This window comes from Antrostomus carolinensis, unplaced genomic scaffold (genome assembly GCF_000700745.2).
Source record: "Antrostomus carolinensis isolate BGI_N321 unplaced genomic scaffold, ASM70074v2 scaffold9170, whole genome shotgun sequence".
Classification (NCBI taxonomy): Eukaryota; Metazoa; Chordata; class Aves; order Caprimulgiformes; family Caprimulgidae; genus Antrostomus; species Antrostomus carolinensis.
In genome coordinates, this window is record NW_010290943.1 from 6,026 (window position 1) to 78,114 (window position 72,089).

General features: G+C 38.2%; 1 protein-coding gene across 2 annotated transcripts; it reads right to left on the reverse strand.

Moving 5' to 3' along the window:
* Positions 1 to 19,975: 19,975 nt before the first annotated feature.
* Positions 19,976 to 53,380, reverse strand: BCHE (butyrylcholinesterase). Of its 2 annotated transcripts, none has more exons than XM_010174971.1 (4): positions 53,245 to 53,380; positions 48,425 to 49,946; positions 27,275 to 27,441; positions 19,976 to 20,117 (listed from the first exon to the last, which is right to left on the reverse strand). In XM_010174971.1, the coding sequence occupies exons 2-4, from the start codon at positions 49,939 to 49,941 to the stop codon at positions 19,990 to 19,992; spliced, it is 1,812 nt and encodes a 603-aa protein (XP_010173273.1). In that variant the 5' UTR covers positions 49,942 to 49,946; positions 53,245 to 53,380; the 3' UTR covers positions 19,976 to 19,989. The 2 variants fall into 2 exon arrangements, with proteins under 2 accessions (XP_010173273.1, XP_028942601.1); XM_029086768.1 differs by lacking the exon at positions 53,245 to 53,380 and adding an exon at positions 53,082 to 53,091 and having other exon boundaries at positions 19,990 to 20,117.
* Between the last annotated feature and the right edge of the window lie 18,709 nt (positions 53,381 to 72,089).

Consider the following 72,089-nt stretch of genomic DNA (forward strand, 5'->3'; position numbering starts at 1 on the left):
TGTTCTTCATCGAGTTACTGAATTTTAACACATACATTCTAGACATGTCATTTCTGCAAAAGCAGGAGGTGATTTTCCACTGAGATAGTTTTCAAGGTCTCAGTGGAGACACCCCTTCTTCGTATAGCTGTGAAAAAGGAAGGTCCATAGTATTTGCCTGAAGATAAAGCAACTGGAATCACATTTGGAGCAGGGATAACTATGGCCTCCATCCTATTGATTTTCTATGCTGTTGCAGATCAGGAATATTGTCTGCTCCTGCCCAGCTGGAGGTGTTCTGTGAATTTCTGAGATTTAAATATTTATTGTCCTTTCAGTAATTTCTCAAAGTTTCTCTGAGTTTTTCAGCTCTCCTAATCCTTAGACAATCTACAACTATGGGAAGTAAAACTTTTAAAGCTTCCAGAAATCAAAGTATTTTTAGAGAGGGCACCATATATTGATTATTGCCAAATCTCAGTTGACTAAGACACTATGTTATTGTCAACATTTTTATTGCTGCCATTGCTTTCTCTTTTTTCCTTTTAATAGTTACAAGTGTCTGTAATATATTTTAGACTATATTGTTCCACTAGCTAGAAGGCACCGAGAACTTTTTATAAGAACCATATCTAGCTTTAAGAGACAGAAAAACAAATATACTTGCTGTGTTTCTGTTTCCATCACACATTGTCGGTCCACAAGTGAAAAAAGAGAAATACTGTTTCTGTTTGTTTTGATGAGCAAAGGAATAATCTCATTCTTTTCTTGTTCTAGCCACCCTTTTGCAGACGATGGATATTTTATATATCATGTAAAATTGTTATAGAAATTGAAATGTGTGACGGTTAGACAAAAATAAATCTATTGGGTTTCATAGAAACAGGAATTCGTCAGAGGAATTGGGACCAGAATGCACATGGATAATTTGTGAATGATGAAGATTCTGCCCATCTGGAAAATTTTATGAAAAGTTCAATTTGATGCATTGCCTGAGAGGCAAAGCAACCCCCTTGCTTCTGTTATCCTCTCTCTGCAGCTTGGTAAATATTTACTCTCTTAAAACAACTTTGCACATAGCACAAAGTTGAAAAGAGAGGCTCCAACTCTTGGTCCCAAAGTGTTCATGGTCCTGTTGGAGCCACCAGGAGTGGTGCAGGGCTGGTGATAACCGTAGACCACAGAAGAAATAGCTAAATTAAAAATTCTGAGAACAATCTACCTGTTCTGCACATAGTGATGTATCCCAGTGACTAGAAAAATTTAATTTCTGTATCTGTCTTTGATAAACAGCTTTTTATCTCTCCTGCTTTAGCTTAGTTAAAAAAGAAAAGAATATCAAGAGAGTTTCTCTTTTTCTCACGACATAATTTGACATACTCCCTGACATTAAGCAGACTTTTTTCTTTGGTGAGATAATGATAGCACATTTCTGTTCCCAAACAGACACAGATAACCGAGGCTACTGCCAGTGAGAGGCTTATCTGTGGTGTTTCTCTCAGAAAATGTGGTGTGTAACACAGGTCAAGTAAGCTGGGGCTGGAGTGAGAGAAAGGGAAAATTAACAGAAAAGCCCAGCTTACATCATATTAAATAAAACACTCGTTCAACTTGCTGTTCTCTCTGATTTTAATATTCAGGAGACTCGGGCTGGCCTGAACCTGCTGTGTTCAAGCTGTGCGCGCAGTACTCCTCCCTGCAGACATGCTAAATAATATTTGTATTTATTCCGCTCTTCTCTTCTGGGTCAGACCGACACAGGGGTGGTGTCAGTGGGGATGGTGTGACAGTTCAAACAGGAACCCCAGGATCCCCAGATTTCCTTCTGCATTTTGAGACGTGCCATTCCTGTGTCTCGCTGTCCCTTGTAAAACATGCTGGGATGAAAGGAGGGCACAGAAGGAGTCCCTGGGAGGGACGGAGCAGAGCAGGAACGCTGCAGCTGCTTTCCACCAGCACGTGGAGGGAGCAGAAACCACTCCAGCAATGAGACGTGGAGAAGTCCTTGAAAGGACTTTAGGAAAACATGGAACTGCTCAAGTTACTGGGATGGGTGAGTGACAGAGAGGAGAGCTCTGCATCCACAAGAAGCAAGCACTCTGGAAAACCTGTTGGGCTGTCACCCAGGCACACACATTATCAACACCCGTGGTCTTTTCTCAAAAATATTTCTTCTTCTCCTCTACTTTGGTTTTTCCTGTTGCCTAAGTAAGAGGAAGCATGAAATGAGAGTCAGAACTATACAGACTCCAGGGATGTTTCAACATTTTACAAGCCCATTTGCTTATCTTCACTTACTCTGGAGAGCATCTTTCAAATGATCTCTGCAAAGTCAAAACCTAACATTGTCATCACGCTCGTCCTTTAAAACAGCAGAGATTTTTTAGCAAACTTCTAAGCTAAAATCTAAAGTCTTTCATAAATTCTACATACCCACAGAGCAGTTCCAGAGCAAACAATATGGATCACATTGTGAGTGTCCTAGCTAAACACCTCCTACTATACAGCACAGGTCAGCAGAACAATTCTGCAGTGAATTTAGTTAGCAGAATCTTCCTTTCTACACTTGTTACACACAAATTCTTCTTTGTACAAATAACATGATTTTCTTTTTGTCTTTTGCTTGTGTTATTCCCAGTAACTATCTTTTTAGTGCCATTTTGCCATTTCTTACAGGTCCCTCTGTACTGCAATTATGCCAGTCTGCTTTCCAACTATACTTTTTTAGTACTGAAATACAAAGGTGGAGACTGCATGAAGAAAGGTAGAATAATTTTCACAGAGATATTTCAGTTACTTCAGAGACTCCACACAATGTTTTTACAACTTTCCATAGATTTTCCTTCTCCTTATACTTGCACACATTTGGTAGTCACTCAGACAATGAGACATCCTGACTATCACAGTGTAGAAAAAGAAACTGCTGCACCTATATCTTACAAGCACATAGTGCAGTCTACATAGATATTTCACATGAGACAAGTGGTTATTGTCAAAGAGACTGTTAATATCTTCCTTGAACATTTTCAAGCCAGCTCCAGGACTGTATATGCAATGCTAGCAGTGATGGAGTAGGTACAATATTCCTCCAGTAGCATAGTTCCCTGCAGACGTCAGTGGGTTTTATCAGGCTCAGAGGGAATGTCTGACTGTTTATTGCACTGGTGAAGTTTTCCTGCTTGGAAGAGCTCAGACCAGATTAGTCTTTTAAAAAGTGCTGACTCTTTTATTTTATATTTTAATGCTTTTTTTGACTAGGAATGGGTCTGGAGGATTTTTTTTGCAAATTTTTATCAGAAACAAACAGGCAAAATATTTCCTAGATATTACTCTACAGTCCATAATCTTGTATAAATTCAGGTTCCAAAAAGTGAAAACAACACGATTAGGCAACATGACAATTGCTGTATAAGATAAACCACCAAGAACTAAGTTTCTAAAATTCTGAGCAGACTTTGGGACTGGGTGGTAATAGTTAAACATATAAACTCCAGCTCTCTTAAGATAAACAATAGAAATCCAGCTAGGCTGACTGCATCGAGGTACTGGATGGATATTCAGAGATATCTACTTTAAAATATTTGTTCATCAGTATGGGAGGCCAGTTTTCTTGCATTAGCTTGAAACTCTCCCTCCAGCAAGGTTATAGAGTGGCATTATAATTTCCTAATAAGATGTAGTGAGGCATAGGATGAGCGCAGTCTTCCCGATGATATGTATTAGGCTATTCTGAACTGAAGGCACGAGGTGGTGCCTCACATTAAGCGATGGGAAATTACACAGTCCAGTTAAAATATTGACTCAGAACTTTACGCAGCAAAGTGCTTCAGCTTAAGCCCATCTTTTTTTCAGCAAAGCACTTATTTTTGCGGGTAGCTTTAAGCACCAACATAAGTCAGTTGATTTTAATAGGGTTTTGCTGAGTAGATGCAGCTTGTTGAAACTAAAACCAGAAAAACCAGTTTAGCAAGGGCCATCCAGTGTTCCTGGCAGGGGCCAGCAGACATTAGCTCTTACATTAGCTCCCTTCTCTTGAGACCCTGAAGTAGAGATGAGATTTTGCTCCCTGCCAGCCCAGCACCTTTGCCTTTTTCCTAACCCTCAGCTCATTTGTTGGCCAAGGGGCAGGCCTGTCACTGTGCCAGGCTGGGGAGGAGATGTAGCTTCACCCTGGTATGTGACCCAGGGCAATGGCATTTCTGCTATTACCTTCCATTTCCCGCTTGCATCTACCCCAGCATAACTCTTCTCATCACTCCTCAGAGCACGGCAGAGACAGTAATCAGATATCTGACTCCATTTCCTTCCAGGCACCTGCTTGCTTGAAAACTATCAAGGGCAGCAGCCGCTGCGATAGGATTAGAAGGATAACAAGCTAAATCCTTACCCTGCCAGATCTGCAAGACTGGTTATGAAGGAACTAGGGGGACTTAAAGCACCAAAATTCTGTACCACAATCAAGCCAGGATTGCAGTAATCCTGTTGGCAGTAATTTAGTTACACGCACAAAAATTAAAAAAACAGAAATTCATATTCTTACATCTACTGTTACACAACTATGATTTACCATCTTAGTACTCATAGAATCATAGAATAGATCTTGTGAGCTGGAAGGGACCCACAAGGATCATGGAGTCCAACTCCTGTCCCTGCACAGGACAATCCCAACATTCAGATCATGTCCCTGAGGGCCTTGGCCAAATGCTGCTGGAATCTTGTCAGGCTTGGTGCCATGAGCACCTCCCTGGGGAGCCTGTTCCAGTGCTCCACCACCCTCTGCCTGAAGAACCTTTTCCTCATGGCCAACCTCACCCTCCCCTGCCACATCTTCCTGCCATTCCCTCTGCTCCTGGCATTCGTTGGTGGCCAGAGAGAAGAGATCAGTGCCTGTCCCTCCTCTTCCCCTTGGGAGGAAGTTCTAGACCCCCATGAGATCTCCTCTCAGTCTCCTCTTCTCCAGGCTGAACAATCCAAGCGACTTCAGCCTCTCCTCATATGGCTAACACATTGGACTTTGCAGTGTCACATCCCACTAGTCACAAGATGGGAAGAAGTAGGCAGGAGCAGGTGTATCATCCCACAATGAGGTTTGCTACCGTATTGCTGCTCCTAACATAGTTCTGCAGGAACAAGCTGAAGGTGCTGAGATCTCTCTGGCTTATAAGGCCCTTTTGCAGTAGTTAATCTTGTCTTATATTATATTACTGATACTTCCCTAAAGGAGGAAGATTCACCCTTTCTAATTATAAGAAGCTACTAGAAAATAAATGAAACCAATTAGTAATAAAATATGAGATCTCAAGAGCGTTGAATCCAGATGCTCCATCGCAGATGTGAAAGGGAGGCAGCTAATGGCAAAAGACTTTGGTCTCTAACTTCTCAATTGAAATACTATGGCTGAGTTGGTGGCTGTATTATAACACTATTTACAGACACTGGGTGAAATCACAGGCATAATAAATCCAGAGAAAGTGCTAGTGAAATTGAGAGGGAAATTCACACTTCATTGAATTTGGTGTCAACTTCCATTAAATTCAAAGGGGCACGAGAGTCTTCACGGGGTTACTGAGCATCTGTAAACATCTCCAAGTATGCCCCAAGTTACAGGTTTATTTTTCAGTTCACAGAAATTGGACAAGCAGAGGTACATGTATTTCTCATTAGAGAAATAGGAGAGAAAAGAAGAATGAGATGAGAAGCTTGATAAAAGCGCAAAGACATTTTAAAAATTTATTAAAATCTTATGATATTTGGGGTGCTACACACTTTAGGAACCCCACTGGATATGGGGGACCTAATCTAATATGACATATGTCTTTTTTTTTAATGGTTCTTGGCAACATATATTCATTCTAAGTGTTGCCTCAAAGGTACTCAGTATCCTCATGTTTCAGGTCTGATTTGCTTTATATCGAGGCCCTGAATCACAGAATCACAGAATGGTTGAAGGTTTGAAGGTGGAAGGAACCTCTGGAAATCATCTGGTCCAACCTCCTTGCTCAAGTAGGTCCACCTAGAGCCAGTTGCCAAGAACTTTTTCCAGATGGCTTTTGAATATGTCCAAGGATGGAGATTCCACAACCTTGCTGGGTGACAGGTCCAGTGCTCAGTCACCTTCACAGTAAAAAATTGTTTTGTGATGTTCCTGTCTTTCAGTTTTTATCTGTTGTCTCGTTATGTTATGGGATTCCACTGGAAAGAGCCTGGCTTTGTCCTCTTTGCACTCTCCCTTCAAATATTTATATACATTAATAAGATCCCACTTCAACATTCCCTTCTCTAGGCTGAATGGTCCCAGCTCTGTTTGGAGAATTCTTCCTCCTTAGCTTTCTTAATCAAAAGGCAAAATATCTCATCTCAAGTCAGGGGCAGCAAGGTGGCTGGATTTTATATTAATGAATAAGAAGGTTGAAATGAGAAAAAAAAATACTGTGATGAGGTTAAAGAGTTCTGGTTCAAATAAAGCTTCTCACTTAAATAGCACAGGAAGGAAACAAAAAGAAGAGAAGAGAAGAGAAGAGAAGAGAAAGAAAAGAAAAGAAAAGAAAAGAAAAGAAAAGAAAAGAAAAGAAAAGAAAAGAAAAGAAAAGAAAAGAAAAGAAAAGAAAAGAAAAGAAAAGAAAAGAAAAGAAAAGAAAAGAAAAGAAAAGAAAAGAAAAGAAAAGAAAAGAAAAGAAAAGAAAAGAAAAGAAAAGAAAAAAAGAAAGAAAGAGGAAAGATATCTAAACATTTCAGTGATAAACAATATTTACAGCCTGTGCCTTTCTCAGCAGTAATAGGAGAGGCAATCCCGTATGCTACAAAAGTGAAGCTGACATCTCACTCTTTTCTAAATCTTCCTGTGGTGAAGGTTATAGTCAACAAAGCACTGCAGTTCTTGGGCGTATGTGACATGCTATTACTCGTACATTCATCTTAGTTCTAAATACACGCTTAATTGTTTTGGAGTTTTTGTGTGTGTGTGTCAAAACATAACCTATACATTGACCTCTGTTGAAAGAGTTATTGATTTTGAAAGAGTGGGGTCTGACTCAGCTGCTAAATTCGGGTTCACCTTAAAGCCTACAAACTTCAACTGAAAGGCTTTCGTTGGCTTCAATCACCTTTAGATGGACTTTCTAGTGCAAAGTATTGAACATATTTGCAGTAAAAAAAAAAAAAATCTTAAAGAATTAAATAAAAAGATGATTGAAAGTAAAATCATAAAGTTTTCTTGAAATCTTGGGGTGTAATTGTTACTCAGAGCTAAGAGGGCAAGTGCAAGAGCTGGGGTAAGCTCTGCTAGCCTGAACCTTTAATAGTTATAAACAATCTGGAGTGGTAGGAAAGGCAAAGTGATATTTGTTAGGGAATAAACTGCAGCTGAATTCTGTGTATAGGAACATCCTGGCTGGCAAACATTATGGAAAATCACCTTCTCTTTATTTTTATTTTTTTTTATGATAAAGCAAAACAATACAGAAGAATTCTACACATTTCTTAAGGTTTCGTAACAGTCCAGGCAACATGGAGAGGAAAAGCAAGAAAGAGAAAACAAAAGGAAAAAAATACATAAGTAACTGAAAACTACATGATGCACTTTGTTAGAGAGATACAAAAGGAAAATAGATTACTTAGTTATTAGTGAGAGTTATTAATTAATGACAACGATAAATGACCTATGTGTTTTGGTTATGTGAATTTGGATTGAAAATGGAGATAAAAAAGGATTGCAATTGGGTGAGCTCTGGATTCTGCTGCAGGAAAATAAATATATGTGTTCACATCATGCAGCTTGATGCATTTTAATAATCTAAATATTGACTGGGATAAGCATTACACACCCACAAAGAGAGGCTATTTGACTACAGGAAATACTACTTCCCTTTGAAGATTTTCTTGATTAATGAGTTTCTTCTTCTACTATTGTACATTTCAGTTTAGTCACAAATCCGGGTCTGAAGTTCAGCAGCCGTTTAATTCCTTTGTTGGTGATGTTACTTCTCTGATTGGAATACCTGATGATACTGAATTCCACCAAAGAAAGCAGCAAAAAGTTTTTCTTCATAATGCAGATGGTAGTGAAGAAAAACTACATTGTCAGCAGTTCTGACCATTTCTGGTTATATTGCTCAAATCTGAGATCCACAATCAATCAATGAACTGAGCTTCTCCATATAGTATTGAATTATAGTGTGTCTCAGAAGCAGCTAAGATACCTGGCTGGGGGACTATAAAGTGAAGTCAAGCAGATAAGTCCTGATTCCCAAACAATGAACAAGAAGTTCCATAATTCAAACAGAAATACCCTTGGAGCACTACACATATTTATTGCAAACCACAATTCATTTCTTTACATTTTATTTTACAAATTCTCCATTACTTGCTTCAGTTACAGTGAAATGTCCTACTGTATTTCAAGATATTTCAAGCTGAACTTGTACTTCACTTTTCTATGTCAAGAAATATTCAGACAATTGAACAATCAGATTACTGAAAAGCTGTGAAGTGCCTTGTGATGCAAGGAAGTGTGAGCTATTTAAGAATTAATGTGAAAAATGACAATTTGTACTCTATCAGATAGGTCTAAAAGGGAAAAAAGGAAGAATAAGTCCATATGATTAGACAGGACTGTATTCAATAAGCACACTTTTGTTTTGAAATTGTGAGAGAAGAATGTTATTACTTAGGAGACTTTCCTTCAGCTTGTAGAAGAAGATACTTCTGCTCTACAACATGTATTTTGCCCTTGCAATGCCCATAGTTTGTAAGAGTAATCAAAAAAGAATTGGATACACAGAAATAATTTTTTTTTTTTATGCTGGAGAAGCTAAAATGAATCTTCTATATTAAAAATTGCAAAGATTATTTATACAAGAAAAGAAGTGTTGAATCAATCATTTTTAAAGCAGAAATGAGGTCATAAAGAAAAATGTTGCATTAATGATAGCTATTTGGCAACTCTACAGAAATTTCTCTGGGATAAGAAGTTGTTGAGTTCATTTGAGTGGGTACACCACAAAACTATTATTTAAATGGCTGGTAATTTTGACCAAAGGACTAAGTGAGCATTTGCAACTACGTGCCTCATAAAAACTGAATAAAACTTAGGAGGTTTAAATGAACGTGTCCTTCTTTTACACAAACTTTGAAGAGACCCAGCTCACATTCAATTTCTTTCTTGTGTGAAGCAGGTAGGAAGAACTACTGCCATCCATTCTGAGCTTGCATGTTTTTCTCTGCAAAGTTTGTGAAATGGATGATTTAAAAAGCCAGTTCACTGTAAAACCACAATACTGCACTGCACAAGGGGTATGTGAGTTGGCAGTGTCTAAACAGACCCGTGGTGCATCCCAGTGGGAATAGTGGGTCTGGGTCAGGCAGGAGTAGGAGAAAGGACTCTGACATGAGCCCACTCCTCTTTGCTCCCAGATCCTGGGTCAGCCCAACTGCCTGACCCGCTCAGAGGGAAGCCATCCATCACTGATTCCCAAAGGGCATCCAGCGGCACCAGTTTGTATCCTAAATTGATGCGTGTTGACTGTAAAACCCTTGTTAGAATCATAGAATCTTTTTGGTCGGAAAAGATCTTTAGGATCATTGAGTCCAAGCATAAACCTAACACTGTCAAGTCTGCCACTAAATCATGTCCCTAAACACCATGTCTACACGTCTTTTAAATATCTCCAGGGTACTGAATCTACCACTTCCATGAGCACACTTCCGTGGGATGCTTGACATCCCTTTCTGTGAAGAAATTTTTGCTAATATCCAATCTAAACCTCCCCTGGTGCAACTTGAGGCCATTTCCTCTTGTCCTGTCACTTGTTCCTTGGTTGAACAGACCCACCCCCCCCCTCTCTTCACCCTCCTTTCAGGGAGTTGTAGAGAGCGAGGTCTCCCCTCAGCCTCCTTTTCTCCAGGCTTCACAACTCCAGTTCCCTCAGCCGTGAACTCATCACACTTGTGCTCCAGACCCTTCACCTTTTTCTTTGCCCTCCTTTGGACACGCAAATTCACGCTGCCCCATGTTCCCTTACAAGCAGATACTACCATGCTGCCCATAACATGGCTACGTAGCTGCCTTTAGTGCAGTGTCAGAGAATGCCTGGTAGAATAAGCGACTGTTTTTAATTCTTATAGGATACCCTAATCACAGTAAATGAAGGAAATCTGGCTTTCAAATGCTGAGGCTGTGTTCCAACTGCCAAACTTTTGCTTCTCAGTCTCAGAAATGCCTCTCTCCCATAGCACCATCCTTTCTGCACTGTACAACTTAACAGCCTGAGTTTATCTTCCTAAAATTCTACCAGACTAAAACATATTTAGGTTGTATTGCAAGTCTACATCTGTCTTAGAAGGGACCAGGAAATTGGCAGTGCAGAAAATTCAGTAATTCACGAGGGATGTGCTCATGAAGTGAGAAAAGCCTTATATCAGAAAATGCTTTTTTAAATAACATATATCCAAAACAGCAGAAACTGTGTTTTTAGTAGTCTTTAAGATGGAAATACAACAAATATTTATTAACATTGTAAAAAATCTGAATTTATACTAACTGAAGGTGGAGTGCCAAAGAATTTTCGAGACGACTGCACGTTTCCATCAAAATTTAAGTCAATGACAAACAAATTAAGACATTTTCATGAAGTTCAAAGGATTGCGAGGAAAGTGTAAAGAAAGTTTTAATTATAGCATTTTCTACCAATACATATTTACAGAAATAGATATACCCTACAGAAAGATGTCAAGTATTGGTATGAAGAAAGGTGAAGAGGGTCAGAAAAAATGCACATTCTACAGAAAATAGGGAATATGGGTACTGTAATTAATGGATCAAATTGCCAAGGAGTTGCAAAGAGGATCAGAGGGTAAAAAGATAATTAGCAGATCAAAGGGTAAGAAGCCAAGTGTTGAAATAAAGTGGTAGTGATATAGACAGCTAAAGAGGAATTATTGACCAATAATTGTATTGCTTTAGGCAATGTATGCTTTGCTAGAACCATTATTAACAAGGTTCTTAATGGTCTAGTCTATTTTTATAAATGTGTAGTTATGAATGTCAAATGCCATGAATTCATTGTAGAGCCACGGTGCACAAAGAGTAACCTAGTTTTTAGGAGTTTGGAACTGTAATACCAAAGGGAAATAGAAGGAATTCAGGCTGCAGTGGCTGATTATGTGGTCAAGGAAGCCTCCTTTGAATATAAAAATAACACAGAATGTGATTTTTAATGATCTGGCATAAGGCTTGTTCTTATATCAACATAAATTGCTTAGTTTATTCTGGAGTGTGTGACATCCTGGGCTAAAGCCTTTGTGAATCCTCTTCATTCCTCTGAGTGAGTTCTATCCCCTCTGTTATTCAAAAGGGTTCAAAAGTCTGCCAACAGCAGACCAACTCTTTCATGCTACAGCACACCTGCCTCTCCAGTAACGAGGCTAGATTGAATGAGTGAAAAGCTAATGGGGATCCAGAGGTTTCCAATTGTCTTCTGAGTAATGTCTCTTCAAAAGGGGTGAGACCTCTGCTTAAGTGGAGATTTTAGTCTTGTTTTTGTCAGTCTGCTAGGCTACAGGCATTGGGTCTTGCTATGGTCAACACCATGGGGCACAGCTAGCCAGAGGCTAACTAGGTGGAAAAAGCAGGTAAGACTCTGTTTGTAGTCTGTACTTACTGACTTCATCACAAAGTGTTGTGGGGAAACCTCATACTATTGCTGCCTTAGCAGTGTTTGAGGTAGCTGCAGTTGATAATCTACCATTTTTGTGTCCAGGGATAGGGGAGAAAATTAAATGAGAATTTCTTTGTTGCTTTCCTTCCTCTGAAGTGTTGTCAAATTGTATTGCTCAGACCCAATCCAGCTGTTTCTTGGAGTAAGAGTCAAGACCTGTAGGCTGAGTTTTGACTATGATGGCTCTTTGCAGTTCTGGACTCACAGGAGATAGTCACAGGCTTGGGAGCTCCTGTGGTGGTTGGTTGTGAATACCCCTCCTAGAAAGGAGTTCTTGAATATACTGATCTTAATATTTTTTTAATAATACATACACTATCTGAGTATGGATAAGAATGGAACTGCTACAGTGGATCACATTTATAGTACAATTAAACTAGTCTGTTGAGAGCCTTGATGAGGAGAGAACTCTCAGGTGAGCTGAAGGCACACTGCCAGTTTTGCCAGGGGTTATCAGAGGATAATTTTGGTTTCTGTTTCCATTTTTCAGTCTGCTCATTAGCAAAATAGTAGAAACATGGAAAATGTCAAGTAAATGAATTGGTATTTTTTGTTAGCACCTAATGGATTTTCCTCTACAAAGAGAAGTACATAAATACAGTTCATCCACAGCTTTATCTTCCCATTTAGCTCATCATTAAGAGGAAAAAAAAGTATGTTCTGAGATGTGGAATTTTTTTCTTAATTAGTAAACACCTCCTGGATTAGTAAGTGATGGAGAAGATTGAAAATGTCAGTCAAAAGAGATGTTGTGCTTCTTTTGAATGCAATGACAAAACTTTAACTGAAAGTCACCCAGTGGTCTAAAACTGGGAGTGCTGAGGTCATTCCCACAGAGATATGCAATATAAAAGTCATGTTGAATGGAGGCAACTGTGTGCACATAAGTATATACTTGCAGTTTTGGTTTGTAATAAACATTCCTGGAACCAGAATTATACCTGCAGTCAGAGCTACAAGATCAAGCTCTTTTAGTGAGCAGAGGTGGGGAAAACTATAACTATCCAAATCGCTGTAGCACTGAAAACAAAACATGAAAGTGGATGAACATCTAGTTTTTTTAAAAAAAAAAAGTTGAAAGATAACAAAGCAATATTTTTTGCAATTCTAACTCCTAATTAAAAAAAATATATTTACTTCAAGTTGGGAAAAATGAGGCATTATTAACATTATTTAATGACTGATGTAACTTCAGCTAGCGGCATCTATAAAATTTGTAGCTCTGTAATTAGTGAGTGGGAAAAGTTTAATATTTCAGAAGTATCACTTTACATGTGTAATTCCTGCAAAATTCCTGCTGGTTCTCAGAGTCCTAAATAAGGTCCTTGTGAATTACTTTCTAAACAATTAATGAGAAATGATCAGTTGCATCTCTTGTTTTTTTTCTGAGTTAATAACCTAATTGTCTCACATATGAGATAATAAAATAAGATCAATCTAAAAAACTTAGTTGAAATGTATCTATTTTGTAAGAAAAGGTGCTGCATAGGCTATAACAGAGAGAGGCTGATGAGGTACCCTGAAGTGATTAGACATGCTGCAAGAGTGAATTTAATTTGGAAGATTGAGAGGTGTGGAGATAACTGCTTTCTGCCTACACACTTTTACCACTACTCAGTATAACTGAAGACTTATAAATACTTTATAAATTAAAGAAATTAACCACAGCACTCCCAAACTGTGAGAACCACCTACACCATTTGTACATTGTCTTATTAACAGTGGCTAAAACATCAGCTCCTGCAACCATGGTATATATTAAAACGGAGTAGAATTGAAAAGATCAGAATTTGGTATTCTTTTCCAGGCAAACACCTGGATTTGGAGGGATTAGATACTTTTCAGCTTTGAACCAACAATAATTTCTTGGCTGTTTCCAGATCCCTGACCAGAATGATGGTATTTTTAAAAGGACATTTGATATATGTAATGACCAGGTTCAGTAAATCCCAAAAGACAAACCCCCACAGCCTCTATAAGTGTCCTCAAGATGCTATGATCCTATCAGGAAGGAAACTTTTTAATTGCTCACTTTTGTGTAACATACCCTGTGCTGGAATTAAGCTTTACTTTTCCTCCTAATTCTCCTCAAACTAACTGAAATCATTATGCAACTAAACCTCACCCCCAGCCCAGCACTTCTGCTTGCAACATGCCTAGAAGCCTTATTTAATCTCACCTGCAATCCAATTAAAAGCCTCTCAAAAATTCACACCTGGGCTAATTGTAGATTCACATCACTGCTTTGTAGTCATTAAGTCCATGAGTTAAAGTTTTTATGAGTGCAACTGATCTAGTTTATCAACAAAATGCTGGAAGGTTTATGTGCTAAAACAAGATAATCAGTATTCATGCTTCAAGATTTCAGCAGGGGTCAGGAAGGAATTATCTTGTCTTATGAAGCATTTCAAAATGGCTAATTATGTTTGTTCATAAAATTTGGTCCTAAAATAATTGAAATCAGAGTAAAAGCTTTTGAACTTTTAACTGTGAATGACTAATTTGGCTGAGGTGTTGATTTATACCAGAAAGTCCTCTGATCACTTTATTTTTTTAGTGAAGACCAAAAAGATACACGATTTGAAACTAGAAACCCAGTGACATACAAGCCCCCATCTCCATGTTGCATGCAAAGGTTGGAAACATAATGTGGAGAGGCAATTGCTGAAGAACCTATATTTCATAGGATCATTGAATGTTGTGAGTTGGAAGGGACCCACAAGGATCATCAAGTACAACTCCTGTCCCTGCACAGGACAATCCCAACATTCAGGTGACATACCTGAGGGCACATGTTGGCCAAATGTTACTGGAATCTTGTCAGGCTTGGTGCCGTGAGCACCTCCCTGGGGAGCCTGTTCCAGTGCTCCACCACCCGCTGCCTGAAGAGCCTTTTCCTCATGGCCAACCTCACCCTCCCCTGCCACATCTTCCTGCCATTCCCTCTGCTCCTGGCATTCGTTGGTGGCCAGAGAGAAGAGATCAGCGCCTGTCCCTCCTCTTCCCCTTGGGAGGAAGTTCTAGATAATGATGAGATCTCCTCTTAGTCTCCTCTTCTCCAGGCTGAATAAACCAAGTGACTTCAGCCTTTCCTCATACTGCTTCTCCTTTAATCCCTTCACCAATTTTGTGGCCCTCTATTTCTATGTATGTATGTGTGCATGTGGGTGAATGTTCTCTAACATATGATTTTAAAGCAATGGTCCTCTCAGCTCACAGAACAGAGTCAATATTAACCATGTGCACACAATTTCCAAACACTTCTTGTAGATCTCAAATCTACAGTACTCAAATAGTCTAATTTTTTCTATTTTGTGAGATTTTTTTTTTTTAATAAAAACAAGAAGTTTCTTCACCCTCATACAGCAACAATCACCTAGAGATGGAAAACCCATCTAGAACCTTAGAAGAGGTTGAGGGATGAGGGAAATACTTGTAATTCAGCCAGGAATCTTCTTTTTTTTTTTTTTTTTTCCTCTCTTGTGGATTCTTGCTCACAGTCCCCCCAGAGTAAATCAGCGGGCATGTACTACAGATGGATCAGCAGTGGTAAACACATACAGCTGCACATATCTGTTACACAGGTGCTTGGTTTTAGACTTGCTGCTTGGCCAAGAGCAGTCAGAGTTTTTGGCGGAGGCCCATAGTTCCACAGATTGGAAGAGAAAAGACAGTGAGAAAGTAGTCAGCTGGCACCAGTGCTCTCCACAGCAGCCCCTGAGCCTGAGCCAAACCTGCCAGGCTCATTCCTCACCCCATGTTCTGAATCACTGGCAAATTCCTAAACCTATTTTGCAATTCAGTGGGAGGTTATTTTGGCTGGAGTTATCGGAACAGAGACACTGGGATACTTAGTTCTTCTGTGTACAGTATTAAGCTCTTCAGTTGTTGATCGTTCTGGGGCAAAAGTTTTTGTGGAGGAATTTGCCCTTGTCTTTTTCTTCCCCTCTCTTTTTAGCGTCTTCGTTTTCTTCTTTCCCCTCTCTTTTTGGTCTCTTTTTTTCTTCTTTCCCCTCTTTTTTTGGTCTCTTTTTTCTTCTTTCCCCTCTCTTTTTGGTCTCTTTTTTCTCCTTCTCTCCTTGTCTCTCTCCTTTTTTATTTCGCTCTCTCCTAGTCTCTTTTCCCCCTTTCTTTCGCTCTCTCCTAGTCTCTTTTCCCCCTTTCTTTTCCTCTCTCATTGTCCTTTACCCCAAACTAGAGAGAAAGGAGCAGCAAGAGCCCTTTGGACAGGCTGTCATTTGGCACTGGCAGTTCAGGCTGCTCTTTACTAGCTGGACACGCTGCAGGTGTAACTGAAGTATGGTGAGTTTATTATGTCCCTCTAAATAGCTGCTGCTGATGTTGCAGAACTGGTGCTGAGCCAGTAAAAATCCATGAAGCATAATCAAGCCTGGGAAGACAACGTTGTGATGTTGACAGAGACTACTATATATCTTGCCACTGTTAATGTTACATTCAGATTAATCTATGTGATATCTGTGTATGACAATGTGCCAAATCACTTGGTGATGATCCATTGTGATTGGAACATTAGAGGGGCCTACAGAGGTCATATTAAGCTTGTACATCATGAAATATGTATTTTTTTTTCTGACAGTTCATGTTAGTGTTTCATAATCTAAGATAATTTTCTCTCTGACACTCTACTTAAAATAATAATAAAAAAGGGGACTTGAACTCCTTATGTTACAAAAATATTTTTCCAACTATCAGCTGATAGACATTTGCCTCTGCTCCTTTTTATTAACAGACATATCTGAGTTGTCTATTCATGAAGAACTAAATTCTGTCCATATATCTGTGTGTTTATAGAGCAGTAATCTCTGTTCTATAAATAGCGTGAGCCTGTAGTGACCAAAGATGGCTAAAAATCCAGGCTTCCACTTAAACAGAAGTTTGGCTTTATCAGTATGATAAACCCTGAGCAATGGCCAGGGTTTAAGACAGCAAGACCTGAACACCCATCCCAAAAATCCAAGCCATGAGTGTAAAATCTGTAATTTGGAACCTGGAAACCTCAGAGTGGGTCTTAGTTCTGCAAGAGACAACCTTTGGGGTCTGGGGACCCCTGTTCAAAGCCAGAAAGTTTCAACCTTGATTGGTCCAGCTATGCAGACCAGCCCTAGACAAGGTACCCTGAACATCCCAACTCTTTTAGTTTTTGATATTCCAGCAAGAGCACAGATGAGATTTCACTTGAATAATGCTTAACTTTACTGAAAACTTATCTAACCTGAATTCCTTTAGACAAAACATTTAAAATGTAAAAATTAGTGGTTTTAATTAAACAGAGTGTTGCTGGGAAATTTCTGACTGTGGTCCTCTTATGACTATCTCTATGTGCGAAATGTCTGTAATTTAATCAGTGTGCTGTTAGCTTATAAACCTAATGACAACTGACTTAAGGCCAAGTTCTTTGTTGGCACTGCAGTTCATTTTATTATACTCTTTCAACAACTCTGGGACTAAATTCAGAATTCTTGCTTCAGATATCAAGAATGGTAAGAAAGAATCAACACATTTTCTCTGGTTTCACAGAGAAACTTTGGTTTCTTGCTACTTTTGAGCCAAAAGAAAATATTAATTAACAATATTACATCTTCAGTGAGGTTTGGGTGAGATATTCCTCTAATATGTAATCATTTTAAGCCATGACACAGTATCCTCAAATAATTTCCAGCATAAGTTTGACCTTTAGTTTGAAACTAACCACTATGTGAACTGGTCTTTTTTTTTTTACTCTTCATTACCTTAACCACTTATGTCCAAGTGCTTAGGGCTTTCCTATTTTTGCATAGGTTATGGGTTATGAATAGATAACTACATGATATATTGATTTCATATGAATGATAAATGGAGATGTTATTTCCCAGCACATTAAAAAAACAAAAACAAAAAAACCCCAAAGCCAGCAATTTATTCAAACCAAGAAAATCAGTAAAAACACACTTCAAAAAGTGGTTTAACCTTTATTCTAGTCTGCTTTTCTTTCCTCTTCTCTCCATCCTTGTCCCTTCTTAAGAACATCACAGGCATAGTAAACACACTGTGTAAGGGATGTTAGTCTTCAAATAGACCTTATCCAGCCTAGCTCACAGCACATACAGACAAAGGACACCTCCCCAGCAAAATATTTTATAAACTGCTTTGCAGCCTGCCCTTCCCAAAGGTTAGTTGTGTGTTATAATTAGCTTAGATGTTTTTTCCCCCATTGATTAGGCCGATTAGACAGGTAAATAGTGAAATATAGTGAAGAAGAGGATATTGAATGAGACAAATGTTACTTTTAAATGTGATAAGGTATTGTTTGTGCTGTCAAGGCTCAGCACGGCAGAGCAGCACCCAACACATCTATGAAGCACACAACGTAAATAAAATGGGGAGTGCCAGAACTGACTCAATGATAAAAGTTCATCCTTCTGGGTGTTTTTTCTTTTTCAGTAGCTCATCAGTGGAATGAGGAATATCCAATAAATACTCAATCCACTGTAGACTGATGGAGCTCTCCATCCAACTCTTAACAACAGTAACTAAGCTAATGTATGTACTGAGCTAGTTATCCGTGGTATAAACACAAAATTCTGGATAAACAGGACTTTTTAATCCCAGATATTTTCAAGTTTTAATCAGCTGGCTTAAAAATTACCAGGGTTTTTGATTGTACAGGTTTTATTGTAGTCTCTGGAAATATTGTGCTAAAAGGTGGTTTTCCATCATTTATTCAGGAAAAATTGTGTTCTTTTAGAAATAACTGAAAATCTTCATCTCTTGCAGAATTCATCCTTCCTGCAAAAGTAAATCCTTTCAGTGTATCAGTTCTGTGTGGTCAAACTGATTGTCAGAAAGAAGTTTCTCTGTTCATTATCTAGATCTCTTCAGTCCACTCGATTCGAGAAGGAATTTTGCTTGCAATCACCCTAACAAAAAATAGATGCACCGAAATGCTATTACATTTACAGGAAGCTTTAGGATAATTTATTTATGAGATGGCTTGTTGCTTTTACATACTCCTTATGTTTATCAAATTTTTGGCACTTTTTGGCCCAGTTGAGCCAGTGAAAAGCAGCCAATTAAGGTGTTATACAACTTCCAACCCCATCCAGGAGCAGAAAAGTAGGAAGACGCATTATCCAAAGGTTTTTTTAGAAGCTTCTAATAGATTTAGCTCAAGTAGGTAGAAAGGGATCCAGGAGATGCATACTTGCATGGCAACTGGCGCTGACTTGACCATGTCAATGAGCTGGATCCTTCCCACCAAGGTCACAATGTCCCTCTGCAGTGATTTCCTCCCCAAGAGGATTGAGGGCTTTGAGGTCAGGTCTCATGCTCCTGCTGAGAGCTGGCTGACTGAGCAGAGCTTTCATGGTTGATTTCTGATGAACCTGCAGACATGCAGATCGATGCTCTTCCTCAACTATGAAAACTTGTCTGCCATGTTCCAGTAAATGTGGGGCTGTTCCTCAACTGGAAGGCAACTAGGTAGACGAAATATATCATAACTGGAGCTTGTCTCCATAGCACAGACTTTTATTAGCTGAAGACAGTGGGTGCCTGAGCAGGGAAAGCTGTGAGTTTATCACTTTGTGAATCTGTAGGTCTTTACTCCTTGAGAAATGAGGATGGCAGAAGCAGAGACATCAGTTTTCTAGCTTGTTTCACCATTGCACTTGCACACAGAGTGCTGATGATTTAGGCCTTCAATACGTAGTTTGAACCCTCTCCTATTATGGCTTTGTCTTACAGATTTAGCCATAAAGAAGCAATGATTCAGGTTATAATGGCAGTCTTAAAACTTTTTGGTCTAACAAGCAAATATCATTTGATGTGTCCAGCAAAGTTGTTATCTCTTTATGTTTATATCAAATTACCTTTGAAGCAAGGTTTAAGTGTGGTGGCATTGCAGTTAAAGATCAAAACTGATAGTATTTTGCATGGCAATACTGTAAAACATTGCTATTTCCATTTGGAAAAAAAAAAAAACCATCTTTTACATTTACATTTTTTTCTTTGAAGTGTGAATTTAAACATCTAGTGTTTGTTATAATCTGTACAACATTAATCTTCATACTTTAATCTCTATAGTTCTATTTAACACAGTGAAGCTTCAAAGGGTACAGATGTCCTATATTGTTTATTGAGATATAAGGTAAAATATAAATGAAAGGTCTGGAGAATTAGAATTATATCCATAACTTTTTCAATGTGCTTAACTTATTTAATGCTAGATGTCTTAGAAAGCTACCTGTGTGTTTGTCTGATGAACAGTAACACGGACATACCAGAAAGGGTAAACATATTAATTAGAGCCTGCACATCTCTCCTTCTTGCTAGTGTAATCATTAAATTGATTTTTCCAGTCTGACATGTAATTGTTCCAGCGATGGAATCCTGCTTTCCACTCTCGTTCTGCTTCATCAATATTTCCTGTAAAACATGAAATGGGTTACATTAATCTAAATTTGAATCTTTTTATATGCTAATTGAAAAATAATTTTGATTATCAATGTAATTTCCTCCAAATACATTATAGGTTGGGCTTTTGCCTCTTAAACCTGGAATAACTGAAAATTCAGTGATTAACAATTTATCCTTACATCAGTAAGGAAAGACTGCAAAGATATTGTTCTGGCGCATCACAGGGTAATAAATATACTTATGTATGGGCTTATTGCCTTTGGATAATATTTCTGTCCATTAAAATTTCCATTTTAAAGCCAGTTTGTTGGGTTTTTTTTTAAATCCTCAAAATATTTCTTTAGTTCATTATACTCTACAGTGAAACTTACATATCCTGAAGACTATGATATGCAAACTGAGATAGGTGTTTGAAAAGACACAGTGAAATTGCAGCTTCGTTCAAGGCAACAAGAGTACTGCCATTAGTTTCAGTGGATGGCTGGGACTTCACTCTGCTGTGGAATAAATCCGCAAGTTTAATGCGTAAGGGGCACAAGTTTGGAGGAGGATACTGTAAAATGTCCACTATGTCAACATGAAACCATCTTCTCTCTTCTTTTTCATTCTAGCCTATAAAGCATTTGCCAACTAATCCTGTGTCTCAAGGCAATATTTATTGCCGAATTTGTTACAGGTATCAGAACAGAGGGTGAGGATGAGAAAAGTAATAAAAATATATCTCTTTACAAGGTTCCTAGAGTATTTTATGGACAGGGATCACTTCTTCCAGTCCCAAAAGGTAATTAATGCTAAGGAGAAATGCAGTGACCTTGCAGGAACAACCCATACAACAACTAAAGGAAAGACAGCTTATGTAGGCTGTATCACATAGTACGGCTTCTTATTTTGGATCAGTTGTAGAGTTTTTCTTAAAGTTTAGAAACTATTGATGATCTATGAATGTCTTTATTCATTCTGGACCTAATTATCTCAGTGTCTCATATTGATATATCTTGCTTCCAAAAAAATTTGGTACTCATGTTCATGAGATAACAGTTCCATGGTTTCTTTATGCTCTTTTGACTTTATGTTCTTCTGCTGCAGTAGAGCATAAGCCCTTTCCCTCCATAAATATACTCTTTTTCCTTTTTTTTTTTTTATGATCTGTCAGTGCTGTAAGTTTAACTGGTTATGTGAAAATGAAATATTTTTGTGTTCTACACATCAGTACAGAAAATATTCTGGAAAGAGAGTTAACAGATTCAGAGGTTTAGTTTGAAGAGACATCCAGTAATTTGGTTGCTTATCTGCAGTTTAGCTCAACACTTCCAAACCTTTTTGGTCTGGAAATCCAGATGGCAATTTAATGAGACTTTGAAATGAGATTTACATTACTTTTTGGTTTCAGCGAGACCAGAAATAAAACCAAGATACTCTTTCTTGGGGCGGTTTTATACTTCTGCTTGTAGTCAAAAGGAAAGTAGTGAAGAACAAATATATGAAAAAAAATTAATTACACTCCTTCAGTTCAAAAATATAAATAAGCTTGGTTACATCAGAAATCAAAGAAAATTTCAGATCATTATTGAAATTTTTCTGCCAGACACAAATGTCATTAACTCAAAGAGGATTTGTAAATGCTGGTAGGACTAAAACCACATTCTGATTCCTAAGCTATGCAGATGTGACTCACAGAACTCTCATGGGGAGAAGACATGCACAACACCTTACTTTCCTGACTCTAAGAACTTGCTTTTGCATGTTTCTTAATTTAAAGATGTAGCCAGGGTCTCAGGTAAAGCCATTTCCATGCATGTCAAATGGATTGATAATTTAACATATGAACCAGCACTAGTATTATTTATAGAAAAATGCCTCAACTGTATTTTCAGTCTTATTCTTAATTATGGGTATCCAGTTTTATTTATCCAGGTAAAGCCTCGGCTTATGAATTTAAAAAAAACATCAAAAAACCCCCCAAAACCTCTGTTCCTTCTTTATTTTTTCAGGTTTAGATGTGTTTGAATTCTAAACAAAGACTTCAAAAACTGGAATAACTCTACCATTCACATATCTTCAATTAATAGTTACTGTTCTAGAGTATAAGAAGCACTGAAATGCCTCATTATTTAAAGAGATCACAGTGAAGAAGTGAGTCAGCTAGAGAAAGTAGACAACGAGAAATTCAGAGTAGCCACCATTATGAATCTAAAAGACAAAAGAGGGAAGGAAAACACTGATATAAGAACTTTGCTTCCCATTTGTTTGCTTTTTTCAGTGATAAGATCCAAATTGAAGTCACAAGTCAATGCATCCCATTATCACCAACATCATCAATCTCTCTGAAGCAACCACCCATGACTTAGACGAGCTGACAACTAGAAAGCATAAAAATAAAGATTAGAGAATTCGACTTGACCAATAATTACAGCTCAGAGCACTGGGTTACTACGATGTGCTGCACCACTACGGACGTCAGCTAATAATACAGTGAGGTTATTTTATTACATGTAGTCATTTAGGTGATCCCAAATTTTATAGCAATACCAATTAGACTAATGCAAAGGCTGGTGAAGTTTACAAGGAGAAAAAGGGAGCTTTCAATATGCAATGAATCATATCTCAGTGCTCAGAAAGGTCCCAGTTTAACTGACCAAAGAAATGAAAGTTGGTTTTATTTTATTTTTTTATTCCTTGGCAATGTCAGTGCAGACAGCTGGCATTTCTTTTCTTTCCATGCAGGCATACAGTCTTTACTTTAATGGCATTATAGCAAAGTTAAATTTATCTCCATACCATCATTTGTTGAACTGCTAGATGTGCCAATAAAGTGTTAATCTTAAATGTATTTTTGTGGTATTAACATTAAGATTAGGACAAAGGCCATATAGCTGTTATGTTATGGTATAATTAATAAAGGATGACAAGTTAGAATTAATTTTTCTGTCCTCAACAGCTCATAAATGTGGGTACCTGCAAAATTATTGTAATTACCATACTAATTACCATTAGTATGGTAAATGCTACAAGTTTATCTATGCAGTAGATTCTCATGGTGTTAGTTTCCACACAAATGTTCAGAAAGGAGAAAACAAATAATATCAATCTCATTCATTAGTATGGTAAATGCTACAAGTTTATCTATGCAGTAGATTCTCATGGTGTTAGTTTCAACACAAATGTTCAGAAAGGAGAAAACAAATAATATCAATCTCTATTCAATGTTCTTTAATCACACAGTTTGAATAACAATGTTTTTTCTTTTAACTGCAACAGTATATTTGTTTTCATTTGTATTTAAGGACTTCCTTTTTTAAAATTATTGTTTTCTTATAAAAAGTCAATAATGCTCTCTGGGAAATGAAATATTGTTATCTTTCCTATGACTTGGGGTCCAAGGTACTGGAGTTAGAAGGAAATCAGACTGCTAGGGTACATAGCTTATTGCTCAGAGGTGCACTGAGTACAATTGCAGCAGTACTGGTGAGATTACTTTTGACTAGTTCACTTTTCAGTATGCATAATGAGTGCAGCATCTAGCTCTGTGGAAACTGAAAACTATTTCTGATGGTGATTTTTCTGATTATTCACACTAATATTTTTACTACCCTGAGTATTTAGCTGTATAGAATCCAGAAACTATTTGGAAGATTGTAGGAAATAGAATTATTGTGGTTATTCACTGGCTAAGAGGTTGAACTTCCTTCTGTCTCCACATTCTAAATATTATTAGGCTAATTTTAAAATATAATGTATTTATATTAGCTACTTTGAAGTTTGATTTCTCTATAGATAATATATGATGCAGCAATATGAAATAAAATAGAAAAATATGTATTAGGCACACTAAAATAGTAATGGAACAAAAATGGAAAGCTTGGCTGCCTGCAGCTTTCTATAATCAAGAGGAAACAGGCGTATATAAATAGTTAGGGCTCTAGATGCATTAAGGATTGTGTTAAGGAGGTAGTCTAACATAGATGCTTTTATAATTAACAAATGATTGCTCTAAAAGCTACTTAAGAGTCACTTACTGTTTACTGTCCCTCCGGTGTGTTTCTTTTAGAAGCAGTCATCAGAAAAAAGTTCTGGCAGTTGTCCCAGTGCTCACACCCTTGAATGAAATATTAAATGCTGAATGTTCCCATCTTGTCTTGGGACGAGTGGGAATGGAGGGTATTCCAGGTGCCTTTGCAATAGGGTTGAAATCTGTGCAGAAATTGTGTCTGGCTGGAATTGAGAGCCCACATAAGGCATATCCATGTCCAGTTCACCTCCTTAGTGATTATGATCAGGCTAGACACAAAGCTACAGGTTTTGACTCATGTCTTCAATTATACTTCTATATACTGAAACTGAAGGCGAAGACATTGAGAAATATTCTTAAATCATACAAACTACTCTAGAGATATAAAGGCCAGTATTTTATATATGGCTGTTATTGTTGTGTTAGTGTCTGAAGCTTAATTTTTTCTTACTCATTTTCTCAATTCACAACCATGACAATTTTTTTTTTAACACATCTTATTTGGTTGCTTGAGGAAAATGGAAAATATCTAACCATAAAGATGGCAGGGACTAAATATTTTCCTGTCTCCTATATTTAACTGTCTCAAGGAACCTGTCTTACCCAGCCTGTCATGGGAACCAGCTTGCTCAGATGCTGAACACATTTGGAGCTGGCCATTGCATTCCCAGAAGACCTCAGAGTAGTAGCAAGGCTTGTGCCAGGAGTGGACCAGTAATTAAACAAATGGTTCATTAGCAAGCACATCCATGTCAAATTCTGACTCTTAGGCACAATGAGAAATCCTCTTGCAATTTCTGCAAAACAAGTCAGTTTGATTGTCCTCTTCAGGTTCTAACTGATGAAATTCCACTTTGTCTGAGTCATATTTGAACTATAACTTGAAATATGAATAACATAGTTTCCTTACTACTTGTTCTGTCATCTTATATCATATTAAGGCAACCTTCTTTTTCTAAAAGTATTTAAATAGAGAAGTAATGGAAAATATAGGCCTTCAGAAGTTGAGGAAATATGTGTATTTATGGCATGCATCATCCTTTGGATATAAAAGGAGATAGGAAATGCAAAATAATATTTCAGTGGAGAATTATTACACTATAAAGTGTTATCTCATGTTTGTAAGCAGAACCTTAAAGGTTTCTTTGTCAGAACTGTATAAGAGTGTATAGGGAAAGTAAATACAAAAACATGGTATTTCTGTTACAATATTTTAAGGACTGATAGATGTTGACATATGACAAAACAGCAATACTTCTTGACAATATTCTTATCTCATTTCTATATTGGGATTCAGCCATGACAATTCTATCCTTTTGCTAAGAATGTGCTCAGGAATTTCTTTTAATTAAATTATGTAAATTTATGTTGTAAATTACTGAATATGGCAAAATGATGTATTTATGTCTCCTGGTAGATGCAGAGTGTTGCTTTGTCATCCCTCCCACCACAGAACCATGCAAAGAAACTCTGTTGTCCTGCCAAGCTGTGTTCAACTGTGTCTGGTGATGTGCTCTCTTCTGCTCCAGCACAGACCACTTGGTTATGCATAGTCCATTTGTAAGATACACATCACTCCATAGAGGTTCACAGCCAGGTTAAAGAAATATGTAAAATAGTTCAATTCTCCTGGCTCAGCATAAAAAGCTTGTCAGACTTTGAGAAAATTCCCTCAAATATATGCATAATTTGGTACACTGTGATTTTAAAATGACAGAGTATGCTTTATAAATTATTCATTTTACCTACTGATTTTGCTTCTCTTGATTTAATTGAAAAACACCTATTGAATTGAGAGGGCATAAAAGTTGAGCTATAATACAGTTATAGGCTCAAATGAGGAAGGAATAAACTATTTCAGAAAGAATCATCTCTGCACTATCAAAGTTTACATATTTTTTTAAGACTAACACTCAAACTAAACCTACAGAAAGCTTGTAAACTGCTAATGAACATTTAAAGTGTGTCCTATTTTTGAAATTAGACTTTTTTTTCTGCAAGACAAACTGCAGAAAGCAGTTCTAGAGCTGCAAAATCACTTTGTAAAATTGATTCCTTTTGAAGTCCAAAAACACAGAGGTTTGGCCTGTTTGGTGGGCTTTTCAAGAACAGTGGCACTGGGTTTCTAAAGAAAATCTGAGTCCTCTGTGATCAACTGAGCTTGAAGTTTCAAACAGCCTGGTATGTTTTTTCTGGGTAGTGAAATCATAGAATCGTTTTGGTTGGAAAAGACCTTTAAGATCATCAAGTCCAACCATAAACCAAACACTGCCAATTCCACCTCTAAACCATGTCCCTAAGCCCCTTGTCTACCTGTTTTCTAAATACCACCAGGGAAGGTGACTCCACCACCTCCCTGGGCAAGCTGTTCCAATGCTTGGCTGCCCTTTTGGTGAAGAAGTTTTTCCTCGGATTTAATCTAAACCTGCCCTGGTGTAACTTGAGGTCATTTCCTCATAAATCTCATAAAAACACTGTACACACAGTCAGGCATAAATCAGTTCTGTTTTGCATAGGCAAATCCTGAAGCTTCTTGTTTGTCATTAATGGCAAACCACAGGGCTGTCTCATGTGAGATGTAGAATAGGATCCCCTTTTGGCAGCAGCAACACACTTTATATCCTCTGTGGATTAGGTGTGTAAAAATATAATGCCATAAATAATGTAATCCCAGTGTAACACCCCACAGTGTAATTTAGATACATGCATGAAGTTCATCCAGAATAAAGCCTTCAGAGATCTCAGTCCAGGTTCCCACTTCAGCCATGTCTTCCTGCTCTCCCCAGTACCCCAGCACCAGGCAGTGCTGAGCCTTCCAGTGGGCATCTTGAGATGGAAGATTTGCAGTCCTTTAAAATGTTTCATTTGTGTCTGTGTCTGGACTTTGGGGCAGAGAAGCTCCACAGGGACCAAGTCCTTGGTCTTGGCCTGTCACCAGGTTTTGTCCTGCTGCATAACAGGGTGGTGAACCCATGGCCAGAAGCATGGGGCACGTTGCAGGGTACACGCCCCCACAACATGGACAGTTGAACGTCTGAACATCTCATGGAAACTCAGTGACAAAGAGGAATGTAAAGGTTTAAAGTATCACGTTAATATCAAACAAATGAACCTTGTATAAGAGTTTCAATAAAAGCATCTATAGAAATTTTCTTACCTGTCATTTCCTGGACTTTGGGGAAAAAATATTTCCAGAATCGACACTGCTGAGCACGTAATTTTGTCAGTATCTCTGAAGCATTGGTATTTAATGTCAAATATTTTTGTTCAGTACTGGTGAAGACTGGCCATCTTGTTCCATTAATTAAGGTCCCATTTGGAGATCTAAATAAGAAAAAAAGATCATTTGGAATGAGGAATTACCTCAGCATATCAATAAAGTAGTATTTCTTTTTTTATTTAACAGTTATTTCAGCTTAATTATGTTAATTTGGAATTATCGAAGTATATTTTTGTAAGTTACAAGTGGAATAAAAGAAGGTAAATTTGATTTAACATCATTTAAAAAAAATAAAATATCTCTTTTGGGGTGTCCTGGGTTCACCTAAAGGGGGGGGAAAGTTAATGCACAAAATATCTGTTGAATTTGGAGATTCTCACAGAAGCTCTAAATTATGAGTGGCTTAGGAAGAAACAAACCAATCATAGTTTTATGTTTTAGTTTGAATGTTACTGGTCTCTTCAGATAGACAAATAGATTGGACTGAATAGCTCATATAAAAATGCAAGTAAAGGTACAAATAATATCTAAACTTTGGATGAGACAGGAAAGAAAAATCTACATATAGGGAGGGAAAAGAATTATTCCTCATTAAGAAGGAAGAGTTTCTCCTCGAAGTATGCTGAACCCTATCAGTGGAATGCCAAACATGAGTCATCTTAAATCTTTTGGAAGTGGGAAGAGGTACAGAGCACCTGGCCCTTTATAAAACAGGCTCTGCATGCTAAAGGATAACAACTGTTAACATTAAGATTTGTGATAAATATTTATAATACAATAGATTTATAAGGTTCTAGGGACAGACATCCAGTTTTTCCCCTCCAAAAAGGACAATGTGTAGTTTCTCTATGACTAGAGACAAAATAATTGGTTTAAGTGTGTAGAAAAGGAACAAGATGAGGTGTGTTGCATAGGGAACAAATGTGATGGAATATGGTTTTCAGGAAAAAAAAAAAAAGGATTTGTGACTGTTTAAAGTATAAATCTATGTTAGCTCAGAAAAGGCTAAGAATAAAAATTAAACATCTTATTGCAGTGCAAGCAGAAGGATTCCTTTTCTTTTCTAGAAGTTGATACCAAGGAATCTGGAGTTTAGGGCAGAACAATAGTATTTGATGTTTCCTGGTGGGATAAATTAAGACCACTAAGTTAATGTGGTTATCTCTACTTTTCATCAGGACTCTTCCCAGAAGGCAGTGGTCAGAGAGGAGCCCAAGGTGTGTGGAGACCACTTGAGTTCTGGTTGCCAAGAATGGGAACAAGGTACCGGGTGTAGGTGGGAGCAATCAGAGCACAAGATTGCTGCTGAAATAATATCGGCATCTCTTAGTTCTAACAAATCAAGTTTTCATCCCATGCTTTAGTATTCTCCATTACTCTGAAGTTTCTAGCACCAAGCATTGGTTGCTTACAGAAATGGGGTGTTAGAGTAAGAGATTCAGTATGTCATTTCCTGAATTGCTCACTTCTTTACTAATTTTTCTTTACTAATTCAGCTCTGATTAACCTGTGGCACCCTTTTTAACTGCACATTTATTTGTGGCTCATGGGAATGGTGACTTAAGCAGAGGTGATTTGCACTCCAGTTCAAGATTGGAAGGCTAATGGTGCTGTCAGTATTCAACAGCTTTTATGCAATACAATAAATCATGGCATTCCACATTATAATCCACAGGTGGGAGGGGGGATTAAACAATGGCTACAGATATATTTTACTAAAAACTATTGAAAGAACTGTCAGATGAACACAGCATTTTGAAGTTCATGAACCTGCTGATTATGACATTCTCTCTGCATATCTAGGAAGCTTACTGTTCAAAGACATGTCCAGTAATTTCCTTCTTAGCTTCATTATTGAAAAATTCCCAGGTTAAAAAGTAGTTCCCCATTACAGCAAAACAGAGAGGTTACAGGAGTATAATTCTTAACTGGTAAAGAACATGTTATGATTAGAACATCTTTGTTCTATCACAATTACTGTTCATTCCTTCTTGCTAATAACTTCATGATAAGAATTGCAGTGTCCAGAATAAGCTGTAAAATTCCCTGTTCTTTGCAGCAAACTTAAAGGTTAATAATATTCATACATAAAATTGAAAGTATTATGAGAATATTCTTATTGTACAGAAAGGAATCCAATGCACTGCTCAACCTTGTCTCTGTCCATCTAGGTTTGGGTGGACAATCTTTGTTGATACGTCATAGGAACCTGCTTCTACTGAAACAAAGCTCAAATTTTCCGCGGAAACCTCCATCCTATCATCTTTATCAGTTCCTCAAACCTCTTCTCTTTGATCTTCTGGTACTATTCAGTCATTTCTTCTTCAGTACATTCCAGTTTTGCTCACCTCAGAGCAGTCAATGTGGCCTGAAGTTGTGTCCCGAAACAGCTTGGGTCACGTGTCTTCAGGATGAACCTCTACCTTGTCAAACACTAATCACCTTTCTTAGACCTCTGTCCACATCTATAAGCTGTAGTCAGGGAAGCCTTTCATTTTGTTTGGAGAGAAAACGTGAGCTTCCTCACAGAATATTTCAGAAAGAAATCAACTGTTATTCTAAACACATTTCAGTGTTTGCAGGAGCAAGTTTTCTGGCAATTAAGAAGAAATACAATTATTGGAACTTCTCCCAGAGAAGAAATGCAAGTGGAGTGGCAGAAACCAACTCCCCCCAAAACAACCAACCAACCAACAAACCCCAAATCACCCGTGTTTAAACTTTGGTGTAAACAGAATTTGTTTGTTCATTATTTCAACTATTTTCTTTCTTTGCATATGCCCTGAAGTTATAAGCTGGACTCTTTCTCCTCTCTGATAGTGGTACAGCAGCTCATTTATAGTTAATTATTTAATTAAGACATACCTTTAAGGCAGCCAAACTTATTTGCTCATTAACTTGAAAAACAGTGTACCTTTCTGAGCTCAGTCTCCAGTAAAGCTGCTCTCATGTTCTACTTCATACATATATGTGTTCTCAGTGAAGTTCACAAGCATTTTTTTAATCTTCTGCTCAGTGGACATTGCTTGGTATGACTCACTGTTACTAAGATCAGGTTCTTCCCCCTTTGGGTATTATATGTTCATAACTGTCAATAACATTTAATTCTCAAGACTCATTTATAGTAAATATGTCAGATTTGACATAAGAGTGAAGAGGGTTTTACAGGAGCTTATTGACTGATGATTTCTGTGTATTTAATGTTGATCTTCAACAACTTTAGAAAGAGAAAGTTAATTTGGCTTGGAAACAAATGAAACAACCTGAACACAGTTCTGTTAATCATAATAAACAGACATTCATTACCATTCTCATTAATATGATAAATATATCCTGATGTACAATACTAGTTTACTGCATGTTTATTTTTAAAAAGCTTTACTTTTACAGATGATTTATCAAAGACAAATATAAAAATTGAATTCATCTAACTTTTTTTAAAGAATTCATTAGGTAAAGTACCTGTAAAATATTCACTTTATTTTTGTGAGTGAGCTGTGAATAGTTTTCACTCTGCTGTAGTATCACCATTCTTTTGTAATGTTAAGTTATATTTTGATGCAGTCCACAAAGAAAAATAGTCTCTGATGTGTCTCTTGAAAACAGTTTTAGGCATCGTTTACCTTCCTAATGAGTGTTATAAACACTAATTGTACCACATGCTAGCTTAGGTTGTCCCAAGCTTTCCTTGTATTCCTATTTAGCTGCTCTATTTGTAAATGGATCAGGTTAACATGTTGTGTGTTTCTCTGGAGGAAAAGAAAAACAAAACCCACATCATTTTAGCTGTCTAACACAGATGAATGGTACCAACCCAAACTCACTGAAAGATTCTGAGGCTGAAACTCAATTTTGCCTGCAGTCCCCAGTAGCTCCTTCTTCCAGACAATCTCCCTGGAAGACCTGAGACAGACAAATATTTGTTCTGCTTGGCTGAAGCTATTCATGGAGATATTGCTCCCTGAGAGGAAGCATACACTGATTTCACCTGAGCACTGTGTTATTGCTCTTAATTGTCTATTCAGGTGCAGCTGGCTTCCCTCTGACCTGCTCTGAGAAGAGCTCAGTGAGCTCATTTGCCCACAGTTCACCCTGTAGAGGATTTCCCACTTCTCCCCATTGTGCAGAGCAGCAGGAAGGTGGCCTCTCCATGTCCAGCCTGACTCCCTCCTGCTCTCAGCAGCCCCACCAGTCACAGACACTTGGTAAGGTAATTTATTTGGATATTGGTCTCTTCTCCTAGGTAACAAGCAACAGGACAAGAGGAAATAGCCTCAGGTTGCTTCAGGGGAGGTTTAGATTGGATATTAGGAAAAATTTCTTCACCAAAAAGGTAGTCAAGCATTGGAACAGGCTGCCCAGGAGAGTGATGGAGACACCTTCCCTGGTGGTATTTAAAAGATGGGTAGATGTGGTGTATAGGGACATGGTTTAATGATGGATTCATGGTTGGGCTTGATCTTAAAGGTTTTTTCCAACCAAAATGATTCCATTAATTTCTTCCTTGGTGCCTTCTACAAGTTACCACCAGACTGGCATTCTGTTGGCATGTGTCTCGTTAGCTGAATGGGTTGCCTGCTGAGATTGCTGAAAAGTTATGATAAAGCTGCTGCAGCCTCTGCTTGCCCTGTGCAGTAAGAACTGACATCAAATGGAGACCTGTTCTTCCTAAGTGTGACTTTATTGACTTCACATGGGTTGTAACTGCTAATGCTCATTTTCCATTTGGCCCCCTTTTCTTTTAAACAGCTGATTAAAAGGGAGGAGAGAGTAAATTTTTCTTAGCTTTCATGATTCCTTGTAGCTATCAAGAAACACTGGCAATCAGCTGTTTTTCATGGGATGGCATTTTACAGTGTGTTACCATGGGCACAAGATAGCAGGGAGGGGGAATGGCCTTAGAACGAATGCAACAGCAACAAGAACCCCGTTTCTTGCCCATTTTCTACTGTTGCATTACAAAGAATTATGGAAATAGTCAGTTCTGCATCAAATAAGGAGCAAATAATACTGCAAATATTTCACCCCAGGGGTAGCTCTGAGAATGAGGGAGGGTGTTACACATGTCTGTGCTGCAATCAGAAGGAGCTTCTCAAGCTCACGCAGTTGTACCTGAGGGGGCTTCAGAGCAGCCACATGAAGGCCACCAGCAGTAGAGTGTGGCCTCCACTCCTGCAAACACTTGTGCAGCACCCCAGTGCAGGTATAAAACCTGATAGGAGTGAATATAATTAATAATGTCTCTGTGCTTGTGGAAATATGTAATGAACTGCTTTTTCTGTAGCATTTTACATTTTGGTTGCATTGTCTCCTACATACATTTTTTGCTAGGTAGAAAGGGAGTAAGATAGCACAGGGCAGAGAAATCCAAGGTTCAGGCAAGATGAATAAAAAGATGAGAAGATATCAGCTGGGCTATGGTGTCAACAGCTGATCTTGGTGAGTAAAGGGTTGGAAGCAAAGTTATGTGGTTTGCCACAGAAGCAAAGACACCAAACTAACAACTGGTTCCACTGGTTAAGCTGTCTGCACCACAAGTAAACATGGGCTTTAATGAAGCCACAGTTAGATTAAAAATCCCAATTATTAAATGGTAAGGGCTCAGGGTTAACATCATCATCTGGCAGGTCTTCATCAAAGCTCTGGCCTCCAACACTTTGCTCCTCCAAGGTATGGGATATACCAGCCATTTGTGTTTCTTTCTGCAGTATGGCCAAAGCCTGAATCCTTATTGCTGATGCCTCAATCAACAAGTAATCTCATTGACTTCAGAGGAGTCGCAATGGGGATATCACATGCTTTGAGGAAATGCCACAAGATTTGTATCTTACAAATTTATCTCAGTTTTACAATTGTTTTATTAGCCGTTGTGTTGTGTAGAACACCTTCATTAATCGTGTTGGCACTAAACAATATCCTCCATCAAAATTTCTTTCTTTATCCAATCCAAATGGGAGGATTTTTTTTTTTCCCCAGCCTGGGAGAAAATATTTTGTTGTTTTCCCTCTTTTATATTTGGACAGATGAGGAGCACCAGGCATATCTGTGCTGCCTCAGCCCTGTGGAGCACTGCTTGCTGCAGAGGGGTGGGAAGTGTTTGTGGCATTAGCCAGGCAAACATATCCAGATGTCTCACATAATTTCTAAAGGCCACGATGCATGATATTTATACCTGTGTTCATTTTCTTGTCGCAACACAACAACTGCCAGGTTCACACCAATTTTGGTGGTCCCCAGGGGGATGATGGAGTAGTGACAGTGCATGTTTGTGTAAGGCTTTGCTTGGATAGTACAGCTGGGAGCTTAGCAGATATTTTCCAGCCCAGTTCTATTAAAAAGAACAGATTTTACTGTTAAGTACTGGTTGAATCTTCTCAACCCCTCAAACAATTTGGCTTCATGCTGGTTTCTTCATACCAGGCTATTAGTTTCAGATGACTCGCTGTTAAGTAGACATTGGAGAGGGTTGCGAGGTTAAAGTCTTTAACCTGAGGAGTAGTCTTAGCTATTGGAACAAAGAAAATGAACCTGTTCTGGAAACTTTCCTTAGAAAAGTTAGCAAGGGAAAGGATGAAATAATATCTGTAGCACCTGTAAAAAAAACAAAAACAAAAAAACAAAACAAAACCACAAAAAACCCCAACCAACCAACCAAAAACCCCCAAAACTTTAAAAACAGGCCCAGAAGCTCAGCTTTTCATTCAGAGACCAAGGCCCATATAAATCTGAAAGGCTCTCACTGCGTGAATACCTAGATTTCATCTCATGCAATATCACCATCAATTGGGTTTACTTATACATGATTTAATATAATAAATTTATTCTTAGATTCTTTTAAAAATTCAGTTATCCAGAACATTTTCCCAAGTCAGTTAATAGACTACCACATACTAAAATAATTTGATGGGTAAAATTTTTAAATTATGCCCAAATATTTGACATTAAATAGTACATTTTGAGGCTTTTTGTTATTAGAGACCGCAAAAGCAGAGATGAGATTTCAGAGGCACTTTTCTATCTATCATCTAAAGTTTATAAATTGTCCCACGTGGAATAACAAGACAAGGGCAAGTGCCACCCCTGAAAAATGAATTAGAAAGCTGACATGCTGTCACTTCACAAATACATATTACTTTTGATGTCACTACTGCTACCAATTGGTGCTCTTTATATATGATATTATGTAACAAGTTAGCTTGCTAGTTTTCATTTAGTTGAGACAGCTCTTTAGAATATTCCTTAATATCAGCTGATCACTAACCATCCTATCGAACTGATGGACCCTCTGTACAAATGTGCTGCCACACTTAATATTTTATTTAAAAATAGTCTCTTAAGGTCGTTATCCTCTTAGACTAATAGGAAAGACAGCAACTATCTAACCTATCATCTACTAAAAATTGTGAATGGTGCCATTTATAATAACCAAGATCTAAAAACTACCATCCTGATAGATGACAGCTGAGACAGGGGTATTGTCACCCTGTGTGTTACTGGGTGGTTGGAAAGCATCCATGGTTATCTGCTTCATGCACTAAGTTTCCTTGCAGCCTCATGGTATCAATATTCTCAAGGCATTAGGCCTGTGCTCCTGTGGTACTATGAAGAGCCAGGGAACCTTGAAAGAGAAATAAAATTGATCATGTTTAAAAACATTTATTAGTATTCAATTCTTGCAAGAGAATAGAAGCCAGTTCTAAACTCTATAGAAATTAAACCTTTCTCATTTACTCTGATGCAAAAATTGTTGGCCCTGATTCTGCAAGGTTTGAGCCTTACAAAGATTTCCACTGCAATGAATGCAAGAACTCATATGGTTGAGTACTACAAGTCTGAAGGAGGTTGCAGATTTGAAGCCTTCAAATTACTTTTCTTAAGCAGCTGTTTATGGGAAGTTCATTATATTCTGTTGTGCTCATTCTCACTCATGGATCACGTACAAGTTCTAGTGACTGCAAAGTGTCCCTGAGCCACAGCAAAAGGAAACTGCTTTGCAAGTTAAATCGTAGGTAAATATTATTTCTTCTGCTGATCCTTGAAGAAACCTGTAGGATCCAGCTGGCAAACTTTTTAACTGACAGAAATTGGAGAAGGACCTTTGCAGTTAGGCTTTCTTACACCTTCACAGGCTAAATAAAGCTCAGGATATTCCTTCCAGATTCCAGCTTGGTGACAGCAGTTGTGTGTTTAAATGTCTTAAACTATAAATTATCGTGGTATGTACTATAACAACTGATATCAGTTTCAGGAAATGAAGCAACAAGCTGTTGCTTCTTTTTTTTGATCTCATTGACCAAAAGCCTCATGAAGCACCCATCATGTTGAAATGATTCTTGTTTGTGCATGTCATGGTACTTATTTGTGAATTCCTGCTATATATAAGGGATTGACAAGGTAGGTCTTAAGCTATTGACTGTAGAAGATATAGTATCTTAGAAATTTAGAACCAGGATGTTCTGCCTTAGCACTTTGGGCATGCTTGCAATGCATTTAGGAGTTCAGTGCCTCAAATCCCTGGCTCCTGGATCGGAGTCTGCTCTGGTATCAGGAGTAATAACGAGCTGGGTCAGCCAAGCCAGAGCTAATGAGCCTTTCAGACCCTGGCTGTGTATTTCTAACCTCCTGGGCCCACGCTGGCACTGCTGCACGTAGCTCTCCTTCACTGTGAAAATGTTCCAGCAAAGCTTGGTGCTATTTCAGGAACCCCTGCCCCAAACTCCACTACCTTTATAGCATGGGATGAGATGTGATTGTCATACAAGGTCTGGAACAGCAGTCCCACCACTCTGTCTAAGAGCCAGTAGCACTAAAAACTTGAAAGCAAGTTAAAATGTCCTTTCCTGAGCACTTGCTAAAGGTAAGTATGACCTGACCTTTCTCTAAATTTAGCTCTAATTAATAATGAAGATCCACATTGATTTAAATTAGAACAACATTTTCCCAATATCCTCTGGGTCCCTCTTAGTGAGGACTCTCAGCCCTGTGCCTCGTACCTTCTCAGTAAGTCTATACTACAGTCCTAAAGCCCTGGCAGTCAGAGATCCCTCGATATTTCAGAAGATATATACCAAACACATGCATGTGCTGAACAGTTTTGAAGAGGGAGTAAAGAAGAGACTGAGATCAGGCTGAATCTTACAGCTTTCTCATCACAGAGCATTATTTGTGGCCAAAGAAAAGAAAGCAAGCTCTGAAAACTGGAAGAGTCTGTGATGTTGGAGGCTGCCATGGTGAGAAGAGTGATTGGAATGAGGAAAAGAAAAAAAAAAACCAAACAACCCAAACTCGGCAAATAATCTTCAACCTAATGGTATGACTTCAAGAAGACAAAAATATTTGAAGTTAAATTGAGTTCAGGGAAATGAGTGAAATTTTGACATTAATGTGGAGATAATTTCAAACCACCAAAAATATCTTTACCTTGTCTTCTTTTAAGAAACACTTCTCTCTCACTCAGTGTGATGCTTACAGTCACACTAGGCTGAACGTCACCTGTCTAATGTAACATACCTACAACATGTAGTTGTAATCATTTACACATTTAGATTAGGTATTGTGATAAAGCAATAAAGAATTTTCAAAAGTATTTTTTTCCTTCTACTTAACACGTCTTGCATCTGATGTGTTATTTTCCATGGTGTCTGAAGACCTGTCCAGTACTTCTTGAGGTGAATCCACTAATTAGGGGCTGATCCAAATTCAAACAAATGGAACAGATTGATTGACTTCAGAAGCTTTGGATTAGATCCCAGATGGAAAAATACCTGTCGGTGTTTACAAAAGAAGGTTCTCTCCTCCTGGACAGAATTCACAATGATGATTTGACACTTTCTCCAGGACTCCAGGTTCTGGTGTGAATATTCACAGTTCATATTTACATCGCTTTCGGATAGACATGAGAGCGGCAACACTACGGTTTAGTTCTTTATTCTAAAGGAACATTTTTGGCCCCCTTTTTTTTTTTTACTGTTCCTGTAAAGTATTTTGTAAGATCTTGATGCCTTTTTGTATGGTATCAATTTTAGCTTTCAACAACCACTTTTCAAAGCTGTTATTTTTTTACACTCTTGGCTGCAGCAAGAAATCCCATGAACCTATAGTTTTTAGTTTTACTTATAGAGGTTGAAGAGGGCTATTTGGAAATGGAAGAAGGTGCTGAACCCTATTGAGACCTTGAAAGAGGAATTAACTTCCACAGAAGGTAAGTTAAGTAATAAGTAGAGAGGAAAGCACATGGCACTTGCTCTTTTACTCATCATCTGAAACTGTTCTATCTCCTCAACAACCTCATTCCTCCTTTTCATGACCTGGAAAAACATAAATTTACATAGTATCTGAGCCAGAATTACTCCTTGAGACAAATTTAAAGAGGGTGTGTAAAGGGAGAAAAAAAAAATGGTTTTATTGCTGTGGAACTATTAATACTATGTTCTAAATTCCCAGTGGCTTTAGGAAAATTTGTCAGCCCAGTTGGTTGTGAGAAAGAGTAAATACTGTACTCGTATGTATATGATTGCTGTTTCCATCTCTTGCTTTCTCTCCCATTAATAGAGTTCATCTCAGGCACTCCAAAATGGTTAGATAAATAGATTCAATGCTTTCTTTATCCTTAGAGACCAAATTTTCAATACAGACTATAGCAGATACTACATGATGATATAATATTTGAGATTTGTTTTCAAATGATTTCTTTTTAAGATGGATGTTCCACATAGGCCTGCACCAAATGAAATAATCTAGATTCATCATGTCCTGAGGAACACATCACTGTAGCATTTTTCTTGGTGTTTTCCTCTCCTGCCACTGTTCTGTTTCTCTGAATGGTAGGAAGAGCATGAGGCACAAATTTCAACTTCAAATTGAGCAGTCCTAGAAATGAAACTATTAGGTAGCTTTCAGTAGCATGTGTATGTATTATTGCTTTATCTGAAACAGAACCACTGATACTTGATGATGAGAAATGTAAATAAGAATCTATAGTGTTCATAAACCCCCCAAAAAGGTACTTAAAAATAAAAAAAGATTGTTTTCTTATCTCTATTATAAATTCATTGTGTGTTTGACATTGACAAGTAGAAGTTGCATGTAACTTTATTTGATAAACATGTTCAAATTTTGTCCCAACATTACAACATCCTCTGAGTTTGATTTGAACTAATACCAAGAGGCAGCTCTCCAAATCCCAACATTCAGACTGAGAGTCATGAAAGGGCATGCTCTGAAGAAGAAATAGTATGTGAAGAGGGGATATCTGAGCCTGTTCAAAGTCTCTCTCAAAATTGAGGGGTTTTTGTAGAAATTATAGTATGCAGACTACTTCATACCTAGGAAAAAAACAACTGTTAAACCTCTAAGCATCTCCAGTTGTCTGAAAAATTCACTTGGAGGCTCCTCCTTGAGAACACCATGGTGAATAACATTCACAAGAGGCAGATATTTAAAACTTCGTTAGTTAAAATAAAGATCACTGTATTTTAACAGCGACTCCAGTAGAAAAAGATCCCTCTGGTGCAAATTTGAGACAACACTCTAGAGTTTGTAGTGTATGAAATTAGGAAGTTTTCTTATGTTCTCTCAAGGAAAGATAGAGAACATAGATGGTGGCCAGAGATGTCTGGGGAAGTAGACAATGGCAGCTTCTAATTTTACACCTGCGCTAGCATATAATCATGTAACATCACTAAGTGTAAGCATGAGATGCCTTATTTCTACTGACGTAGCTTCTAGATTTGTGGGGACAGAATCTCACAAATCCTGTGACTAAATTGCTAACCACATTTACCTACAACTGACTTCTCTTGCAGCTGATTGAAATAAAAAAAACAACCCAAAAAACCCAAATCATATTGAGCTACCTTCAAAAATATGGTGTTTGGTAACCTCTGCTGCTCCTCATTTCCTCTTTTCTCTCCTTTGCCACTTCCCTGAAACAAGCCAATCTCTTGCGTTGGGGAGTAAATTAAAATGTGTACCAAAAGGTTTCCATTCTTCATGTGGAATTTCTCACTAGGACTTCAGATTAATGTTCCAGAACCACCTGGAAAAATGGGGTTTGCAGACCTTTTAAACTTCAATTTCTGCCTTTTGATGTTGAAACAAGGACTAAGCTGCAGAAAAGCAGCACAGAAGAACGGTGCCCCTAAAATGAGGATTAACTCTGGGTGAACACAGTTAGCAAGTCTCTCAGTCATTTTTCTTCTTTTATCTTTCCATCTTTTTATTTCTCTCTCCTTTATATGTTGATCACTGAGCCTCTTGCACCAGTTAGCATTTCCCTCTCTTGTTTTCCCATCTTCCTTACTCACATACTTTCCATCAAATACTAAGTTATTTCCATCTAGGCGTCTTATTCCCACTCCCAAATTTGAGGTAGCAATCATCATACCATGATTTTATTTCAACTCTTGGAAGAGTTGTATCTCTTCATTCCTCTCCTTTCCCCAGAACATATCCCTGTAGGCTCTTTGCCAGGTTCTGGACACAGCAGGGAACCATGTCCAGTACAAACTCTTCCACATCTCTCTGTTACAAGAATAAGAAAAGCCATAAGATATTTCCCTCTTCTTTTCCAGGGCTAGCCAAAGGCAGCATAGTTTTACAAAAACCCACCTCAAGGAGATTCACTTTATCATTCCTTTTCCTGAGACTGTATGTTTGTGTGTCTCTGCCTCCAACTAAAGACACAAGGAGTTCACCTTGCTCAGTCCCAGGTCTGGACGTTATCACTGGTGGTTTTAATCCCACAGCCTTTGACAATTAGTTTACCCTTTTCTCTAAAGATTTGCCAGTGTGATATTCAAGGCAAACCTTTGCATTATAGTTTTATGTCTCATTCAATTACTCCTGTAATATTTGGACATTTCCTGAGTAGATGTTCTCATCTCATATTTGAAAATAATAGTTTGACTCATCTGTTCTAGAGAACAAAATCTGTATGAATGGAATGGCATTTGCTGCACGTATGGAAAGCAACAAAACATCATCTTTTAATTTTGCAATATTTGTAATAATATTAAACCAATCTAAACAATTTGTATCCCAGACCTATTTTCAAAAGATGACTGAATCAAATACTCCTGGTTTCAATTTTGAAATTCAATGACAGCTTGTAAGCTCGCAAGCCAGAAAGATAGAGATGGCTGCCAAATGCAAGTCTCTAGTTACTAATTTTTTCCATGATGCACCATTTCCAAATAGAATGCTAAAAAGATGTTTCCATTACTGCTTCTGAATGTGACAATATGTATGGACCCTGGAAAGATGACGAGTCACTTAAAAACTGAAAGTGAAGGTGGAGAAATAGGAGTAAGTTTCCTAAAGTTTGACCTTTGTTATGTTCATGGCTCAGAGGTGATCCAAGTGCAAGACAGCAAGTGTGAGAATGCATGTGCCCTTTTGGGTCAAAATTAAAGCTTTACCCTAATATGGAAGGAAAGATTTTCCATATACCTTTCACACTTCATTTATACTCCTTTGGTTTTTATCTCACACTCAGAAAACTGTTCTGGATTCTTGACCTGCTCCAGACAAATCACCAGTTAAGATGACGAATTACGTATTCTAGATGAACACGAGATGCTAGAAGCAGAAACCTCAGGGAAAGTCTCCTCTTGGTCCCATGGAAGTAGAGCTCCAGTGCCTTTGAAGACCCTGGTGAGGACCAGCACCAGAGGAGATCAAGCCCAGGCATCTACCTCTGTCCCTGTGAAGACAAGCTAAGCTCAGGCAGAAATTCAACCCACAATACATTTCTTACCACGAAATGGTTTAGTGGTACGTAAAACTTGCTAGTTTCTGAAGTATTAGAAAATTAAAAGTGGTTGAAATTTTTTATTTTCTTTTTTTCTCCCCAGTATATTATTTTTTTTCCACATACAGAGTATATAGGTCCCCAGTTCAACGTGCTATCTGGACTCTATATGAGGCTGTTGTTTTTGTTCTCACTGTTCTGAAACTACTCCCTATAAACATGTTGTGATAAGTTGGTAACAAAAGCACTGAAATTTATTATATGTCTACTAGTGGAACATCAGGGAAAGGCAATAATAACCAGGCAAAGTGCTTCAGAGCTTTAGTGGGACAATCAAAGCCTCACAAATTCCCCTAAAACACAGGAGGAAATATTTCAAAGGCTTCACTTTAGAGAAAAAAAAAAAGCTGCAAAGATTTGTTTCAGCAGTTGTAAAACTGGCAGTGAGACAAGTTTTACCAGTTTCCTTTTATCCGAAACATTTTTCACAAAGCCTTAAAAAATATTATCTTTGTACGTTCCAATACACTCTTATTTGAGTTTTCATCTCATCTGATTTGTCTGTCTCCTTGTCACTTTACGTCACTCATGTCTAAAGAATACAGTTACCAAATCTAATGAATAAAGTAATGCAAAAGGCATAACCTAGCAACCGCTGATTTGGGATGCCCTATATATATATATATATATTTATTTTTTTTCATGATAAATAAAACTTCCTCTTACTGGAGTTAGCAGAGCATTCTGCTGCTCACGATTTGTAGGACCTGTTAGTGTTTCTGGCTTCCTTTCAAAAGCTTTCTGAAGAATAACAAAAGTGCAGCAGAGAAATGAATTTTGAAAGTGTTTAAAAAGAGATATTTAAATTCTTTCACCATGGACATCACTTAAAAGAAAGCGTGTCAGAAAGGATTCAGGTGAAGGCCACTGAAAATTAATGTAATATTGTTAAAATGAATTTTACCTCTACTCAAATGTAATCACACTGAGCCTGATCCAGCTCCTTCCATGTGATATCACACTATGGTTTTCCGCTGAATATAATTTGGTCATATCTCCTTGCCTCTCTAATTTTGGTGACTTCTGGAATTTTATCAAATGATTTTAAGGTTACTAAACTGCCAATATTCTTATATACAAGAATCATTTGCCGAGACCCTGGCTCAGGGTAAATAGAGGAATTTTAAATCAAAGTATAAATCCAGAATATTGATTTTTTGGAATCTGTTCTTTCCTATAACCCAAATATCTTATTACACTTATTTATTCACATAGCACCAGTAATAACCCTCTTTATTCCCTTACTGGTAGAACAGAGATTTTTGAGGGTTTGATGACAATGGTGATCTTTCAAGGCTCAAATACAGGCCAAAAAAAAAAAGAAAAAAGAAAGGTATTTTCTGAAATTATGCTAATAGCACTAGTGTACTGGTTTTGACTGGGATAAAGCTTATTTTATTCTTAGGAGTTAGAGTAGCATTATGTTTTGGATTTGGTGTGAGAAGAATGTTGTTAATATACCGATGTTTTTAGTTGTGGCTAAGAAATCAAGGACTTTTCAACTTCCTATGCTCTACTAGTCTGGAGGTGCAGAAGAAGCTGGCGAGGAGGAACATAACAAGAGCAACAGACCCACACTGGCCAATGGGATATTCCATATCATATAACGTTGTGTTCAGTATATCAGTGAGGGTTGGCTGGAATCTTGTGGTCTCTCTCTTCTAGGATTGGGGTTTTGGGATTTTCTCTCTTCTGGGATTGCTAACTGGGAACGGAACAAGCTGGACATTGGTCAGTGAGCAATTGCACTGTGTGTCACTTATTTTTTATATTCCATAATTGCTATTATTATAATTATTGTTGTCATTATTATTTTAATTTTATTTCAATTAGGGTTTTTTTGGTTTTTATTTCTACCTATGAGTTTTATCACTTTTACCCTTCTGATTCTCTCCTCCATTCCCCGGGCATGGCAGGGTGAGCGAGTGGCTGTGTGGTGTTTGTCTGCCACCAGGTTAAAACCTCAACAACTAGGAACTGCTGGGATACTTGGTCAACTTTACTTGATACCAAAAGTTCAGTCATTAAAAATTGCAGTGATAATGAAACAGCAGAAGTATTCAAGTGATGGGAAAGTAATTACCACACCTGGAAACTTTTGTCTTCCAATCCCAGGAATTTATTGGCAGTTTAGTAATAGTCACCTCTCCCTGCACCTCAACTGACATCACTATCCACCCTGAGACTGACTTCCCACTGTTCAGCCAAGATGTTCTGACCTGTGCATTTTCCTCCTCGGTATATTGAATCCAATTTTAAAGTGAAAAGGTCATTGGAAGATAAAAGTGCTCAACTGCCAGTAGACTTCAGACACCAGCATACTTAGGAGATTGGGAAAGCCCAGGACTGAAGGCAGAAGCACTTCAGCAGTACCAAGAAGGGCAGGAACTCAGAATAAAAGCCTAACTAAAAACTTAATTATTAGAACAATGCTGCTCTTAACACTGTGAATCAGAACATGGTATTTTTTTCCACATGTAGCACATCCTTGCAAGAATCTAACAGAAAATCTGTACCACTGATTACTCAGATCTGTTCTTGGAATAAATTATAAGTGTATTTCTGAGGGGAAGAGATGCTGCAAGTGTATAACTAGAGCGTAAAATACCCACACTGCCAGTCTGCTTCACCATGGCTCCATGGTGGGCACTCACCTGTGTCCTCTGGTCTATCTACAAGCATCAGGGCTAGCATCAGCTGGAAATAACCCAAAGGGCTGATCCTAAACATCACTACCAGGAATCTTATGGGCCTCCCAGTCTGTCCTTTCATAGAATCATAGCATGTTGTGAGTTGGAAGGGACCCACAAGGATCATCAAGTCCACCTCTTGTCCCTGCACAGGACAATCCCAAGATTCAGACCATGTGTCTGAGGGCCTTGGCCAAATGCCTCTGGAATATTCTCAGGCTTCTTCAAGCTACTTCTTGTTAACTGCCTGAACAGTCAGACCCATGAGGTAATTTGCTTTATTTTACAAAAATTCTTAGACTATGTGATATGAAGTCACATTATTTATATGGGTAAGTACTGCAGACAGAGATGAGCAGCCTTGTCCCTACAAAAAAACCCTACACGCAGTAACAGAGGTAGTTACAACATTCACAGTTCCCAGGGGTTCCCAAGCTGCCGAATCCTGTTCTGGATGACAAATCTGCAGGGAATCATGACTGAAAAGCAGTGGCTTATTATCAAAGATGACTGTTCCAACAGGGTCTTCACAGGTGTTACAGATCATGTAAATATATGGGAGATTCCTAGAAATGAAACTATCTTCTTGGGAGCTGAAGAAAGATATTGGTGCATAACGCCAGCATCTAACTTCAGGTCTCACAGGTGAAATGTTGGTTCCCATCTCCTACTGAATCATCTCCATTCCCCATTCATATTCCAAAATAGAAAATCTTATCCCTGTTAATCTTCCAGCAAAAATGGTCAGTTATCATTGATACTTATTTTTCGGCAAAAATGTGAAATAAGAAGTGCCTAGAGACTTGGAAAATGGCATCAGCTATTGACGGGGGTGGTGGTTGAGTGGGAAACTCTTGTGCTGGCTGACAGTCTCCTTTTGTTTACTGAGAAACATAGAAATCAAGAATTTCATGTACATTCTTGGGATCCTTAAGAGGAGTCACTTCTCTTTTTCTCCCTAACACCTTTTCTTTTGTTCTTACGTGACCTTAGGTATTTCTAAGAACCAGAAAATTCTCCTAAAGATCATACCTTTGACTTTTCATATCATCTTTTTTATTCCTAGTGCTCATGGGAGAATGAAAAATAGAGAATATTAGGGTCAAAGTATGGGCTTGAAGACTGCTCATGAGAAACAGCTCCGCATGTGGTGAGCTGAGCTGCCTCTTGGTCCCTCCCAACCAGAAAGTACTAGGAGAAAACCAATTTCTTTCAGCTTTTGTTAACTCTGCAGGCTGCTCTTCCCTCCCTTGTGCTTTTGTACTTCTGCATATTAGAATATTAGGTCAAACGCCCTCACTAAAAATTGTGCTGTACAATATTTCTGGTTTGCTCAATTTTCTCCTCATCTACTGGAGACATCAATAGTGAAGTAATTTCCCCCTCAGATGTTTTGCCCTTTGATCATGGCAGATTTTACTATGAATATTATGTCAAACAGGGCTTCCCCAGTTCTTTATAAATGTTTCCTGTGTGCTCAAAAGTGCCAGGAAAACAAGGATCTCCTATTACTTTTGGAATAATTAACCATTTTTATTATTTCCCTGCTCATTGTGCACTATGTTAGAGAGGGGTCTGTGTTCTGGACAATGAGGAAAGTGTCCCACAATGGGTTAATGCTGATCTGATCTTTTACTGTTACATCAATTGCATGATTGTGTTGTTTACCCTAATAGTGATGGTTTTGATACTTGTGGTGGAAGCAGAGGGAGGGATTATTTGCAGTTTGCTGTGGAAACCACTTGAAATTCAATCTGTGGGGTAATCTAATTATAGTGCGAATGACAATCAGACTAGATGATGGGACTGGTTTCTAGAAACTTAAACCTGAATGTACCTTATGTTGTCTAATTTTAGCTAGCTACAGTGACAGGGACAGTGTAGTTTATTTTGCACAGCAGGTTATTGAAATTTTTATATATATGTATATACATAATGATATACATTTATACATAAAAAATAAATATATAAAATCCAGTGGAAGACAATAGTTCACAGAAATAGAAATATTGTTCTGCAAAATCTTATACAGACCTGAATTTCTCTTTTCTTGCTAAGAAATAGTTCTATATCATGGAAAGATCTGCTGTCTTTGGTATAAGATCCTGATTGCCATCTCCTGTAGGGCAGGTTGTAAAGCTGCAGTATGTAATAAGGAACCTTCACTCAGTTTTCTCTCCACTAAGGTCCTAATGACACCAGCTTCAAAGCAATCTTGTCATAGCACGTCCTCATGATGCAGGAGTTGTTGCCAAGCTTTACCTGACCTCATTGTGCAAACTTCATCTTGGGAATCTATCAATCAGATGTATTTTTGGCATTGATAAATCAACTGCCCAGCTCAATTCCAGAACACACACCCTGCTGAATGCTTTTCTCTGTGCTACAGTCTTTCACATCAAATTCATATGGAGTGGTGTCATCAAGCACTGAGTAAAGAGGGAAGCAGGAAGAGCTCATAGATTAAATTTTAGATTAAATTTCACAAGAATAAAACCTGTATTAAAACATTATGCATTGATGAGTATAGCTGTTATATGTATAGTTCTTTTCTGGATTTTAATGTGCTCATCACTTATGGTAAAAAAAACAAACAAACAAACATATAAAAAAGGATAGAACTTAATGTAATTAATATTCCTACATATCAAGGCAAACAATCAATCACACCTATTGATTAGCAAATCTGTTAAAAAAAATAAAAGGGGGATATACATAAAAATAAGCTGTTAGTTCACCTTGGAGTGCAATGTGAAGGGACTATGCAGGGCTTGGCAGAGGTTGGTGCAAGCTGAAGCAGAGCCACTGCAGAAGAGGGAACAGAGGGATTGGGGTGGATGGTGGAACCACACAGCAGCTCTGGGCATAACACCATGGCCAAGGCAAATAGTACTTTCCTTGGACGAGTACCAGTTTGAACTAGAGGGGATGGATGACACCTGTATTTAGGACTCTTTGGGGATGAGAGTGTTTTAATTCCAAGGAAAGTTGCAACAAGGTGTTGATGAATCACAGTTTTCAAGAAGATGCATAGTTGTTATTTAAGGACTTGAAAAAATGCATTATGGTGAAAGACTCAAGAGCATAACCTGTTTCATTTAACCAAAAAATAAAAGATTATTTGAATAGAGCCTAGAATTATCTCTATATGGAACACAAATCATAACAAAGCATAGAAATTGTCAAACAAAATATAGCACCTGGAAAACAGAGGAGCAGAATAGTCAAATTCACAGAATCACACAGAATCACAGAATTACCTAGATTGGAAAAGACCTTTAAGACCATAAAGTCCAAACATTAACCCCACACTGACAAGTCCCCAGCTAAACCATGTCCCACACATAAAATTTCCTTTTATAAGTGTAACCATTTTAAGTGGAATTAAGCTATAGAACAAACTACCAACACGTGTTCTCAATTTCCCATCACTGGAAATGCTTAAATTCCACATGTATTTTGTGTTATGTATTCATATGTATGTAGTTGTATGGACTAAATGAGCACAGTGGTCTCCTCTGATTTCTAATATATTAGGAAAAACAATTCGATATCTTTCCATAGTTGATTTCAGCCTTTACAAATCTATGTATCCTTCACAAAACAAAGGAAAAGTCCACCATGGAAGTAAATTTAATGCAGGATTTTAAAATTTAAGTTAATTAAACATTTTTTGAAGTGTGAATTGTTTGATTGTATGTTTTCAAAGGTACAGATTTTTATATATATAATATTCTGGGTTTTGGAGAAGACATGATACCTCCCCAACCCACAAGATTTGTAGTCTTGAGACTACATGACTGTAGTAGGGTCTGTTTTTCTTACCACACTGAAATGTTTTCATTTCAAACTGAATATTGCACTGAGATCCCCACAACCCTGCTGAGCAGAGTGAGGGCTGTCTCACTTCTGGACTCCAGCTAAATAGACTGAACGAGGGGTTGTATTTAATCCATTTCAAACATCCAAATGAAATATACTTATTTGCTTCTTGTACAGGTTAGGACACATTTCTCTTCAAGATGAGTCTAAAGGAAATAGCAAGTGATTTCTCATTGGCTTTGGTGAAACCTAGGATTATACTTAGAGCACACATGGGCTTTCTGAAGAGAACATCCTGAAATCCCAATCGCTTCATCATGTGAACATAATATACCTCCTTATTATACACCTGCATGTTCTGAGCAAATTACATCTTAAAGAAAACTGGGGTTTTTTGCTCCTATTTCTGCTGTTGAAAGTCTTTCCCAGAGTTTGAAATATTTTGTTTCTAAAACTTGAAACCATTACTGTCTTTTCTAACAACTGCTACCGTGACAAAAAGAAAAGTGTTTTGCATTTGCTTTTATGGGTGGATACACGTTGTTTTCTTAAGATTATCTAACACAATAAGCTCTGCATCAAGAGTTTGTTTTACTAAGGCGGTGTTCTTATCAGAACTAAGCCAGGAATTCTGGGTAGCCAAGCAGTTAATCCTTCCTCATGGTTCTCATCAGGCTTCAAATCACCATCAAAAGAGTTAGAGTTTTTCTACCTGTGAAACAACAAGTGTTTGACCAATCAAACAAACCTCCACAGTAAACTTACCCAGTTTTTGCAAAACTTGCCCAGTATCGCATCATGGACCGGCTTAAGATTTCTTCAGCTTTGGTGTAATTCACTCTTCTTTCTAGGGGCAATCCGAACACAAACTCGATCTCATAACCATGCATTACTCCCATCCACTCTGGCCAAGGGAGCTTTGAGGATCGATGTTCGAAGAAATAAAAGAAGGCGTTGTGTCCTTGTTGTGCAAATTTTTTAGTGAATTCTATTGCAGGACATATTATATAGTAGTCACCAACAATATCATCCATAGCATCACGGTAATGTTCTGGATTTGGCTCATTTTCCCCATCTGTGTACTGAAAAATGATGGATTCTATAGCAAGTTGGCTTGCTTCTGGGAAGGATAGAGTTAAAGCTGTTTCAAATTCTGTCTTATTGATCAATCCATCACCATCCTTGCTGAAGCCAGGGACTCCATATGCTAGAAATACTGATCCTTCATCTTTATTAACACCGACTAAGATCTGTGTTTGTTTGAAAAGGCCCTTCTCAATCAACGTTTCTGGCATGTCTGAGAGAAAATCACCATCCACAGTTGGACAAAAATATACTTGTATAAGAAGGTCATAGGTCACAACAAAAATTTCATTCTCCAGTATATCCTTTGGGTCCTTGTCTCTGAGGCAGAGAATTAGCTCTGTCTCATTGCTGGTGGGACACTGGAGTTGTTTAGCTAAAGCCAAGGTTCTGTTTCTGGCTTCAGATGCTGTTATTGCAGCCCAAGGGGCATTTGCAGATCCACTTTGCATGATGGCTCTTGTGAATAAAGGATGGCTTTTAGGAGAAAGGATGTGGTAGCTGACAGAAGCTGAGCCAGCGCTCTCTCCAAATATAGTCACACTTTTTGGATTGCCTCCAAATGCTGCTATGTTCTCCTGGACCCACTGAAGTGCTAATCTTTGATCAAATAAACCTACATTTCCAGGAGCTTCCTGGTTTCCTGGCAAAGCCAAAAATCCTAAGGCACCAGTCCTGTAGTTCATGGAAACGACAATGACTCTTTCTACCCTGGCCAGAAACTTGCCATCATAGACCGATAGGGAAGCCGACCCAGACTCAAAGCTACCACCATATATCCACACCATGACAGTTGCATTTTTGGGTTTGGGAGAAGGAACCCATACATTAAGGTATAAGCAGTCTTCACTTAGGTTAGTTTTTGGATTCCACATCTCTGTTCCAGGAAATCCAGGGTAAGTTGTATCTAGAAACTGGTAACAAGAGTTTGAGTATTTTGTGGCATCCCAGACATCTGACCACTTCTCACGAGGTTCTGGTTTTTGAAATCTCAGTCTACCAATGGGTGGCTGTCCATAAGGTATTCCAAGGAAGGCTGTTACAGTTCCTCCCAGTACCTGCAGGTTTGTCCCTCTGACTCTGCCTTTCTTGGTTGTAATGATGTTGTCTTCAGGCATTACCTTCCTGATGAACATATACAGGAGAAGAAGCCACATAAGAAATCTGGTATAGACACTTGTACCATTTGTCCAAATCATGATGCCTGAAACAGAGGAAAAAAGAAATTCAGAATTAATATTGCAACGTATTAGTGTCAGAGCCAAAACATTTTACTCAAAAAGGGTGTAGGTCATCCCAAGGACATTGAAAATAAGATGGTGTTGCTGCACAAAGCTCACCAGTCTTTAACCAGAAATTCTTGTTAGTTAGTTTTGTTGCAAAGATTGTGTTTAGTATTTAGGACAGCACTTCAGAAAAAAATCTGTTGCTAAAAAATATAGAACTGAAGAAACAAGACCAGAAAAGGTAAAGTCATATAAGCAGACTCTGACTACTTCAGTTAGCAGATGACTTAACCACTTACATTTCCACTGGCACAATGAACAGGACATTTTGTGATCTGTGATGGAAAATGCCGTGCCTGACTAACCCTTATTCTGTTAGAGGTTACTTTGGCAATTTGTATTCACAAATCATGATCACAAATATCACTAGGCACAGATTTTTCCATGCATCCTGTGAACACTAAAAAGGAGTTTGAAGCCAGGTTTTAATCCAAGGATTTGCAGGTCCAGATAAGTTTTGAACTATATGTTTGTGTCACAGTAGATACCTGGGCTGAAGCAAACCATTGAGGCATTGCTATAAACTCAAAGCACTGCGTGATTTCACTGTCCTACTCATATATCTTAACCTCTGAAGGTGTTTTAACAAGTGAAGTACATGAAGTGCCTCTGAACTGACCATCAGATCATCAGCTCCTGTGGGTGACTGCATATAGATGTATGCCAAGACATAAATTAAATGTTTCTTTCAAGATCTTTTTTCTCTAAAGCAACTTAACCAAGTTTACAACCACCACAGTCATGACAAGTAGTCATACTTCTAGAATGAAATTTAAATGCTAAAAAGAGAAGGATTTTTTCATAAATATAGGTGTCGCCTAATAATTTAAGTATGGCCCAGTCTTTGCTTCCTGAGAACTTTTCAAAGTGATAATTAATATTATCTTAAAGCTAAGAGTATAGATGCTGATTATGCACCACCTTTAAGCATACTAATAGTCCTATTTACCCCAACATTTTCAGATGCTATAAAACACCAGTATCTTCCCCTTGAAAATGAAAAATCAGAAAAAGTCCATTTGTATAAACCCATTTCTATGGTTTACATATTTGAAAATGCTCAACAAAGCTTCCTTCTATTTTTTCCTTGTTGCCCTGTCGTACATAGCGTACTCTGTCCTGCCACTTTAAACAGGCCATTCTTTGTTAATGAGAGGCATTCGTGTCCTTAAAAGGAATGAGGCTAATTTTTGTGGAAAGTCCAGCTGTGGCCTAATCTGAGCTCCTCCTGCTTGTTTGTGTGTTCTTGAAAATCAACTAAGAAAATGCCAGGGGGAGGAAAGGACGATTTAACACCAAGAGGTTCCTAACTTTGAGATAGCATCAAAGGAGCAGGGAAGAATCTTCAGAGACAATATTTTTAGCAGTCATATAAACAGATAGAGAAGAGAGAAATTTTAGGGAACATGAACATTTACACTCTTGTCTTTTTATTAAAAAAAAAAAAAAAGGTTGTGATTGGGGCAATAGACTCCAGAGTTGGGGTAACACTCCACCTGGCCTTCAGCTTGATTTTCAGAAACCTGCAAATATATGCTCGATTTTAGATATGAGTAGTCAACCTGGACAACTCACGTGGTCCAGCAGCTCCTGAGCAGTTTGGGCAAGCTGTGGCTCTCTCTGGCAGCCTGCAGTACGTGCACAGCAGGTCACATCATTTAGTGATATTTACTTCCCCTCTCTATATAACTGACTTTTTTCTTTTTTCCTTTTTTCCTTTTTTCTTTTTTCTTTTTTTTTTATTTTTCCCCCTTTTTTCCTTTTCTTTTTTATTTTTTCTTTTTTTTTTATTTTTCCCCCTTTTTTCCTTTTCTTTTTTTTTTTTTCTTTTTTTTCTTTTTTTTTTTTTTTTTTTTTTTTTTTTTTTTTTTTTCTTTTTTTTCTCCCCACCAATTCCTGTAATAAAATCTTTTAAGAGCTGGGTGATAAGAGGTATGTAACGCTTAGCATAGGGCTAAACTCTTTCACCTGATCTCTTAGTCAACCAAGGCAAGTGGGGTGGCTGTGAGAAATGCTAATAGTAGGGATTGACCTGGGGGTGTGTGCACCCAATGCACAGCACTGTGACATGGGAAAAGTAATTTCTACAAGTCTGTTGTATCACTGACACTTTCTTTTTTCACATATTCACTTCTAACATACCACCCAGGACCGAACCGCAACAACAGGCTGGAAATAACAAGTCTTCAAACATCATCATTATGAAGAAGAGAAAATGTCACCAAGAAAAGCAAGAGACATTAAAGATCTTAAAACTTTTAATATCTAAATACTAATTTAAATTAATTCCCCTCTGTACTTTCCTGTTAATTAAAAACGAATGGGATGGGAGGAAAACACTATAACACTGTAAAACACAGAGGTATAACTTTTGACCCTAAGAAGTTTTAGAGAAGAATTTTAGGAAGAAAAAAAACTAACATAAAGTTCAGTTCTGTAATTAGCTCTGGAAAAACAGGTGGCATTTTAAAGAAAACATTTGAAACGGATCAAGCTTAAAAAACACAGAAGTTTTGTACTACTGAGTAAGAGGATTTGTCTCAAGTTATTCTGCTGATATTAACAAAAGTAGCAAGTGAGAGAGGATGATTATTACACCTTGAACATATGGCAAATATTACATTTAATAAGATTTTTAATGCTGCATTAAAACAAACTCAACAACAGAAAGCACATCGAGCAAAACAAACACTACTTGGTTATTACTACTAGAGTAAAAGGGTCAGAAAATTGCTTCAGCACACCAACATTAACCAAGCAGAGATATATCATATAATGCATTTGCTTACTTTAAAAAGCTGCTTCTGTAGTAGTTTCCTCCAGCAAAAAGTTACACAGACTCTATTTTGTATTCTTACTCAGCAAGGGAACACAATTTATTTCAATGACTGTTTCCTCTCCTTACAAATCTTTACCCAGCCAAAAAATCTATACACAAGACTATATAATCACTACTTAAATCGAAAAGATGGTTGAATTAATAAGTGATTTCTAGCTCAGCTTAATTTACTTAGCCCAGGATCCCTTGAATAATACCAAGGTCTGATACACACGCCTGCTTACTCGTTTCGTTTGCAGAGCAGAGTGAGTTTTCCCAAGAGAGCAACAAATGGGCAGAGCGTAACATTTATAAAAGATCCCAATCCCCGTGCAAATGAAGCTGAACTGTAAATTATCCTGACAGACAAGAGACGCCGTAAATAGAGAATCACTTACCCCACTTCTCTTAGGAGAACTAGAAAGTTTTGAAGAGTCAGGATCTTTGAATACTTGGGGGAAAATGCAGAATGCAGCTGCTGCTTTAAGCCCGTAAATCGGACAGTACTGACATTATAATCAACTGTTTCTGACACAAAGCTCGCGAGAGTTGGCAGCAGCAACTCGATCTGCAGGCAGCCGCTCCTTACTATCTGACATCTGCTCAGAGGGTAGGGTTGGAGGAATGCTACAGAGAGAAATCCTCTTTGGAGAAATCAGGCATAAGTTTTTTATAGGAAAAGGAAGATGCAGTGATTTGTTCTCAGCGTGGGGCAACAATTTTATAATCTAGAAAGATAAACAGAATTATAAATATAATAAAATCCTGCTCTTCTTTCCTTCCTCTTGCTTGGACCTCTGATCTCACCTGTACACTTTTGCTGTTGTTCGGCTTAAGATTACAACAATTTTAAAATACATAAAACTTTTCACTGTAAGATAAGTAGTTATTTTTTTGTTTTAAGCCACTGTGGTTGATAACAAAGGAGCGTCCTCTGCACAGGCATGTCAACAGTTGTCAAGCATCAGTTGTATGACTTGACTCATGGCCATCTGTAGGCTTCTGTAGAAATCTGTTGTCCTCTTCTGGTGTTAGGCTTAAAAATGGTATCCATATGGTGTCACATGCTGTTTTCTCTCTCTTCTTAGGCTTCAAATAGGAAATCACCCATGCTGCTTAGTAGACCTGATACCTTCCTTTTGTCTGAACCTCTTAAGCATTGCTACCACCAATATTCAGCACAGCAGGTGCAAAACCAGTCTAAACTGCAGGTCAGAGCTGTTGGGGTTGCAGCACAGCTGGGGACATACCCCAAAATACAAGGGGGATATTTAAATTGCAGATATTTTCAGGTACACATAAAAGCAGAATAGAGAAGAGATGTGGAGAAGATAAATAAATAACATACATCTCCCTTACAAAATGTCTTATCAAACCCACATCCCTGAGCCATCACGTGAAACCAGAAGGCCAACCCTTGATGGTGGTGTTGCTGGCCCCCAGCAGCATCTGCTCTCTAGCTCTGCTCTGAAAAAACCCCACAAAAAACAACTTTTCCACATTTTAAGGTTTTCTTCTACCAAGAGTCTTTGCTTTCTCTGTTAGAGCTGAAGACAATTACTTTCCCTCTGTTTAATAATCAAACTACAGCTCTGTTTCAATTACACAGAAGCAATATTTGGCAATCCATAGAGCAGGAATAAAGCAGAAATAAAAAGTTAAGTATGAAGTTTATAGACCTTAAGATGGTGACTACAAATGATTTTTAAAAGCTAGCATGTGAAATAGTGTTTTAATAGAGAAAAGCTCCAGAAAGCATGGTCATTTAGTTTCTCCCAGTAATTTTACTGTCTACCTTTAGGATCAGACATTCAATAGGTACATTGCAGGGACATGTCCATTGGAGAGAATATATCCAGTCTAAGCCTAAACCAGGTTATAAATCCCTAAGCTTTCAGCATGTAAGCGTCCAATATAGCTCCTAGTTGGGAATTCAGAATTGTTGGCCAGGATTGTTTTCTCACTAATGTAAATAGAAATATCTGATAACAAGATATGATTAATTTGGTATCAACTCCAGTGGCAACTCAAAAGTTTTTAAGTGCAGTGTTCTGCAGGAAATGCTAAGTTGTGTTCTTTAAGTTAAGGCAGTTTTCAATGTTCCCCAACACACTCATTCGGTGATTTTCTCTAATGCCTCTTCAACCCTTTTGTGAATGTGACCAGGTGTCACACATTTCCTTCATTTCCATGACGTCAGAGGAATGAAAACCCCAAATCTTGTTAGAGGCCACTTTTAGAAAAGGTATTTCAGATATTTATGACAAACCAATGTGTTCTGAACCCTCATCACTATCTTGGGCAGCAGAGAAACAGCAGGAGACTCAAACACTAAAAATGTTGTTTCTGGCTTAATCTATTGGTCAAACATTGGAACAAGCCGCCCAGGGAAATGATAGAGTCACCATCCCTGGAGGTGTTCAAAAAACTTGATTTAGTGGGCATGGTGGTGTTGGGTTGACAGTTGGACTTGATGATCTTGGAGGTCTTTTCCAACCTCAATGATTCTATTTTCCAGCATTGCCCAGGTTGTCCTACCTCTGCTGCCACCACAGCTTCCTTCTCCTCTCCTCACCCCTCTCTGCTCCCCTTTACAGTGCCCAAGGCACCTGAAACAGCCTCCTGCTCTGAGGCTGACCCAGTTACTAAATGCAAAATGTGGAGCATTTCTATGGACTCTGACAAGGTGACCCTGGGATAAGTGAATCCACTGTCTCAGGCTATTTCTGGGATGGTAGGAACCACTGAGATCAGCCCTGGGGTTACCTGGATGTCTCCAGGAAAGGAAGCATTAGAACAAACTGTTTAGACTGTTATACTTCTTAACTATTATAATTTAGTTTAACGTTAGACTATTATGCTGTACTTTTTAAGAAAACTAAGTCATCTTCTATATTTTTTTCCTTTAATTAAAAAAATTAACATATAAATTAAAGTTTCACAACTGTGTGCTGTGAGAAGAAACACTTATTTTAGTTATTACTTCGCTTACTAAAAATACCTGCACGAAAATTAGAGATTAAATACACTTAATGCCTTTAGTAATTCTGTGTAGAGTGGTCATTTTCTCAGTTTTCCTTTGGGAGCTTGAAGGGAAAGGAGGTAAAAACCAGCAGATAGAACACCATATACATGTGTGTGTGTGTGTGCATATATATATATATATATATAAAAATATATACATGTGTACATATACTAGTACTTTTAAATATTTCTATCCATCTATCTACCTATCTATAATGCTGGGATTTTTTTTTTTTTTGAGGTTATGTAAATTTTCATTTAAGGCAACGTTCTTAAAAATCACCACCAAAGATAAAAATGTCTTTTCGTTATTTAATGCGTACATATGAAATAGATGTCACACTGACACGGGAATTTTGATACCAGAGGTGTCCAAATCTCTTAAGAAATGAAAGCAAAGCCCAGCTCTAGGAAAGATTGACATTTAGTAGGCTAAGAAGCTTAGAGAATTTAAACAGTATGTATTATAGAAATACCAAATATTTTTGTTATTATTTATTTCATTACTAAACTGCTCTTCAAGATATTACCTAAGCATATATATATGTTTACACTTATGAATATCCAAAATTATGCACATTCTGGGCTATCTTCAGGACTTACTTAATAGAGCTGAGAAATCTATGAGAGATAAAACTGGGAAGAGATGTATCTCAGATATTTCTAGTGGAAAACACATGCCTCTCTCACAAGGTGTCCTCTGAGTTTTCAAGGTCTCTTTGCACATGAAAAGTCTCATTTGCCAGATTTGATTCTGCCCTTTCAAGCCATTTACAGCCTCAGAAAGAGCATCTGCACTCCTGTAAGGATAACTGGGCTGAAAAGATTTGCAAATGTCACTCCAAAGTAAAGGATATCACATATGAAGTGTGTGCCTGTGTGAGGAAATATTTGCATGCTAAGAGTATGTAAAAGTAGGAAATATTCTTATTTCTTTAATTGCTGAGAAGAAAATCAAAAGGCAAATTGTAGTTAAACTACATGAAATGTAATTTGCATGAAAACGCAGGGAGGTTTTGTTTAAACTCCAGCCTTGGTAAGCTCCCTCAGCAGTCTCAGCTGCCTCTGATCCCTGGCTAAGTTTTCATGCTGAGCATCTGTCTGACCTTGGCTCGAACCTCTGAGAAAACAGCTAGATTGTGAGAAAAAGCTGTGAGGAAAACAAAATAAACTCAAGCTGTACAAGACACGAAGGTGAAATTGTAGACAGAGGTAACACTGCTGAGATGGGGACCAGTTCACCCAAGGACTCAAAGGGAAAAACACCAAAGCTGCAAGGTGGGAAACCTTCAGGTAAAAACCACAGAAGACGGGAGCTCAGCAGCACCAAGGAACTACTTATTCTCAGCTTTGGGATTTATATTCATATTATTCTACTGTGCACATTAGGAAATATATCATTGTCTTCACTTTAGAGTATACCCTGTTTGAAGAGCATCTTTCCATGCCCAAATACAGTAACCCCAAAAGGTTACTCATTTCTCCTCTTTCTGTATTTCTTTTGCAAATCTCACACTTGGTACTGCACACAAGGACACCCTAAATAAACCTGAAGAGAGCTCAAGTGTTGCTACAGATGATTGTAGCTGGTGGTCAGACCCATCTGAAATTCTGTTGTTATCCTGGTTATTCAAAGAAGCTGCAATCCAGAGGAGCTTCTAGGACTAGTAAAAATTCCCAACAATAGACCTGAAGGGTAATTTGGTAATATTAAGAAAGGTGTCTTAGATACATACTATGAAAATGGATACCAATTTATTAAGTATACAGAAGACACTAACATTCATATAAGCCATTAAACATGATTATATTTTCCTCTTATTGGTTCAATTATGATCCGCTGTACCTTTCTTCTTATTACTCTAATTATAGGTTGGTATCATTTCCTCTTTATTAGCACAATTATTGTCTGTAGCTTTATAAAATTCTTGGAGAAATCGGAGTCAATGAGAAAATATAGCCAGTTAAAAGATAAAGGTATTATTATTATTATTTCTTTTGAATGTTCACTTACTCTTAATTCCTTATGGTGCTCTTACATAACTCAGTATTTTGTCTTCTGTAGGCATCAGATTCAATAAAGAAAATAAAAAATGATTAATGCATACACAGCATGTCTTGCAGGATGTTATTAGAGCCTGCTGCTTAGCTTGTAAGAAAACAGGCAAAACTGGGGTGTCAGCAAAGAACTGAAATCTTGTGTGACAATAATAAAGCTAATTAAAGAAGATTAATTAATTGATAATATAACTGTTTCCCATTTCTGTTTCCTTTTTCTTTCCTACACATAGTAAAGCTCTAGTTATTTAAAATTCTGTAAAGATATCTGAATAACCAACCTTGGTTTCTGGTAAACACCTACCAACAGCAGTGTGAAGTTCATAGTGATAATATGTCCTCTCATACTCAAAATCTGTGAATAACTATGAAGTTAGTAATAAGCTCATTTGAATCTGTTAATCAGAATTTGTATATGGAAGGTGGGAACTCTTCTCAATTCTCAGTTGTCCCAATTTGCACTCTTTATTTTAGGCTTCATTGCCGATATGATCCTCATTCTTTCAGTTTCTGCATCAACAAGAGAGATACACATCTCTAGTGAACAATGCCGTAGAGATGTTCAAAGGTTTAGCTGAAGCCATTCGAAGGTTTAGCTTAAGCCACTGAATTTTTTCAAATTTCAATTTCATCCAGCATGTTGAAAATAAGAATGAAAGAATTGAGACTTGCTTCAGGAGCTGCTGGGACCTGTGCGTGGGAAGTTACAGAGGAAACCAGTTCAGTGTGCCCTAGTCCACTCTCCAATAAATGGGTCACAGCACTTGAATATGTCACAACCATGGATTTTAGTGGAAATAATTAGATGTTTGTCATGAGATAAAACTTCAGACCCACTAGCACTCTGCGTGGGTCTGCAGGACATGGGAGAGGAGGTTTGAGAGGCTACTGCTGCCCACATGCGGCAAAGGCAGCTGGGCTGCACCATTCCAAGGGCTTTGCTCAAGTAGAATGAAGGCAGCATCAACGCTGGTCAACATCAGGTCACATATTTTATTTTTCCTTGTTATGAATGCATCAGGGTAAAACTTTAAAATATTACAGAGTAATTTTCCCTTTATTTTCTATAATTCACAGCTGATTTGACCTCTTTGCTTATGTGTTTCAGGAAAGAAATATAACTCTGTGAAAAAACAGATAAACCTGGAAGAGGTTGTGCTTATTTTGTTACCACTGCAGCACAACACACGTAGGCACACACCAGCCTCTGCCACAGGGTCATGGCCAGAGACCATTATGCTCATGAAAGCTCAGGCACTGCTGAGCACTATTGTAGTCCCATCAGAGAAACAAACTTCTCAAGCCAAAAGACTTTTTAACAGAAGGTCCCTTCGTTCTGTGGATGTGCAAGTGTTGTGCAATCACAAAAATCTCATTATAAACATCTGTGCAGATTTTTCAGGAAGATGCCATGATTGGTGAATAGCAGGTTATTCATCACAATACCATCTGCTTGAAAAATGCAGTTGCCAGAACAGGTAGATTAGTAATAAAGTACAGTAGGTTCCCTCAGGTCTTGCTATATATCTATCTATTAAGTGTGTAACATCAATTTAAAGATTTAAAATATGATGCTTAATATGAAGTTCAAGGATACAAGTCAAAATAGTAAGGTCATTTTGATTCTGACAGTGTTCTTAAAACTTTAATCATGTATAACTATTAGGAAACATTATTTTATAAAAGAGTTAGAAGAATTCTCCATCATTAACCCTAGTTTATTAACAGTAAACCTTCCTTAGCTTATTAACAGTACATTCTGCTCATGGTTATTCTGCCCTGTGCAGATTCCTGATGGAATAACCCACCCCAGAAACTTATCTTTTCTTCCTCTCACCTTTGTTTGCACCAAGGAGATTATACAAACCTGAAACAACACTGACTTTTCCCAATCCCTTTCCCCTTATCGTGTAGTAGCATTTTAACATTGAAAACAATCTGTATGTGTCTTTTCCCTTAGCAGGGGTTGCAGCAGGTTGAGAAAAGGAAAGGAAAACCTCAGTGCACTGACAGAGAACATGGCACCACGGGCAGACCGTGTGGACCTTGGCTGGGGAGAAGAGGCATTTTTAGCAGTTGCAGGAACATTGTGATTCTCTCCTCATTCTCTCACTTTTGCCTCAAGGCAGGTTTGGTACAAAATGCACAAAGACAGTGCACAACCTGAAGGACTTCTTAACGTAAGTTCTCAGACCCAGGGATACTGGGAAATTAAAAGATGTGTCCCAGGTTATAAGGAAGACTGAATTGCATTCAGACACCCAGAATTTTAAAGCACCATCCTTCTTGGTTTGCTTGAATTCCCACAGTTTTATAGTTGCAGTGTGACAGGTTTTCTCTCAAAGTATTAATAAAAACTGAAGATGTTTTTGATGATAATCTTGAATTAAAGCAGCATTTACATCCTTTTTCCACTGTAAACAGAAGTCATCCCTTGGGATACAGAGGCAGCATTTTCTAAAATTTCCCATAACAATAATCAAAAGAAGTTCACAGAATCATATAATCATAGAATCATAGAATGGTTTGGGTTGGAAGGGACCTTAAAGATCATCCAGTTCCAACCCCCCTGCCATCAGCAGGGACACCTTCCACTAGACCAGGTTGCTCAAAGCCTCTTCCAACTTGGCTTTGAAAACTTCCAGGGAGGGGGCATCCAGGGAGTTCCTGCAGATTACTCCTAGGCTCCTGAGCTGGTGGAGATAACATGAAGAAGGAAAGCCACTTCAGAGCAGTCTGTCCAGGAGCTACCAATGCTTCTTGTTGGAGCTACCACCACAGCTATGAATCTTTAGTGCACAATAATTAATCATAATAAAGGTTGCGGTGAGGATTTGGTATGGAAATGGCTTCAGAAGGCAGAGATGGAATATTATGGCATAAAACCATGTGTCTTCATTTTTGCCAAAGCCACAACTCACTTGCATTGAAGAAAACCCACAGGTAGGCAGGCAGGTGCTGCTAAGTGAGTTTTACGTGGTCTTCTTTTCATTGCCTCTCCTGCAGGAACACAGCTTTAATAAAATGTCAGTCTATTTCCCAGTGCCGCTGGAGGAATAAAGTGCAATGGCTAATGACTTGCTTAGTGAAAACGTTCGAGTGATTTTAATTTTCCTGTTCATGCAATAAAATCCCATCGCCAGCTGATGAAAACATCGGAGATTTTGAATGTCGCGCAGAGAAAAGCAAGTGCCTGCGGTGTTGCCTTTCTGATTAAGCACATTCCTACTTATATCAAATATGAACTGTCCTCCCCAGTGAAAAGGCATTTACTAGTGTTTAGGATTTAATAATGTGAAAAGTGAAAGGCAATTTCCTAACTCTCTTATGCTGCCTTTTCTCTCCTCCTCCTTTTATTCCACTCCCCTCAATTTTTAGTCAGCTATTCGAAAAAAAGAGCAGTGATGTTCTTACATGTGGAGTGTAAAAAAATAGTTTTTCTAATAAGTGTTAACAGCAGCCACAAAACAGCAAAATAAAATAAGAGTAAGGAAAACAATCAATAAAAATCTGTACAAGAATTAAGTAGTAGTGCATGAAATAAGAAAAGGAGCTGAATCAGAGCGCTGTAGAGAGAAACCTGGAAGCTATTTCAAGAGAAGATGGACAAGGAGTAAAATGTATCAAATATTTCTGAGATAATTATACCAGAACAGACAGCAAACAAGATGTTTGACCAAAGGGAATGTAAGTGAACAGATTCAGCTCTTTTTATGCTTCCCAAATTCATTGTCCTTTTGGGTTTAAGTGATCCCAGTGTGTCACCATGCAAATGATTTTAAGCTAATGCAGAGACAGATGTTTCAGCGATGGGTGCCTGGATGGCAGGGATTTAGTTTGTGTTAAGCACCTGATGCATGGAAAATGGGGATTCAGTTGATGGGATCAGTCTAGAGCTTCTCCAAACTAGGGGGGAGGGGAAAAAAAAAAAGGAAAAAAAAAAAAAAAGAATGAAAGAAAAAGAAATAAGAAACCTTGCAAATAAGAAGTCAAGCACCATCAGATCCTCAAAGCTGGCTCTTTTGTTGCTCTCACCAGGCTGCCCTACCTGCTATTGCAGACACAGTGTTTATGTGGGTATCTCACCATCCCAATATGTGCACCCAGTCATGTCCAACTCATCTCTGCAAACAAACCCAAAGACCATCTGGTCAGCAAGCAGAAAATGGGACTGTTCACAGCCAGTACCTAACAGACTTCAGAATCAAGCCAGAGTAAATATAAATAAGCATTTATTTTTGATGATAAAGAGTCAATAGGATCAACACATATAAGCAGCTCCAAGCTCTGGTTCCATGGGCTTTGGTGTCTGCTGTGTGGACTGAGAGCTTTTTACCCCTGAGCACTGTGGGGTTAAGCATGGGAAGACAGTCCCTGCCTTAAGCATTGGAGGGATTTTCAAGCTCTTCCTTTGGTATCTCTGGCATTTTGGATATAGGATAACTATGGGATGAGTTATCAAAGGGCCGTTCAACCGGCATGTTACTGTCCATCTAGTATGCTACACTTGAGCCAAAGTGTGAGCCAGGAGCCTGGAGGTTTATGGGAATTAAGCAGAGATTTTCCAGCTTAGCCATTTCCGTACCTGTGCGGATTCAACAGCAAAGGCTACAGAAGTGCTTCTTGTGCCTCAACGGTTATTTATTCAATAAAGTGGCTGAAAGACAGACATATTGCCTCTTCCCCCTCACCCAAAAATCCTACAGGGGGAAACAGTCTGTTAAAGCCAACAACCTCACCTGAATAATAGTTATGAGAGTCTCCAAGCATAGTAAAACCCCTAATATCTGCTGGAGATGGTAGTGACATCCAATCCAGTGATGATAACCTGCACTTGACATAGCAAACATCCAAAGAGCAACTTTTATTTATTGATTTGTGGCACATGATAAAGTTTTCTCTCTGCCTCATTACTGGGTTAAAGATCTTTAACGAGATCTCTTTGAATTTATGGTAGGGAAATTTTATTGTATATTTATACAGAGCAAGCCTTTCTCTGAGCAAGCTGTCCTGGGTCTTCACTCCATAGCTGAAGTTTCAGTCATGAGGAACTTTTCATGTAATGTGGTGTGTAAGGAGATCAACTATGAACAGTCTTAGTGAAAAAAAAAAGCTTTTCATTTAAGATAAGTGACATCTGGTGAAAGCAGAAAGATGGGACACACACACCGAAAACAACCTGAGATAGGTGCAGCCAGAAATGAAGTCTGGAGTTTTTGACAGGAGCTGGTAACTCAACAGCAGTGAAAATAAGAGGTAGATCAAGGGCAAGGCAGTGAAGACAAGTCATTCAGACTTGGAGTGCAAGCATCTGACTGCTAGCTCCTGTTGTCCCCATGGTGCCTCAAAGTCACATGAAATAAGCCTGATCTTGGCTCACATTAACTCATTTACTATAAATCTTTGGCATGGCATTCAAGAGAACGCCAATAAAAATGGAGCTGTTAACACATGGATTTTTAGCACTATATACAATTTGCCTGACGTGACTGAAGCAGGAAGGACTCTGGTGCTGTCACGATGCAATATGCCAGTCCCCACAGCGGTTATTAGCGTGTCTTCCTTTGACAGGATGCTTGAAGAGTTTCTCCACGGGACAGCTGCTATATTACATCATGTCACTGCACAGGATAGAGCTATTAATGACTTCTAATGCGATACTCTGTATCCTGACAATGCATGCTATTAGCCAGTCCTTAATCACTGGATCGTGGATATTGATATACCAACCCTAACAGCTCGAAAGATGTATGGTGCCAAAGTGTTCTACTCACTGTCTGCAACACTATATAGTAAAACCATTAGGCAAAGACTCAAAATGTTATTTAGTTCAAAGGAAAATTATGAATTTGCAAGCCTGAGCATCCACAGATCCAGTGTATGCTAAAAGTAATCTGAATTTTCATTTTCCAGGTGGCCACCTATTCTTGGGTTAATGACTAAGTGTCACAACCAGCTTTTCAAAAACATAACCAAAAATATTACTACTCATTTTCCTGGCAGAATGCTTGCATCACTTTTATGTAGGAAACAAACCATTTTACAATAATCACAGACATGTACATGAGCCAAAAATGGTGTTTATTTTGTTGCTTTCCAAATTTGAGCTGACCTAAATAATTTAATACAAAATTTGTAACAATGAGAACACAATTTGCTGGACACATATGGGAACACAATGAATTTGTAGTACAGAATGGTTACTCCTTTGAGTAAAAGATGATTCACCTTCTAAATGTGCTATAAATGCTGATACAGCATTCACTTTGGTGACATGAGTGGCACAATGACAACAATACAGACCCTCTCCATGTTCCCTTCGTTAAACATGGGAAAAGGAGAGCTTCCTCTTAGCCAAACACAAAAACTGTGGACGTGCTTCTTTTCTGAATGGGTGTTTAATACTCAATTGTCAAGATTGGCAGATGTCTCCAAGTAGTATTAAGTTGTTGCTGACAAATTCCTTTTGCTAACATGAAAATATGGAATAACTTTAGCAAACAGTAGAGGAAGCAGAGTGGAGGCCTGATCCTATCAAACACAGTGTCTGTCCATGCTGCCCCAGCCATTACATAGCAGTTATGGCAGTAGGGGCTGATGGAGACTTGTCAGCTTAACCCAGCTGATTTGAGGTTCTCCATCCGGCAATCAACACTGTAATCTACTTTGTGAGCAAAGCAAAAAGCAATGTCTGAACTGATGGTTTATAATTATCAAGTGATATATTAAGCAGGTAGACCTGACATCACTGTTCTCACCATGAGACCCCACCTGGAGTACTGTGTCCAGCTCTGAAGTCCTTGTTACAAGAAAGACAGGGATCTGTTTGAGCAGATCCAGTGGAGGCCACGAGGATGATCCAAGGGCTGGAGCACCTCTCCTACAAGGACAGGCTGAGAGAGTTGGGGCTGTTCAGCCTGGAGATGGCTTCATGGGGGACCTTACAGCAGCCTTTCAATACTTAAAGGGGGCTTGTAAGAAAGATGGGGCCAAACTTTTTAGCAGGGCCTGTAGCAATAGGACAAGGGGAAATGGTTTTAAACTTAAAGAGGTGAGGTTTAGACTAGATGTAAGGAAAAAATTGTTTGCACTGAGGGTGGTGAAACACTGGTCCAGGTTGCCCAGAGAGGTGATATAAGCCCCATCCCTGGAAACATTCAAGGTCAGGTTGGATGGGACTCTGAGCAACCTGATCTGGTTGAAGATGTCCCTGCTCATGACAGGGGGTTGGACTAGATGGGCTTGAATGGTTCCTTCCAACTCAAACCGTTCTGTGATTCTATGATTTTACAATAATTTTTAGCAAGATGAAAAATATTCTGGAGTTTCTCCACCGTGAAGCAGGATGTGTGGGAAGCTGGCACAAAGGCATTTAATCCTCAGATGTGTTTGTTTGCTGTTCATAGTTAGGGCTAGCTGCAGCAGAACTCAATGTGCTTCCGGCATCTGCTCCAGTGGGATGCAGGGATGCAGGAACCGCATCATCTCCCTGTGCTTCAGTGGACTATAGGCAAAGGCTGTGAACAGCAGGAGTTGGTCTTTGACTATCTTGTCCTCTAATTCAACACTCAAGGAAAAGAAAACAATTATTTATCTTCATTCTTTTTTTTTTTTAATTTATTTTTCCCTCATTCTACCCTTTTCCAAAGCTCTTTGTACAGTTTCTCAAAAATATTATCACTGGTCTTTGGAGTATTTTGTCCTGTTTATGTAACAAGGTATTTCCTCTATTTAACCTAAAGCAGAATACTAAGTATTTCCATAAATTTCAGCACACTTTACATTTCATATATATTAAATTACAACACAATAAACAAAAAATAATGAGCTTAAGTGTAAGCTTAAATGCATTAATCGTACTTCCACGTGGACTCAAGTGCTTTCTTGGACCAAGATTGTAAGTCATATTTCAACCACAAACAGGAATAAAGTACAAAGAGGAAGCAGTGAGGAATCTTAGCATTTCCTTGTGGTGACAGTCCTATAGGAATCTTCACTGCATAAAAATAATGCTGTTTTTTGGCTCAAAGCACTTCAGTCTTTTAGTGCCTTGGTAAGTGTCTCTTAAGATACCCTTTCCCTCAGGTCCAAACCCACACAGACTGAATTCAAAGGTTCTTTCTACCAAGTTAAGTAGGACCGAGGAGTTTGTGTTCTGGACACAGCCTGAAGATGAAAAAGGCTTGCACACTCAAAAGCAGCCCCAGCACTGAACTGGCATCACCTTTATAGTGCCAGCTACTGGCTTTTGTCCCACTTTATATGATCAGTAAATTAACTGAATATGTAGTTTCCCAAAATTCCGTTCAGCATCTGCATCAGCTGCATTGCTAGTAACAATGGAGCCTGTTCTTCAGAATCAAGCAAAATAAAAAAATGTAATTAATTTTATTTGAAAATTCTATCTGAGTACATTTGTCACCCGTTTCATTTCACTGCCACATCAGAAGATACACTGTGACCAACGTCAAACACCCTGAAGACACAGAAGAGAATAAATATTATTATTATCTGTGTTTGAATATTCAGTCTATGTAAATGTATTATATACTTTGCTTGGTTTCATCATAATAGAAAACACAAGCAAGACAAACTTGTATTTTTTTCTGCACACACTTTCCTTTTGTCTTTTTTTTTTTTTGGTCAAATTTTGCATAATGCATATTGCAAAGCTTTTCTTTTTAGTTATATGCCTCTAGCTATTATCTTGGAACAAAAAATTCAGACATATCCAGCACAAAACCACATGAAATAGTTCGTCACAATGGTGCCTCGAGGTTTCAGAATCATAGATGTTGGAAAGGAAGAGACCTATTAATTTATCTTTTTGCATATGCCTTTTCAGTCTAGTTTTTTTTCCTATTTTCTATTCCGAAAACCTCAGGTAAAGTGATATCTTACAAACGAATTAATGAAAAAGAGCTTCAGTTTTGTACAAGGAATGAGTTGGTTTCTGGGGAAGGGAGAGTCCTGTGTTTTCTTGTGCAGATACTCGATCTGATGTATTAGAATAACCATAAACCACCAGGTTGTGCTGTTGCCCTTAAGCAATATGCATCACCACAAAGCGATGCTACTGTGCTCTGTTGGCTGTTATTCGTCTGGGAAGACCCCTAAAAACCTAGAAAACCAGAAAGAAAACAAAAAAACCTCCCCTCTTTCAGTTTAAACCCATTTCCCCTTGTCTTGTCATTAGTTGCCCTTATGAAAAGTCCCTCCCCAGCTTTCCTGTAGGCCCCCTTCAGGTATTGGGAGGCCGCTATAAGATCTCCCCGGAGTCTTCTCTTTTTCAGGCTGAACAGCCCCAACTCTTTCAGCCTGTCTTCATAGGAGAGGTGCTCCAGCCCTCGGATCATCCTGGTGGCACAGTCCAGTGTTTCAGACAGGGTGATAAATGTGAATGTAAAACTCCAGAGCATTCAGAAAATCATGAAATAGGAAAAAATCCACCCCTTTGTTTGAAAAGGTTAAAAAATCTTACCCCACAGATCTGCTCAATACCAGCAAAAAAGTCGACAGAGAATAAAAGCAAACCTAAGGAGATCATTCATTTGTGGTTTTAAAAGGCTTATGACACAATCCATCACCAAAGCCTATTACAGAAATTTGAAAACTACAGGGTAAAAGGTAAATTTCTGCCATGGATTAAAAGCTATTCACGAGATAAAGAAACAAAGGAGAAGGAAAAAAATCTAATTCTTGACGTACAGAGAGGTTAATATGGAGTGCCCCAAGAGCTGCTGCTGGGATGGGTTTTTGTCACTTTAAATCGCTGGCATAATGCAGAAAGTACTAACTTACTCAGCAAATATTCTGCATTTCTTTCTTGCAATATTTACTTGTGCTTGCTTGCTTTAGATCGCGCTCCCGAGTCGGTTTGCCTTCACTTGTAACAGCACCCACAAGACTATCAGGGCACAAAAAGAGGAAGCTTAATCTTGATGTGGTTACCCTTCAGTAGAAATGTCCCAAGGGGAGAATCTGTGTTACTTGTGATTGTTCATAAATCAGAATAAAGACAATTTTTCTGGTAAATTTTTCTGAAGCTCTGCGAGACAGATAAAACTTATTTTTCCCTCGTATATTGAAAAAATATGGGAACCATGTTGCTGCTGTGGAAAACATTGCTATTATGTCTGAATCAATGGCATGCAGCATCAAAAAGTGTCTTTAAATCCCAACTAAACTCTGTCTTAAAGGTTTAAGTCATACCATGGATCTATGCAGACATTCAGCATGGAAGTAAATGATATACTTCTCATTTTCTAGTAAATATAGCCAAGTGGAAAAAATAGTAGAGGAAGTTTCATGCAGATGAAGATTCATGAATCTACCAATACAGACAGTAATGGATTCAGAGATGGTTGTTTAACACTCAAAAAAAAAAGAAAAAAAAATCTGAACAACTCAGTAAAAATGTCTGTTTATTCTTCAAATTCTTCAAAAGCATCCAAAAATGGTTAATGTGTTGCAAGCAACAGCTAACAAAAAGATAAAGTCCAATTAAAAAGTTTGCTGTTATTTGCCATCCTCTTGATTTTGAATTCCATTTCCATCACATCACAGAAAACATGGAAAACATTCAGGAGAAGCAGCAGAAATGTCTTCTAGGCAACAAGAGCTTTGAACAGTGTAAAAGCAGTTTTACACACGGTTCTCCTCCTTTTTTTGACCAGCCAAACCAGCAAAACCAAAGTCTTTCAACTGCACAGTGTCTCAAAAGCTGAAAAGCTGCCATGGTCACACTGATTAGAGAAATCAGACTCAATTATCCTGTGCACATATATCAAGATAAAAATACTAAGGACAATGAATACCCATGATTCAGAACACAAATTGATTAACAATAGGTTCAGCCAAAAAGTTGTCTTTGTAGAGTATTTCATAGTTAGGCAGCATGGCAGGAGGAATTGGCAGAAAACAAAGTTGAACATTTAATTTCCATTGTCAGTTGATGAAGTAGTGATCTCAGAAAATCAGTTGCCTTATGCCAATGTGTATTGATATATGTGTCGATGTAATATTTTCATTTGCATTATGAATAATGCTGCCCAGTGTAGACCACCTAAAATATCTCATTTTTCTAAAAATATGATTGGAAGCCTTCCCAGCTTACACAGTACATTTATCCCTTTGAGAATAATTTAGAACTAAAGTCAATAACTGTATTTTATTTCAGGTTGTGCGTAGCATATGCAAAGCATTCGCCTTCTATTCACAATGCAAGATTGTAAAGTCTTGATGGTCCCTGTAGAGGAACTAGTGGAAATCAACTGTAGATATCCACCTAGAAAGGAGTTCAGAAAGTATCCCTGATCTTTATTGGTATTGGTAAGGATATTTTCAAAATAAATAAATAAATAAATGTTCACAATATTTTAAAAATACGTATTTTTCAGTATCTCCTTTTCCTTTCTCTTGTTCTCAAATACATGAAAAAGGTAAGGCTGAGGATACTGGTTTATTTTGTTAGAAACAGCATCTCAGTTTCCTTAGATTCCTCAGTATTACTTAGCTGATAAGAACACAGTTTAATCAAGCTCAAAGACTTACTAACCATAATAATCCCAAAAGCGTGTGTTTGCTGGAGCAGGCTGATAGCTTCTACCTGCTTTTTTCTGAACATGTTGCTTAACAAAAATCAATTTTTTCACAACAAAATTCCTTAAGACTTCCTGCTCATCATGTCCAGACCTCTACTTTTATAAGAAGCCATTCTATATTATTTCACTCATTGCTTGATTAAGCATAATCTTGTAGTTTCTTGCCTACTTTACTCCGAATAAAACAGCATTTAAAAGTCTCAGTCACTTGTGATTTGAAATCTTACTCCTATTTCCAGAGTAAATGTATAAAAAACCCTATTTTTCTTATGAGTGTTACAATTTCCTATTACATTTTCCCCTCTTGGATATTTCTTTTTTGTTAAATTTATAAGAAGGAAACATCTGTATTAGCCACGTCATTTTTCTAAGCTAAGTCAACCTGTTTCAGTTGATCGGGCTTTTAGGAGATAGGGAAGAATATACTTTCCCCTCATCATTTAAGTAAACCTTGTCCACCCTGTCCCTGTTTGAAAGCATCACTCTTGACGAGGAGGGATCAGAAATATACTCATCATTATTGGAAAGTCCATCACTATCTTACACTTTATGTCTTATTTCTATATAGTTATTCCAATGAAAGTAGCTGAGATTAACCAGAGCTGTCAAATTCTACTGTTTGTCCCTAAGTGCATGTCTCAGGTCTAGAAGTCATCAACAACAGCAACAAGCTGTGTGCTGGTGACTGTGTTATTGTAGTTTATTTGAAAAAGAAACTGAATCCACAATGTTTTCAGCATCGCAGAATGAGGTACTTATTTGAAAATAGAATCTGTACTTTTTCTTCCCCAGCCTATCACCATTCTAAAACTTCATCGTTTTTCTTTGAAGCCAGGCTAGTAGAGAGCAGTCCATCAAAAACTGTCGAGCTTTGCAAATACTTTTTGAAAAGTAATTATTCTATACAGAAATAAAGAGCCACTGGACTGTCCAGAGTCATTCCTTCTGCATTCCTCACTTGGTTCACAGGAACCCCAGTGCCTGTTCTTCCCTCTGGGCTCATGGACCCAGCCATGTTCTGGGTGAGAAAAATGAAGGAAGATCATTTCCTGAATCAGAGAAACTCTGGGAAGAGGGACAAAGAAGGAAAGGAAACAAAATCAGGGCAGATGGTGCAAAGTAGGACTGGGATGACCTGGAGGAAGTAGCAAGACCTAATTTTTCCATTATTTGTAAGGGAGGTAGTAATTCAGCACTGTCACTAGATGGTCTACTGTGGTGGTTTCACCTTTTTGGTTTGCAGGCAAACCCAGTTGCTCTCTCACTCTCCCCCACATCGCCCAGGGAGTAAGGGAGATAATTTAAAGAAAAGGGCAAGGAGACTCATGGGTTGAGTTAAAAACTATTGACTAATTAAAATAAAATTATAATGATAACAGTAATAACAGAAAATACAAATGAGCGATGCCCACTGCAATTGCTCACCACCCGCCGACTGATGCCCAGCCTGTCCCAGCCAGTGATCCCAGAGCAGAGACAGTCCTCAAACCCCAGGACAGTAAGAGCCCAAGTGATCCCCAAGAGAATCCCACCATCTTCTGGTCAACCCTGGTTAATATATAGACCATGACATGGTATGAGATGAAATATCTCATTGGCACATCCAAACCCATCCATTTTGGGTTTTGCTATTTACTACACTTCTCCCTCCCAGTCCTTTCTACCTGTGAACCAGCCAAACACGGTGACTTTGAGCTCCAGCAGCAACTAATGACATTAGCACCTTACCAACATTCTTCTCATAACAAATCCCAGACTGAAACTAAGCCACAGCTATTCCAGCTACTAAGAGGAAAATTAACTCTATCCTAGCAAAACCAGGACATCTATGAACAGAGCCTCTTTGCATGGCACTAAGACAGGAGGAATTGGGTACCAAAGCTCTTTCTTATTATTATTTCCTTCTCACTGCAGCTTTGCACCAGTATTCCCCTCTGCTAGGTACGATGCAAACTGCTTTGGCTCGAGGCAGGAGGCAGCCGCGTTCCCTATCCACAGCACACATCCACATGCACAAATACACACACACCTCTCAGTGGAAACTTCTTCAGATAATTTTCCTCTTCAGAAAGCTGCTTTGTGTAATTCCATATTGACTGAAAGGATTTTCAGGGGAAAATACATCCAAATGAAAGTCAGTCACTTTAAAAACATGGAAGGAAAATTGCTGTATAACAGTCAAACTTCTGCCAGAGCAAACCAGATGCAGAAGGGGAAGAAAAGCTTTTCTAAGGGTTTTACAGCTGGGAAAGCCTGGAAAGTTTAATTTTCAGAATTCTTAGAAATGCAATGATTTACTGCTATTGCTCACTAAAACATGTATGCTAGTTATGGTAAAAGTGCAGAGATATTTACACAAAGATTGAAAAGACAAAGAGCCCAGGGATCCTGGAGCAGTCTGACAGACCAGTATGACTTCTTCAAGATCCAAAAGTCTGAACACAAACACCAATTGTCCAGAAGCAAATGTATAAAATGAGATTAATCCCAGGAGGAAGAACATAAAAATAAAACTAAGCACTACTGCAGGATCACAGGAGTTAACCAGCTTAGTTACC

Bases quoted from the DNA above. Each gene is read 5' to 3' on its own strand.
- BCHE (XM_010174971.1), bottom strand. From the start codon at position 49,941: ATGATTTGGACAAATGGTACAAGTGTCTATACCAGATTTCTTATGTGG. The intron at 27,442-48,424 runs GTAAGTTTACTG...TTTCTTATTTAG, and splicing joins GCAAGTTTTGCAAAAACTGG to ATCTCCAAATGGGACCTTAA. The intron at 20,118-27,274 runs GTAAGAAAATTT...CATGTTTTACAG, and splicing joins CAAAGTCCAGGAAATGACAG to GAAATATTGATGAAGCAGAA.